Here is a 72,089-nt window from a genome sequence, read left to right as displayed (position 1 = left end):
AGCCTGCTACTTATGAACCTTGTGGTGCTTACTAGTCATTTCTATGGTAGGTATTGGACAGAGAACTCCGTTCAGTGGAAAGCACTGCGGAAAAACGTCTGCGCAATTCAAATGCATCACAATAATAAAATGAAATTATCAAGCGAAAAAATTCTGAGCACAAGTTGATGAATACATTCAGTAAGCTGGAGAGGGATTTGGAATAATGGTATGATATGTTACACAAATAACAGGCCACTGCCGGCTGGACTCCTGGCAGATAGAAGCCAGGACATTTGCCATCAGCTTATGAACATGGTGTTTGTATTCAGCGCCTGTGATCAGGCTGCCTACATATCAGAGATATAAGCCTAAGTGACAGAATGCTGCATAATGGGAGCAGACCTCTGGAAACTGCATTATGACATTCCTACTTATTGCTAAAGCATTTTTACAATGTTCTTAGTTTTCTCTATCCCACAACAGTATTTCTGTTGGCTAACACAGCGAGGCATCTCCTCTCTGCTGCGGACAGTAGGGCAATTACAGATGTATCAGTGGTGCAACACCAAAGCTCCAGATGAACAGTATTTGGTTGGCAGCAGTGATGGAACCATTCTCCAAAGCAGTGCCCAATAATTGATTCTCCTCTGCAAATACCATTCCTCTTCATTTTCCAAGTGACATCATTGCTGGGAGCTTAGATAAACAGAGGGAGGAGGTCACCCCCTGCTGGAGACTAGAGGGATAACTCAAAACACCATCTCTGGGAAAAGGGAGAAAGAAAGTAGGAGGTCGCCACCTGGTGGAGACTAGAGGGATAATGCATAATATCATCCCTGGGAGAAGGGATAAAGAGAGGAGGAGGTCGCCTCCTGCTGGGGACTAGAGGGATAACATACATCTTTGGGAAAAAGGATAAAGAGGAGGTCGACCCCTGCTGGAGACTAGAGGGATAGTGCATATCATCCTCTGTAAGAGCTAGGCTAAAGAGGAGGAGGTCGCCTCCTGCTGGGGACTAGAGGGAAAACATACATCTCTGGGAAAAAGGAAAGAGGAGGTCGCCCCCTGCTGGAGACTAGAGGGATAGTGCATATCATCCTCTGTAAGAGCAAGGCTAAAAAGAGGAGGAGGTCGCCTCCTGCTGGGGACTAGAGGGATAACATACATCTTTGGGAAAAAGGATAAAGAGGAGGTCGCCCCCTGCTGGAGACTAGAGGGATAATGCATATCATCATCTCTGGGAGCAGCAATACAGAGAGGAGGAGGTCGCTTCTTGCTGGAGGCTATAGGGATAGCGCATATCGTCATCTCTAAGAGCTAGGCTAAAAAGAGGAGGAGGTCGCCCCCTGCTGGAGACTAGAGGAATATCACATAACATCATCCCTTGGAGAAGGGATACAGAAAGGAGGAGGTTGCCCCCTTCTAGAGACTAGAGGGATAATACATATCATCCTCTCTGGGAGCAGGGATAAAGAGGAAGGGCTCGCCTGCTGCTGGTGATTAGAGGGATAATACATAACATCATTTATGGGAGCAGGGATACGGAAAGGAGGAGGTTGCCCCCTGCTGGAGACAAGAGGTATAACGCATATTATCATCTCTGGAAGCAGGAATAAAGGGAGAAGGAGGTCGCCTGATGCTGGAGACTAGAAGGATAATGCATAATATTCATCTCTGGAAGCAGAGCTCAAGAGGAAGAGGTCGCCCCCTGCTGGAAACTAGAGTGATAACACATCATCTATGGGATCAGGGATACAGAGAGAAGGTCACCCCTGCTGGAGACTAGAGGAATAACGCATAACCTCATCCCTGGGAGAAGGGATACTGAGAGGAGGATGAGGTTGCCCCCTGCTGGAGACTAGAGAAATAACGCATATCATCATATCTGGAGCAGGGGTAAAGAGGAGGAGGAGGTCGACCCCTACTGGAAACTAGAGGGATAACACATCATCATCTCTGGAATAAGGGATAAAGAGAGGTGACAGTCACCCCCTGCTGGGGTCTAGTGGGATAACGCATAACATACATCTCGGAGATCAGGAATACAGAGAGGAGGAGGAGGTCACCCCTGCTGGAGACTACAGGAACAATGCATAACATCTCTGGGAGCAGTAAAAAAAAAAAAGAGGAGGAGGAGGTTGTCCCCTGCTGGAGACTAGAGGGATAACACAAAACATCATCTCTGGGAGAAGGGATACAGAGAGGAGAAGGAGGTCGTCCCCTGCGGGGGACTAGAGGGACAATGCACAACATTCATCTCTCAGAGCAGGGATAAAGAGAGGAGGATCGCCCCCTGCTGGAGACTAGAGGGATAATGCATATCATTTCTGGGAGAAGGGATAAAGAGAGGAGGCGGTCGCCCCCTGCTGGAGACTAGAGGAATAATGCATATCATTTCTGGGAGAAGGGATAAAGAGAGTAGGAGATCGCCCCCTGCTGAGACTAGAGGGATAACACAAAACCATCTCTGGGAGAAGGGATACAGAGGAGAAGGAGGTCGTCCCCTGCTGGGGACTAGAGGGACAATGCACAACATTTATCACTCAGAGCAGGGATAAAGAGAGGAGATCGCCCCCTGCTGGAGACTAGAGGGATAATGCATATCATTTCTGGGAGAAGGGATAAAGAGAGGAGGCGGTCGCCCCCTGCTGGAGACTAGAGGAATAATGCATATCATTTCTGGGAGAAGGGATAAAGAGAGTAGGAGATCGCCCCCTGCTGAGACTAGAGGGATAACACAAAACCATCTCTGGGAGAAGGGATACAGAGGAGAAGGAGGTCGTCCCCTGCTGGGGACTAGAGGGACAATGCACAACATTTATCACTCAGAGCAGGGATAAAGAGAGGAGATCGCCCCCTGCTGGAGACTAGAGGGATAATGCATATCATTTCTGGGAGAAGGGATAAAGAGAGGAGGCGGTCGCCCCCTGCTGGAGACTAGAGGAATAATGCATAGCATCATCCCTGGGAGTAGGGATACAGAGAGGAGGTCACCCCCTGCTGGGGACTAGATGGATAATGCATATCATCATCCCTGGGAGAAGGGATACAGAGAGGAGGAGGTCGCCCCCTGCTGGGGACTAGAGGGATAGCGCATATCTAAGAGCTAGGCTAAAGAGAGGAGGAGGTTGCCTCCTGCTGGGGACTAGAGGGATAGCGCATATCATCCTCTTGAAGAGCTAGGCTAAAGAGAGGAGGAGGTTGCCCCCTACTGGAGACTAGAGGAATAACACATAGCGTCATCCCTGGGAGAAGGGATACAGAGAGGAGGAGGCCGCCCCCTGCTGGAGACTAGAGGGTCAATGCATGACATCATTTCTTGGAGCAGGGATAGAGGAAGGTCTCCCCCTGCTGGAGACTAGACGGATAATGCATATCCTCCTCTCTGGGAGCAGCGATACAGAGGAGGTCGTCGTCCCCTGCTGGAGATTAGAGGGATAATGCATATCCTTCTCTCTGGGAGCAGGGATACAGAGAGGAGGAGGTCTTCCGCTGGAGACTAGAGGTATAATTCATCATCTTTCAGAGCAGGGATAAAGAGAGGAGGAGGGAAAAAGAGGAGGTGGTTGCCCGCTCTTGGAGACTAGAGGAATAATGCATAGCATCACCTCTGGGAGAAGGGATAGAGAGGAGGAAATCACCCCTGCTGGAGACTAGAGGGATAATGCATATCATCTCTTGGAACAGGGCTAAAGAGAGCACCTGCTGGAGACTAAAGGGATACTGCATACCATCATCTCTGGGAGCAGGGATAAAGAGAGAAAGAGGTTGCACAACTCAAAACGCATTCCACAACTCAATAGCGTGTACTTCCTCCTTCCGGCCAAAGGAGGAAGTGCGTGGTATTGAGTTGTGGAACGCGTCCCATTGGACACATGCGAGCATGTGATACGCATAGAAGTGCCAGACATGCTGTCTGTTTTTTGCAGCTGAGCAGCAGTACTGCACTGCACTGCACAGCCTGCCTGACTGACAAGATTTGCTGCATGCTTGTTTCTGGTGTTACATTAAGACAATACTGCAGCCAATCTTGTCAAATCTCACAATGTCAGACACCTGATTTGCAACTGCTTGTTCAGGGTCAGAACCATATACAGATCAGGTGTCTGACTTTGCGAGATTTTACAAGATTTGCTGCATGCTTGTTCCTGGTGTTACATTCAGACAGTACTGCAGCCATATAGCTTACAATGCTGAGGGATGCATGTTAGGAAACTGGAATTGTTTTAAGGACAACTGAAGCCAGAGGGCTGTAGACTGTAGAGGCTGCCATATTTATTTCCTTTTAACCAATACCGGTTGTCTGGTTATCTTGCTGATCCTCTGCCTCTAATACTATTAGCCACAGCCCCTGAACAAGCGTGCAGCAGATCAGGTGTTTCTGACATTATTGTTAGATCTGACAAGAATAGCTTCATGCATGTTTCTGGTCTGATTCAGACACCACTGATGCCAAATAGAGCAGCAAGAATGCCAGGTAACTGGTATTGTTTAACCCTCCTGGCGGTCAATTAAAACCGCCAGGGGGCAGCGCAGCACTATTTTTTACATTTTTTTTCCAATCATGTAGCTAGCCTAGCGCTAGCTACATGACAGCCACTGAGCTGCGGCATCCCCCTACCCCCTCCGATCGCCTCCGGCGATCAGGCCCATCAGGAAATCCCGTTCTAAATGGGATTTCCATTAGGGCTTCCCCCGTCGCCATGGCGGGATGACGTCACCGACGTCGTGACATCAAAGGGAGTCAGGCCAGGCTGACTCCCAGGATTGGCCAGGCTGCGCATGGGGGGGGGGGGTATTGCACGGCGGGTAGCGGCGGCGATCGGGCACTGCACGCAGCTAGCAAAGTGCTAGCTGCATGTAATTTAAAAAAAAATTTGCAAATCGGCCCAGCATGGCCTGAAAAATCCTCCTGTGTGGCATAGCCCGAGCTAAGCTCGGGCTTACCGCCAGGAGGGTTAAAAGGAAATATGGCAGCAGTCTCCATAGTCTTCTCACTTCAGTTGTCTTTTAAGAGGAAATTAACATCCTCCATATTCTCCTCACTTCAGTTGGCCTTTTCAAGTTGTCTGAATGCTACTAACCCCTGTGTTGTAACATGTTCAAGTTATATATGCGATGACATGGACCACTCTAAAGCCTATTACACACTTTATATTATGATTGGCCAATCAATGACCAATCGTGTTATCCCCAAACATGACCAATTTTGCCATCTCATGTACTATGAAGGTTGACTACATAATCTGCACAATAGATTATTTGAGCCTCAAATTACATTAATTTGGTACAATTGGTCGTAGTACTGGTTGGCCAATCGTACATTACAGTGTGTACCAAACTTAACATTTGAGGAATGCAGTTGTCATGCTGAGCTATTGTGTGATGTAACTCTGATGTACCGTCAGTACAGTTTTGCATTGATGTGCACACTAGTCACTACAAAAAACATTCTCAATTTATTGGAAATAAAGCTGGTTATGTTTGAATTATCTGTGTATATTGACCCCTTCTTAAATTTCAGTTATATTGTGAGGTGCTTTTACAGTACTGTGATCACTTTATTTTTAGGGGGGGGGGGGGGGGTGAAGACTGTTTTTGTCACTGTGTCGTGTCCTCTGAGGAGCTCACATTCTAATCCTGTCAGTGTAAGGTCCATACTATATTTATATAGCAGTAACATCTTATCAAGCACTTTACAGAGTACATAGTCAGGTTCTCGGAAGAGCTCACAATCTAATCCGACCATACTCTTATATCCCACCATATCGTTATGTATTTATATAGCACTGGAATGTACTCCAGCACTTTACCACACCCCCTGTTTTCTGACCTCGCCCTCTTTTTGGCCACGCCCCTCTTTTTTGGTCACCCCCCCCCAAAAAAAAAATGTCATCTAGCTCCCCCTGTAAATTGGCCAGCACCTGCATAGCACCCCCCCAAAAAAAATTCCTGGAGCCACCACTGGTCACTAGGGAACATTGTATTCTGGGAGAAATGGACTTGTGAGCTTGTGTGTACACATGAATTTTAAGGCTCTATTTCCAATAGCGGCAAATAGATTTTGGTGCGGAATTGCAGCTTATTGAAATCAGTAGGCTTTATCCAAATACCAAAAATAAAATGATGCATGCTGCAGTTTTCTGCAGCATATAACCGAATCCTCATAGCCGTGCATGGCTATAGAGATACGGATGCAAATTTGTATGAGCACGGGTGCTGCACCCCAGTGGAAATGCAACCTACATGTTAACATTTTTGTTCATAGTGGTCTAACACACACTAATAGAAGCCACTACACGTTTTGTCTGAAAACAAACTATGTCTGGGAGCACATTTGGCGTGATTTTTCAGGCGCTTGTGGCGTTTACGATCCCATTTACTGCATGTGATTTGGCACAAATGTTGGCGATTTTTTGGATTGCGAGACAGTGGTGAACCACATTAAGTAATGCAGAAAACAGCTGATTTTAATAAACTGTCATTTTACAAACTGTGTAGTAAAGTTGTTACTGTGAGTGAGGTAAATTACCAACTTGTGTAGTAAATACCTCAATAAATGTAATTTCTTAAATTTAAATTTTGTTTTAAGACCAGTCTGGAGCTGTCGGTAACTAACAACCAGCATTCGGCAGATTGGACCCCATTTGGTCTCATGCACTGCTGGGTAGGACATTAGAAAGTAAAAAACAAAAAAACGATGTGCAAGTCCCGAGCTGGACATTGACATCAATGGCCAATACAGTCGTGCACTTTTTGCCATGTGCAGCAAAAAGTGCACATTTCAAACAAACGTGCTTCTAGGATACGCTTAGGGAACCATGGTAGCAAGTCATGTAATGTCTGTCTAATCATCTGTAATGTTCTATTAGCATATAGTGCTTAAAGAGACTCTGTAACATGAAAAACCTCCCCTGGGGGGTACTCACCTCGGGTGGGGGAAGCCTCCGGATCCTAATGAGGCTTCCCACGCCGTCCTCTGTCCCACGGGGGTCTCGCTGCAGCCCTCCGAACAGCCGGTGACAGACCCGACTGTAGCTTCAATATTTACCTTTGCAGGCTCCAGCGGGGGTGCTGTGGCTGCTCTCGGCTCCGAACTACACGGAAATACCCGATCTCCGTCGGGTCCGCTCTACTGCGCAGGCGCCGGAAACTTGCGTCTGCGCAGTAGAGCAGACCCAACGGCGATCGGGTATTTCCGTGTAGTTCGGAGCCGACAGCCGTCAGAGCGCCTGCGCAGGAGCCGGGAAGGTAAGTATTGACGTCATCTTTCACGGAGGGCTGCAGCGAAACCCCCGTGGGACGGAGGACGGCGTGGGAAGCCTCATTAGGATCCGGAGGCTTCCCCCACCCGAGGTGAGTACCCCCCAGGGGATCTTTTGATGTTACAGATCCTCTTTAATGAAAATTCAGGAGAAAGGATTCTCCTTTTTCTATTTAGAGCATCCAAAGATTCAGCTTTGGATCTGAAGTGTAATTTGAAGTGTCAGTAAACGTAATGTATAAAATGCAAAAATATTTACAGTTAATTAAATAAACTTACAAAGCAAACATAAGCAAGGGGTAAAAAATACTTACAGGTGTTCGCCTTGGTCTCGGAGCAGTTAAAGTCCCGGTTATGAGTTATGATGTCCAGTCTGTTGTCCAAAGTAATTGTGTCTCTCTGGAGTGACTCTCATTCATCTTGTTGCATGTAACGCTAGGTACACACCATACAATTTTGTGTTATGCTGGGCATACACGGCTCGATTTTGCCACTCGATTCTTCTGCTCGATCGATTCCCAGCTAGATTCTGCAGGCGATCCTCTTCCGCTCTTTTTTCTTACCTTTTTCCATTGTCCTCAATGCGGAATCCAGCGTGGAAACGTTCGGGCGGGAGATCGGACGTGTCGGAAATGATCTATCGACCCATCTAAATGACTCAGAATCGAGCCGTGTATTCCCAGCATTAGATAGATGGTTCGATAGATAATTTCCGACATGTCCAATCTTATTTTCAATAATTTTTCTGATCGATTTCTCATATAAGTGAATGGAAATAGATGAGAAAAGATAACAGGATCGAATCGGAAATCGATCGGAAAATCGAATCGGAAATAGATTGGACAGAAAATCGGCCGAAAAAAACGCATCATGTGTACCCAGCATAAGGCAGCATATCTGGAGAACAGTCTTCAGATGCCTGCAAGCATCTTCTCATATTCATTCAAAAGACAGTGGTGTCTAGATTTCCAACTCAAGTTGCAGAGAGGTGAAGCATGGGCTGCAGGAAAGGGAGCAATGGGAACATTAGGATGTTCAGAACCAAAGCCTCATTTTCTCTTACCTGTTCTGGTACAAATTACAATGGAACAAGATCTGGCATAGTGCTAAAAGCATATTATTATTAACTAGCAAGGTGTTATGAAGTCACAGAATTGTATCTGGTTTTCATTAGAAGCAACACATCCACAGGTAAACCTTCTGTAGATTTCAGAGCTTAGGCAAGGCCTGGAGAACTTCTATTTGAGAGGATCCTCAATCCTGGGCTTTGGACTAGAGCTTTTAACCCTTCTCCCAGAGATGATGATTATACTGCTACAAAGAAGAGGTGGTCATCCCACTGGTGAGATAACATAGTGGCATCCACTCATGGCAATGATTATACTGCTACAAAGAAGAGGTGGTCATCCCACTGGTGAGATAACATAGTGGCATCCACTCATGGACAGGGCTGGTTCAAGTAACAATTGGGCCCTACGGCAAAATTAGCCTGAGGTCCCCCCAACAGACACCCCCTGACCAAAAAGCATCATTAGAGGCTCTTTGTTGCAGCCAAATTTCCCTCCTGGGCCCGTGAGCTGGCTGCTGACCCTCCCCCAATCACCTTCCAACTTAACAGACTCTGCAGAGTCCCTGGGGAGCAACAGTTAAGATGGGGAGGGACACCTTGGGTGCCCCTACAGGTTCTGGGGCCCTGGGGCAATTGCCCATTTTTTCCTATGGTAACTCCAGCCCTGCTCATGGAGACTGGTGGGAGGACACCCAGTGACACACCTCTGGGATCTGTATTACAGAGAGCAGGAGTAGATTATTCCTAGCACTCAGTGATATCATCTCTAGGAGGTGGAATAGGAAGAAGTCACCACCTGCTGGAGGCTAGTTGGATAGAATATAGTTTTAGGTGCTTTTTCGAATTAATTTTTTTTCTTTTTTTTGCAGTGAGTTTCGAGTTTGGCCGGGCTGTCTGGCTGAGGTTCTACCCTTCTGCTTACCCTCCTTGTCCTCACCCAAGTTTTGTGGCTCACCTGGGTGGTGTAGTGGTGGGCATCACGTTGGGAGTGGTGGTTTTCCGGAACTTTGAGCAGAGGCTGCCAGGTCAGTGGCTGTGGTGGATCTTTCTCACAATCTACATCTTGTTTGTGGTGTTTGCCGTATTATGGAATATATTTGCCTTCTCCATACCTGGACTGAGGTTACCACCACTACCATAGAGAGGAGCAGCAGACACCAGCTACAGATCCTACCATCAGCCAGGACTATATGGACTTCTGTCTATGGGTGATTTCTCCAGCCCACAGCTGGTTTCATGTTCCTATACTGCCCACCATGGAAAAAAGGACTCACTCCATCATACATACTATCAGAAGGTGCTAAACATGAATGTTAAACACTGGATTATTTTTATATCACTTTTGGCGTCTGTAGAAGCTTATTTTTCTATGTGGCATTTAATTTATTAGCTGTGAGACATTGCGCAGACCTTCTCCTCCTGAGAATAATGGAGGAAGAGGGATGGATGATGATATGTATGGAATCATGGACCACTCCCATGACTGGGAAAGAACATTAGAGTGTTTGCCTTATTTGTGTTGTTTTTAAAGAACTTGCATGAAAGATAGACAAGTGAAGTATTTCCAAAAAGTCTTTTTTTATCAGTCCACCATCGGCGTACTATCTACTTGCCTTCAAAGGGGCAGAGGAAGGTTTGCATGCAACCAGTGGCGTACCTAGGGTATTTGGCACCCGGTGCTGGTTATCCACAGTCACCCCCCCCCCCCCCCCCCCCGGGCTGTGGAGTCGGTACAAAAATCTTCCGACTCCTCAGTTTATGAAACCACGACTCCAACTCCGACTCCGGGTACCCAAAATAGCTTCAACTCCGACTCCTTAGTCTTAATACTTAACAGGGCTGTGGATTTTGTACCAAAATCACCCGACTCCTCAGTTTATGAAATCAACGACTCCGACTCCAACTCCAACTCCAGGTGCCCAAACTCCGACTCTTCGACTCAGACTCCACAGCCCTGCCCCCCCCCGTAATTGGGGCTACGTTGCGCAAAAAATGTGTGTGGTCATAGACCAAAATGTGGGTGTGGTCACGGGTGGAGACTAGTTTACATGAACTTAGGAATGGTGGGACATTAGATTAGGACAGTGGTGGCGAAAAGTCACTTATCTATCGCAAAGTGCCAACAGCAATTTAAACTAAATACAAACATTTTAACTCATACATGAACATTATGGAAAATCCAAGTTGAAAATAAACTGTGAAGATAAACAATTTCATCCATCCTACTCCTGAAAAATGTATTTTTTTTTTTTTTTTTAAAACCCCCCCAGTTTTATTTTCTGTTTTAAAAAGCTAAAAAAAAAAAAAAAGTAGGTTTAAAGGAGTTATCCGGGCAGTTTTAATAAAATGAACGCCCCAAGCTCCCAGGACCTCCCTCGCCGCATCTCTGCTCTCAGCCGTTCGCCGGAGGCTAAGAACTACTACCACCTGCGCAGTCCGCTCCGGCCCACGTGGCGGTGATTGACAGCGCCGATCGCGCAGGCGCAGTACAGAGCAACCTCCAGGTCGCTCTGACATCATCGCCGGGGACCGGGTCGGAGCTCCGGCGAACGGCTGAGAGCAGAGATGCGGCGAGGGAGGTCCTGGGAGCTTGGGGCTGGAGGAAGCCCCCGGTTAATTTTATTAAAACTGCCCGGATAACTCCTTTAGGGCTGGAACCCACAGGAGCGCTTTTGGCAGCGTTTTGGCAGCACTGCGATACGCTAGCAGTTTGCCAAAACGCTGGGCTAATGTTAATGGATGGGGCAACTTCCACAGGAGCGTTTGCGTTTCTCAGAAACGCAAACGCAGGACATGCAGCATTTTGGGAGCGTTAGCGCTTCAATGTAAAGTATTGAACCGCTAGCGGAAACGCTCAGCAAAACCTAAACTGAACGGTTTTGCTAGCGTTTTGCGGTTCAGCACACTGTAACAAAATGAAAAATAATTCACAGGACCAATTAGGATAAAAACGCAAAACGCAAAACGCTAGGCACCCGCTGGGGAAAAAAATACAATGTTGCAAAACACGACCAAAAACGCGCATGAATCCGCTTGCAAACCGCTCAGACAAAACGCTAGCGGTTGCGTTTTGCGTTTGCGGTTTTCAGTGGGTTCCAGGCCTCAATGCTATTGTCTCATATGAGGTTGATTCCGCTTTTCCCATAGTCTCGCAGTTAGCAATCATGAGGCCCCCAACAAGACAAATTCAGCAATCTTGAGGCCCCCAACAAATCATGAGGCCCCCAACAAGACAAATTCAGCAATCATGAGTCCCCCAACAAGACAAATTCAGCAATCATGAGGCCCCCAGCAAGACAAATTCAGCAATCTTGAGGCCCACAACAAATCATGAGGCCCCCAAAAAGACAAATCCAGTAACCATGAGGCCACCAACAAGACAAATTCAGCAGTCATGAGGCACATAAATAGACAGCATTTCAAATAAATAGGCAAAATGCCCCATTAATATGGTAGACACCTCTCACCTGGCTTCTGAATTCTCCTCTACTGGCTGCTGTGCCTGGCTGGCAATACTATTTTTGTCTGGATTGGCGATGATGTGTGAGCTGAAAGGCCTGGCAGTGATGCTGTGGCCTGACTGGCGGTGATGCTGTGGCTGGGCTGGCTGGCGGTGATGCTGTGGCTGGACTGGCTGGTTGAAGTAAATGCTGGCCTGACTGGTGGTGATGCTGTGGCCTTTTTGCCAGTGATTCTGGGCTGGTTGGCTGGTGGTTATGTTGGGCTGGCTGGCCTAGATAGTTTAGGTAGTGAGAGGTGCCCCACAGTTTAGGTAGTGACAGGTACCCCCCAGTTTAGGTAGTGACAGGTGCCCCCCAGTTTAGGTAGTGACAGGTGCCCCCCAGTTCAGCTAGTGACAGGTGCCCCCCAGTTTAGCTAGTGACTGGTGCCCCCCAGTTCAGCTAGTGACTGGTGCCCCCCAGTTTGTGTAGTGACATGAACCCCCAGTTTAGATAGTGACAGGAACAGGAAAAGTTGTGACTGGGCACACCATCTTAGGTAGGGTGCTTGGTATTGTGGTATAGGCAAACCACCAAAGTATAAGTCCAGAATTCAAATATACCAGCACTCCAGCTTTCTCAAAGAATCACGCTCTTTTATTGAGCTAACATATCCACAGAAATGACCGACAATTGTTTCGGGGCCTCGCAGGGTCCCCCTTTCTCAAGGCGTGTGTGGTTACCAATATCAATAAAAGAGCGTGATTCTTTGAGAAAGCTGGAGTGCTGGTATATTTGAATTCTAGATAGTGACAGGGACCCCCAGTTTAGATAGCGACAGCGACCCCCCAGGTTAGACAGCGACCCCCCCCCAGGTTAGACAGCGACCCCCCCCCAGGTTAGACAGCGACCCCCCCAGGTTAAACAGCGACCCCCCCAGGTTAGACAGCGACCCCCCCAGGTTAGACAGCGACCCCCAGGTTAGATAGTGACAGTGACCCCCAGGTTAGATAGTGACAGTGACCCCCAGGTTAGATAGTGACAGCGACCCCCAGGTTAGATAGTGACAGGAAACCCCAGGTTAGGCAGCGACAGGGACCCCCCAGGTTAGGCAGTGACAGGGACCCCCCAGGTTAGGCAGTGACAGGGACCCCCCAGGTTAGTGACAGCGACCCCCAGGTTAGTGACAGCGACCCCCGTTTAGATAGTGACAGCGACCCCCCAGGTTAGATAGTGACAGCGACCCCCCAGGTTAGATAGTGACAGCGACCCCCCAGGTTAGATAGTGACAGCGACCCCCCAGGTTAGATAGTGACAGCGACCCCCCAGGTTAGATAGTGACAGCGACCCCCCAGGTTAGATAGTGACAGCGACCCCCAGGTTAGTTAGTGACAGCGACCCCCAGTTAGATAGTGACAGGGACCCCCCAGGTTAGATAGTGACAGCGACCCCCAGGTTAGTTAGTGACTGCGACCCCCGGTTAGATAGTGACAGGGACCCCCCCAGGTTAGATAGTGACAGCGACCCCCAGGTTAGATAGTGACAGCGACCCCCAGGTTAGATAGTGACAGCGACCCCCAGGTTAGTTAGTGACTGGGACCCCCCCAGGTTAGATAGTGACAGGGACCCCCCCAGGTTAGATAGTGACAGGGACCCCCCCAGGTTAGATAGTGACAGGGACCCCCCCAGGTTAGATAGTGACAGCGACCCCCAGGTTAGTGACAGGGACCCCCCAGGTTAGATAGTGACAGGGACCCCCCAGGTTAGATAGTGACAGGGACCCCCCAGGTTAGATAGTGACAGGGACACCCCAGGTTAGATAGTGACAGGGACCCCCCACTGCCCCAGGTAAGATAGTGACAGCGACCCCCAGTTAGTGACAGGGACCCCCTAGGTTAGATAGTAATAGGGATCCCCCCCAGGTTAGATAGTGACAGGTGCCCTTCACTCGTTGTGCAAATTTGGGATTTTACACCCCCCGTGGCCGTCCCCGCTGACAACCTACCCCCCCCCCCCCCTCCCCCTCACCTCACCTCACCTCACCTCACAGGCCTTCCCCGGTGACAGGCAGGAGCAGCCCAGCTTCAGACCTCAGTATCAGCCGGCGACCAGTATGCGGGCGCACCGAACTCAGTGAACACCAAGCTGTATATGCGGAAGTGATGTCACTTCCGCATATCAGTGCGGTGTCCGCTGGGTCCTAGCGCCCGCATACTGGTCGCCGGCTGGTCGGAGGTCTGAAGCTGGGCTGCTCCTGAGTCCTGCCTGTCACCGGGGAAGGCCCCGGGGGGGGGGGGGGGGGGGGACGACACACATAGGTTGTCAGCGGGGACGGCCACGGGGGGGGGGGGGTGTAAAATCCCAAATTTGCACAACATGTGCACTGACTGCAGCGGCAGGGGCGGCAACACAGGACTCCCGGTGTCACCCCCTAAGCATCAAGACACCCGGTGCGGGCCGCCCCTGCCGCTTGACGGTAGGAACGCCACTGTGCAACTCTACCATGCTACTTCTTGGGGAGGTCATAAGCTAATGGTCCCCATTTTACAGAATACTGAAACACATATCCTCACAAGTAAGGATGAGTGGGTGGAATCAAAATCAGTTTCACCTAAGGGTTAGTTGATGCAGGCCACGGCAGTAGGTGTTAACTTTCCTTGGCTGCTGCTTCGGGCACCAGTGCTCCGTGCGATTCCAGATCCCGATACTTCCTCCTTTGCAACCAAAAGAAGGAAGTATCAGGAGCGGAAGGAGTATTGATAGGATGTAGAAGGGCATGTAGTGCTGGGGTCAGAGGCAGCGGCCAAGGTGAGCCAACATCCATTGCCATGGCCCCCATCACACACTCAGTTTTAACGCAGGAGAAAATGAATTTTGCTCTCACCCACTCATCCTTAGTCACAATTAACCCTTCATACTAATGAGATGTGTTACAACAAAGAATGGGTTGAAATGTGAGCGTTCATAGTTTGTCCGCAGGGACATTATTTCTGCCAAAACACAGGTCATGGCCTGAGTGCTGATTTCTCCCCCCAAAAATTCAGAGCAGTTCTCTGGGTGTGGCCTGTGGATTTACAGCCCATGAGGTTGGAGGTAGTCATCTTGGAGTGTACAATTAGTGACCACCCTCAACTTCATGGGCTGCGCTTTTATTCAACCTAATGGGGTGATCCAGGAGTAGCGATCATGTCTAGGAGAACTCATGGATAAACATGTGATTTGTTTAATCCGCAAGGCTACGATTTGCTTTGATCAGATCCTGCTTTAGCATGACTGGTTAATCAGAAAAACTTACATATGTATCACTTGACCAAACTGATCACATGCTTCTCCATGAGTTCTTCTAGACAGGACCATCACTATCCAGGAGAGGAGAGGGACGGTAAAGCCAACTCCATACGCTCTAGAGATTAAAAAGGTGTGAGCACTGGGGGTACCTCAGTTGCTGTGCACTCTTCCACACCTTGATCACCAGTCTCACTGCAGAGCATTTCTCAACTGACCTGCCTCCACTGCTGCGTACTCCTCCCCACCTTGACCACTTGTCCTACTGGCATCACTGCATGCTCCACCCTCTCCCATTATCCATCCTACCTCTACAACTGTATGTTCATCCCCACTCAGATTGCTTGTCCTGCTTCCACTATCCCATTTTTACTAGTTTGCTTGTCCCCCACCGTGATCACTTATTCGACAACTCCTACCGTGTTTCCCCTAAGTAAGACATCCAGAGAATAAAACCTAGCAGGAATTTCAAAAATGCTTGAAATGTAAGACATCTTCCGAATGTAAGCCCTAGCAGCTGCCCACATGACACCAGCAAGTCACGCTCAATACAAAGCCTGGATACAGGAGAGCAGCAGTATAATGGGAGTTCTACACAGTCCTGTATATGTGTCAGGCAATTTGTGTTTTTGTTGGAGCCAGCCCTGTGATAAGCATCAGCAGCACTTCACCTCCTCCCAGGACACACACACAGCTTATCCTATTATAGCTCTGGGGAGCCTGACAGAGTTCTCTGCCTGCAAGAAATAGACTCTTAATTACTTGATCAGCAGAATCAATTTCTTGTAATTGAGAGCCTATCTGCAAACCACAAGCTCTGTGTATGTTGCACATGGCATACAGTATGTACATTTCGTATAGGAAAACTACCAGTGTTTGCCCAAAAAATAAGACACCATCTGAAAATAAGCCCTAGCACATCTTTTAGAGCAAAAATTAATATAAGACAGGGTCTTATTTTTGGGTAAACACGGTACTATGACCCTCTTCCAAGCCCAATCACCTGCCCCTCCTTTGTGTGCTCCTCCCCACCCACTTCCTCTGCAGTGTGCTCCTCCCCACCCAGCTCACCTGTCACACTTCCCCTGCAGTGTGCTCCTCCCCACCCAGCTCACCTGTTCCACTTCCCCTGCAGTGTGCTCCTCCCCACCCAGCTCACCTGTCCCACTTCCCCCGCAGTGTGCTCCTCCCCACCCAGCTCACCTGTCCCACTTCCCCCGCAGTGTGCTCCTCCCCACCCAGCTCACCTGTCCCACTTCCCCAGCAGTGTGCTCCTCCCCACCCAGCTCACCTGTCCCACTTCCCCCGCAGTGTGCTCCTCCCCACCCAGCTCACCTGTCCCACTTCCCCCGCAGTGTGCTCCTCCCCACCCAGCTCACCTGTCCCACTTCCCCAGCAGTGTGCTCCTCCCCACCCAGCTCACCTGTCCCACTTCCCCCGCAGTGTGCTCCTCCCCACCCAGCTCACCTGTCCCACTTCCCCCGCAGTGTGCTCCTCCCCACCCAGCTCACCTGTCCCACTTCCCCCGCAGTGTGCTCTCCCCACTCAGCTCACCTGTCCCACTTCCCCCGCAGTGTGCTCCTCCCCACCCAGCTCACCTGTCCCACTTCCCCTGCAGTGTGCTCCTCCCCACCCAGCTCACCTGTCCCACTTCCCCTGCAGTGTGCTCCTCCCCACTCAGCTCACCTGTCCCACTTCCCCTGCATCTTATTCACTTCCACGCCCTCTGCATGAACTCCTAGCTGCCCACACTCCCTGATCTATGCTACCCCCAGCAGTGATCAGTCACCTTGTGCCCACTCTCTACCCACCTGGCAGTGACAAATCAGAAACACAGAATTTCTGGTCCACAGTCAGAGCTTTATTATAATACACATTTCATGACAGCAGATACAAACTGATTAGCATCACATACTGTACAGACACTGCAAAGAGAGCTAGTAATAAATTATGTGAAATTACACAGAACCTGAAATGTGACTACAGCAGCACCCCTATTACACCACCAACATGAAACACATCTGCTGTCCTCAGATAAATCTGTCAGGGTGCCATTAGATCAGGGTACACACAGCAGGGGATGTCACTATGAGTCAGTGGAGAGGAAATCTGTACTACAGTCATTCGCAGAGCAGGATTATCCACCAGGAAACCTAGGCAGGTGCTTGGGGCCTAGTGGGTGTCAAGAGGCCCATCTGTCACCTTATTTGACCGCTCTCCACTTAAGCTTACCAAAAAGGACCACAAGAGGGCACCAAATATTCTACCTTGCCTAGAACCAGATTACCTCTTAAAGGATACCCGAAGTGACATGAGGAGATAGACATGTGATAAGAAATTCCCCTTTTTATCTCTTTCCCGCTCTCAGAAGCCATTTTCTGCTAGGAAAGTGTTTTATAGTTGGAATTCCTTATCAGTGAGGGTCACGCTGTCTGAGTCAGGGTTGAGTCCGCCACTTACATACCTGATATTTAACCCTTTCAGGCAGAGAAAGAAAAAAAAGGAACACAGCAGTTATCTTTGTGCTAGGCACTGTACATACACATGTCTATCTCATGTCACTTCAGGTATGCTTTAATCCATCTCTGATCATTCGGCACGATGAGCAGAGTGTGTGTATATTGGGGCTCCTCCCCTCTGCATTTAGCTGGTTATTTTCATACAGAAGGAACAGTTTTCATATTTTAACCATGTAAAGTAATAAAGCAGAAGACTAATATCCACCATAGCTTCATAGAGCTCCTCCTGTAGTGCTGAAGTGATCTGTGTGCAGAGGAGCACTGCTGTGACCAGGCATTGTATGAAATGTATGGTATATTCCTTCATTTCCACCGGGTAGAGTGTTGTAGATAGTGTGTAATGCATTGTGCGTCTGTACTGGCAGATTAGGGTAACATCAGAGAGAGGGTCACAGGGATCACATGACCTGACACACATACAATCAATAGAAGTGTCTGAAAGAACCGGCTTGTGTTACCTGCCCATTAAATATTAAAACATCTGCCAATTTCAGACTGTGGAGGGTGTGTGGGGGAGATATCACTCCACTATGGTTATAAATGAAGTGAGAAATGGAGCTCACACTAAAGGACAACTGACGTGAGAGTGATATGAAGGCTGCCATATTTATTTCCTTTTAAAGTTAACCTAAATAGTTTCACTTACCTGGAGCTTCTACTGCCACTGCCAAGTTTCAGTTTACACCGACTGGCCAGTCGATTGATACTGCGTGGCCATGGCCCCTTGTGTCCTTGCACCGCCTGGAACGTCCTGCGCAGGTGCAGTACGAGTCTTGTGAGGCGCAGTATCCATCGATTGGACAGTCGATGTAAACCGAAACCTAGCAGCGGTGGGGGACCTGGAGTATCGTTTCAGGATGGCGCATGCACAGGATGTCTGCAAGGGGGATGGTAGAAGCCCCAGGTAAGTGAAACTTTTTTTTTTTTTTGTTCACTTTAAAGGGGAACTGAAGAGAGAGGTATATGGAGGCTGTCCTGTTTATTTCCTTTTAATCAATACCAGTTGCCTGGCAGCCCTGCTGGTCTATTTCTCTGCAGTAGTATCTGATTAAAACCAGAAACAAGCATGCAGCTAGTCTTGTCAGATCAGACTTATAAGTCTGAACCACTGAAACACTTGATCTGCTGCATGCTTGTTCAGGGGCTATGGCTAATAGTATTAGAGGCAGAGGATCAGCAGGGCTGCCAGGCAACTGGTATTGTCTAAAAGGAAATAAACATGACAACCTCCATATACCTCTCTCTTCAGTTTCCCTTTAAAAGGAAATAAATATGGCAGCCTCCATATCCCTCTCTCTACAGTTGTCCTTTAAGGCAACATTTTAAGGTGAACATAAATAAGTGAAGTCGATCGAACATCCAATACGATAATTATTAATCGAAGCGGATGCAAACCAGTGCCACCACAAGCATGCACTATAGACAATGAACCAGTTTTAACCCGAAATTGGTGGAATGTACAGATCGGACGGTCTGCAAGATGTCGGGCCGATGTGGTTGATTGGGTACGCGGAGGTAATCGCGTGTCGGGACTAGAGAACACGATGGAAGCCTCAGCACTGTTTCCACAAAGGTGAACGTGCCACTGCATTTAATACTGTACCTGTCCACTGTCTCCTGCTGCTGTCCCCATGAATCGTCTGCATTGGCTGGGAAATCGGTCTGCTGGTGTATGGGCAGGCAACAGATCTCTCTCCGATCAGATTCACTTTGAGAGAAATTGTCTGTTGTATGGGCACCTTACTGTTACTGATGGGATTGGAACTCGCTTCCCATTATCTCAGGCATAGTACCTTTATGCCCATAAATACATTTATGGGCAGTAAAAATGCACTCCATCCAAAACCAGAGGTTCTGGCTGTAGTTACACCAATTCAAACAAACCAGAGGGAATCTCATAAGGAGTAACTAAAAACAACCTTTTCACAATAGATATACGTTAAAATACTTAAAACAAGTTGTATTGCACTGACATACCAGTCAGTCTGCTAATCTCCTTCATCCCCTCTCTGAAATTCTCACTTCAGACTTGCTTTAAAGAGGAACTGCAGTGAAAATAACATAATTAGTTTATTTTTTACAATATTCATTTAGGCCGGTTGCACATCTAATATTTGCGTTGCGGTCTGGATGCGCATGCCACCGCAACGCAAAAAAAGACTAACAAGTGACCCTAAGCAGAGTGCGCCAACACGGTCTTATGCATAGCGCCCTCCCCCCGCACGCCCCTCGCCCAGTCACTTACCCACTGCTGGACAGGAAGTACATCACTGGGATTCCCAGGGACCCCCGGCGTATTCCCACTGTTATGCGCCACCAACAACCTTTTTCAAAAGTATGTGTTGCCAATCGACTTATATTACTTCCGCTGCGGAGGTCCAGCAGTAATGCACCGTCCCCCCTGCGATCGGGCACTTCCAGCGCGACACGCTTAGTGTGCTAGGGCCCATTGCCTTACGTTGCGTAATCCTGCGGTAAAGTATTAACGCAACGCAATGCAAGTGTAAAAAGTGGCCTCAGAGCAAAGATATTACAATGGGCAAACGCTGACTAAATAGTCTATCCGATTTACATTCTGAAATGTATCACTGACGGGGACATTTTTTAGTCCTGCCAGGTGATCTGCGTGGAATGTTCGTTATTGAGAGTTCTATGCACTGAGCGTTGCTTGCTCGGGAGTTGGAAAAAGACGTTATTTCCCACAATGCAACGAGGTTCATGACATCATACACTATGGGACCATGATTGCTTTAAAAATTTGCCTTACTCAGTTTTACATTTAATGGCATACAGTTACAAGATTAGTGGGGTTCGCATGCACATCCCCGCCTTAGTTACGGAGCTCCGCTGCGTAAATAAGCGGCTAGCCAGTTAAAAAAAATAAAATAATAAAAAATAGAAGGTTGCAGCAGTAATCAGATGCCACCACCAGAAAGCTCTGTTGGTGGCAAGAACAAGGGGGAGGGGGTGGTTTCATTTGTGTGCTCAGTTGTATGGCTAGCAGTTAAAGCTGCAGAACCCTGAATTGTAGAAAATAGTCTGGTTACTAGGAGGGTGTAAGCCTGTGGTCAGATACTTCCCTATAGGAGGGAAGGCTCTGGATCTCATAGAGCCTTCCTGGCCCTCTGTCATGGCTTCTTTCTAGCACTGTCAGCCTTGTTTCTGGTATTTGACCTAGCAGTGGAATACGCCTTCGGGGATCTTCGAGCGGCTTTGTACTGCGCATGCACAAGCACCCACCCACACAGAGTACAGAGCCAGCCGTCTTCAGAAGTACCCGGGGACACAAGTGCTTCCAAAGCCTTTCAAGGGCTCTCGGATGCGGCAAGTCTGAATGGGTGACAGCGCTGAAACAAAGCCACTAACATAGGACCGGGAAGGGTCTATGAGATCCATTTCCTCCTATAGACGAGTATCGGCCTTTAATAAAGAAGTTGCTTCAGTATTGCTTTATAGTAGTTATGACCCATGTTACTCTTTATAAGTCCTAGTTCACATGCAGCTTTTATAAATACATTTCATAAAGGCTTCTATCTACCCTGTATTTATGTGGACTTTGCAGAGATAAATCCAGTTCTAACAAACTCCTGGGGCTTTAATCGTAAAGTGTACCAAACACGACGAATATTAAAGATTATTTACTAACCCAGGGCTTCCTCCAGCCCCATAAGCATGGCTACATCCCCACCGCTCCGGTATTTAGTGGCGGCAGCAGGGGGGCTTCTGCTCAAGCACAGAAGACCCCGGGTGAGGTCACTGAGTCAGAATGAGTCCAAATGAGCAGAATACCAGAGCTGACTGCAGGAGGACGGCGAGAGACGCATCCGTGCTTATGGGGCTGAAGGAAACTCCAGGTAAGTAAACATCCTTAATATACATAGTCTCTGGGTCACTTTAAGTTATGCTTTTTTTTGACGATGGAAATAAAACTCACAGACTTACAGTAGGAGGGCTTCTGTCTCTTTTATCCCCCTATACATTCCTAGTGGTTTGGGTCACCCCGGGCTGCCTGGTTACTCTGTTGTACAGAAGAAAAGCACACGCTACATGTAAAGAAGTGAAATATATATGTGTGTAAAAAATATGTGTTTTGATTTGTCAGGGAGCCTAATCACTTGTGTATAGAAGTGAGAGTTCCACCGCACCTTATTTGTTGTCTTCTTAAATATACAATTGAAATACATAAATCTGTACAGAGCAGTGTGTCTGCAGATAACATCTGCTTCCCTCATGTTTAACCACTTGCCGACCAGGGGATTTTTCACTGATCGGTGCTGCGTGGGCTCTACAGCCCGCAGCACCGATCAGGAGTGCAGCAGGGCGATCAGACTACCCCCCTTTTTTCCCCACTAGGGGGATGTCCTGCTGGGGGGGTCCGATCGCCGCCGGCTGCATTTGCTTAGCGGGGGGGGGCTCTTCAAAGCCCATCTCCGCAGCGTTCTCCGCCATCTCGCCGCTCCCTCCCTCTCCCTCCCCCTGTGAGCTGCGGAGGACGGATTTCCGTCCTGCGCATTGAAGGATAGGCTTCAGCCTATCATATGCCGGCGATCCCCGGCCAATCAGAGGCCGGGGATCGCCGATCTGCCTTACGGCGCTGCTGCGCAGCAGCGCCGTATGATGTAAACAGTGGGGATTTCTTCCCCGCCTGTTTACATTTTGCCGGCGAGCCGCGATCGGCGGCTCTCCGGCTGTTCACGGAGACACCCTCCGTGAACTGACATGGAAAGTCCATGGTAACCCGCAGACGACCAGTTTACGCCAATCGGCGTCAGCTGGTCGTCAAGAGGTTAAAGTGTAACCGAGGTTACGTGAGGAGATAAACGTGTATAAGTACAGTACAAAACATTACAGCCTCTTGTACACTACATGCGATTCCGATTATTTTATACGATCTGATTTTTTATTCTGGTTAAAAAAAAAAAAACACGTAGCAGCATGCAGTACTTTTTTTTTTTTTTTTAAATCGGAAGCAAAAATCGGATAGTAAAAAAGAAAAACAAAATCGGAATCGCATGTAGTGTGCAAGAGGCCTGGCTGTGTTCCTTGTTGGCATGGAAGTGATAGCTTTTGTCTTGTTGGTAGCTGATCACTGATAAGCAGACTGCAGCCATAAAGGTTTTCCTGGCAGAATACAACTTCTGACAGCTGTGGGAAATAGAAAAAGGTGAATCGTTCATGTATGTTATCTCTGGGACACCTAATAGACTGCTAATGAGCAGAGGTAACAAAAAACATTCAATCTACTTTGTAAATTTTTAAGTATAAAATAAAACCATGAGAGATCTAAAAATAAGTAATTTTAGGAGGTGGAGGATAAATACTATTGTTATCTCATCAGTTTATTTCCACCTCGGGTTCATTTTAAAGTTAGTACTTAAAGAGAACCCGAGGTGTGTTTAAAGAATGTTATCTGCATACAGAGGCTGGATCTGCCTGTACAGCCCAGCCTGTTGCTATCCCAAACCCAACTAAGGTCCCCCTGCACTCTGCAATCCCTCATAAATCACAGCCGTGCTGTGAGGCTGTGTTTACATCTGTAATGTCAGTCTCAGCTGCTTCCTGCTCCTGCATAGCTCCGGTCCCTGCCCCCGTCCCTTCCCTCCAATCAGCAGGGAGGGAAGGGATGCAGGCGGGGACTGGAGTTCTGCAGGAGGCGGGGAGAGCAGCAGACTGACACTATAGAGATAAACACAGCCAGCTCTGACAAGCTGTTTGTCAGCAGCGTGGCTGTGATTTATGAGGGATTGCAGAGTGCAGGGGGACCTTAGGGGGGTTTGGGATAGCAACAGAGGCTGGGCTGTATAGGCAGATCCAGCCTCTGTATGCAGATAATATTCTTCAAACCCACCTCGGGTTCTCTTTAAGTCTCATTTAGGAAGCCATGCAGCAACAGAAACCCTGTTCTGAATCGGTCTCTAATCCCATGAAAGTACATTTTCAAAGATTTAAAAATGCATGATAGTTAATGTTAATGAATCCGGACATTGTGTGCAATTAAAAGTTTGGGTTAAAAAAAAAAAATGGTGATGCTTTAAGAGCATCAATATCATTAATATTCCTTCATTCATTATACCAGTAGTATTGGGAAAAGCTCAAGAGCCACAAGGCGAGCACTGAATACAGACAAACCAATCATGCTACCAAAATGATCATTTCACAAACAAACCAATCATACTACAATAACAAGCTACCAAAATGATCATTTCACAGCAAATAAAAAACTTGGGAAGAGTCTGGATGCCACTGGTAATCTCTAACCAATTCCAGTGGGGAACATTGTAGTCTAGTGTCAAACATGGCTCAAATCACACAGCTGTGATACACACAGACACACACTGCGAGAGTGACACTCCACACTGCCTACAGGTGTGACAAACAAGGTAAGGGTAGTGTAAAGTGACACACCATGTATAAGTGGTGAACACGCAAGAGTGACACTACTGCAGGTAATGAACACTCACTCAGGTGTGGCACACAAGGTCAGGGTAGTGTAGATCCAGAAGTGACACACCATGTAAAGGCAGTGAATACAAAAGTCAAAACACCATATAAGGGCAGATAAGACACAGGAGTGACACACCGTAAAAGGGCAGTGAACACACAGGAGTAACATTGCTCAGTCAAGTGTGGCACACAAAGTCAAGAGTAGTGTAGATACAGAAGTGACACACCATACAAGGGCAGAGAACACACAGGAGTGGCACACCATGTAAGGACAGAGAACATACAGGAGTGACACACCATGTAAGGGCAGAGAACGCACAGGAGTGACACACCATGTAAGGGCAGAGAACACACAGGAGTGACACACCATGTAAGGGCAGAGAACGCACAGGAGTGACACACCATGTAAGGGCAGAGAACACACAGAAGTGACACACCATACAAGGGCAGAGAACATACAAGAGTGACACACCATGTAAGGGCAGAGAACGCACAGGAGTGACACACCATGTAAGGGCAGAGAACACACAGGAGTGACACACCATGTAAGGGCAGAGAACACACAGGAGTGACACACCATGTAAAGGCAGAGAACACACAGGAGTGACACACCATGTAAGGGCAGAGAACACACAGGAGTGACACACCATGTAAGGGCAGAGAACACACAGGAGTGACACACCATGTAAGGGCAGAGAACATACAGGAGTGACACACCATGTAAGGGCAGAGAACACACAGGAGTGACACACCATGTAAGGGCAGAGAACGCACAGGAGTGACACACCATGTAAGGGCAGAGAACGCACAGGAGTGACACACCATGTAAGGGCAGAGAACGCACAGGAGTGACACACCATGTAAGGGCAGAGAACGCACAGGAGTGACACACCATGTAAGGGCAGAGAACGCACAGGAGTGACACACCATGTAAGGGCAGAGAACGCACAGGAGTGACACACCATGTAAGGGCAGAGAACGCACAGGAGTGACACACCATGTAAGGGCAGAGAACGCACAGGAGTGACACACCATGTAAGGGCAGAGAACGCACAGGAGTGACACACCATGTAAGGGCAGAGAACGCACAGGAGTGACACACCATGTAAGGGCAGAGAACGCACAGGAGTGACACACCATGTAAGGGCAGAGAACGCACAGGAGTGACACACCATGTAAGGGCAGAGAACGCACAGGAGTGACACACCATGTAAGGGCAGAGAACGCACAGGAGTGACACACCATGTAAGGGCAGAGAACGCACAGGAGTGACACACCATGTAAGGGCAGAGAACGCACAGGAGTGACACACCATGTAAGGGCAGAGAACGCACAGGAGTGACACACCATGTAAGGGCAGAGAACGCACAGGAGTGACACACCATGTAAGGGCAGAGAACGCACAGGAGTGACACACCATGTAAGGGCAGAGAACGCACAGGAGTGACACACCATGTAAGGGCAGAGAACGCACAGGAGTGACACACCATGTAAGGGCAGAGAACGCACAGGAGTGACACACCATGTAAGGGCAGAGAACGCACAGGAGTGACACACCATGTAAGGGCAGAGAACGCACAGGAGTGACACACCATGTAAGGGCAGATAACATACAGGAGTGACACACCATGTAAGGGCAGAGAACACACAGGAGTGACACACCATGTAAGGGCAGAGAACACACAGGAGTGACACACCATGTAAGGGCAGAGAACACACAGGAGTGACACACCATGTAAGGGCAGAGAACGCACAGGAGTGACACACCATGTAAGGGCAGAGAACGCACAGGAGTGACACACCATGTAAGGGCAGATAACATACAGGAGTGACACACCATGTAAGGGCAGAGAACATACAGGAGTGACACACCATGTAAGGGCAGAGAACATACAGGAGTGACACCCCTTGCAGGTAATCCGGTGTGGCACACAAGGTCAGAGTAGTGAACACACAGCAGTGACAAGCCATGTATGAGCGGTAAACACACAGATCAGACGCTCTCCTCCTGTATAAACTCCTCTAAGACTGTCACCACACTGTTGGCTTCTGGCATCTCGGCGTGCTCCACCTTCACCATGCGCAAGAGGATGTCACCATTGCCACAGTTCTTAAGGAAGTTGTAGCAGCGGAACAGGGCGTAATGGCTGCTTTCTGCCTGCCGGATCAGCCGCTTCAAGCTGTTCATGTCTTGGATGGCCTGTTGTGAAGAGAGAGAGGATTAAACTAAACATCAGCAGTCAAAACTTTTCCATCATTCTCAGTAACAGGAGATGAGCAATAATGCAAGCCTCATGCCCGGCACACTCACACAGATTGTACATGTAGCTTTTCCTTCCGCTACACAAAGCTGGTAGAGAAAAAAAAAACAACAAAAAAAACCCTTATACAGAAATAGGAGGCATAATGGGTCGCAGAAGAGCTTCATCACCACTGCTCCATAGCTGCCCTCTAAGGCAGTAAAGAAAAGGTCATAGGTTGGAACATTAATGACTATTCCTGCACACAAACCTGGCAGTGACGCTGTACACAGATGAGAAGGATAGGCCAAAGGCAAGAGGTACAATGACTATTCCTGCACATACACCTGGCAGTGACGCTGTACACAGATGAGAAGGACAGGCCACAGGCCAAAGGTACAATGACTATTCCTGCACGTACACCTGGCAGAGACGCTGTACACAGATGAGAAGGACAGGCCACAGGCCAAAGGTACAATGACTATTCCTGCACGTACACCTGGCAGAGACGCTGTACACAGATGAGGATAGGCCACAGACCAGAGGCACAATGACTATTTCTGCACACACACCTGGCAGTGACGCTGTACACGGACGAGAAGGATACTGCACAGGCCACAGGCACAATGACTATTCCTGCACATACACCTGGCAGTGATGCTGTACACAGATGAGGATAGGCCACAGGCCAGAGGCACAATGACTATTCCTGCACATACACCTGGCAGTGACGCTGTACACAGATGAGACGCATACGCCACAGGCCAGAGGTACAATGACTATTCCTGCACATACACCTGGCAGTGATGCTGTACACAGATGAGGATAGGCCACAGGCCACAGGCACAATGACTATTCCTGCACGTACACCTGGCAGTGACGCTGTACACAGATGAGACGCATACGCCACAGGCCAGAGGTACAATGACTATTCCTGCACATACACCTGGCAGTGATGCTGTACACAGATGAGGATAGGCCAGAGGTACAATACTATTCCTGCACATACACCTGGCAGTGACGCTGTACACAGATGAGGATAGGCCATAGGCCAGAGGTACAATGACTATTTCTGCACATACACCTGGCAGTGACGCTGTACACAGATGAGACGCATACGCCATAGGCCAGAGGTACAATGACTATTTCTGCACATACACCTGGCAGTGATGCTGTACACAGATGAGGATAGGCCACAGGCCAGAGGCACAATGACTATTCCTGCACATACACCTGGCAGTGACGCTGTACACAGATGAGACGCATACGCCACAGGCCAGAGGTACAATGACTATTCCTGCACATACACCTGGCAGTGATGCTGTACACAGATGAGGATAGGCCAGAGGTACAATACTATTCCTGCACATACACCTGGCAGTGACGCTGTACACAGATGAGAAGGATAGGCCAGAGGTACAATGACTATTCCTGCACATATCTGTGTACAGCTTCACTGCCAGGTGTATGTGCAGGAATAGTCATTGTACCTCTGGCCTGTGGCCTATCCTTCTCATCTGTGTACAGCGTCACTGCCAGGTGTATGTGCAGGAATAGTATTGTACCTCTGGCCTATCCTCATCTGTGTACAGCATCACTGCCAGGTGTGTGTGCAGAAATAGTCATTGTGCCTCTGGTCTGTGGCCTAGCCTCATCTGTGTACAGCTTCACTGCCTGGTGTGTGTGCAGAAATAGTCATTGTGCCTCTGGTCTGTGGCCTAGCCTCATCTGTGTACAGCTTCACTGCCTGGTGTGTGTGCAGAAATAGTCATTGTACCTCTGGCCTATGGCGTATGCGTCTCATCTGTGTACAGCGTCACTGCCAGGTGTATGTGCAGAAATAGTCATTGTACCTCTGGCCTATGGCCTATCCTCATCTGTGTACAGCTACACTGCCAGGTGTGAGGATAGGCCATAGGCCAGAGGTACAATGACTATTTCTGCACATACACCTGGCAGTGACGCTGTACACAGATGAGACGCATACGCCATAGGCCAGAGGTACAATGACTATTTCTGCACACACACCAGGCAGTGAAGCTGTACACAGATGAGGCTAGGCCACAGACCAGAGGCACAATGACTATTTCTGCACACACACCAGGCAGTGAAGCTGTACACAGATGAGGCTAGGCCACAGACCAGAGGCACAATGACTATTTCTGCACACACACCAGGCAGTGAAGCTGTACACAGATGAGGCTAGGCCACAGACCAGAGGCACAATGACTATTTCTGCACACACACACCTGGCAGTGACGCTGCACACAGATGAGAAGCATACGCCACAGGCCAAAGGTACAATGACTATTCCTGCACGTACACCTGGCAGAGACGCTGTACAGATGAGGATAGGCCACAGGTACAATGACTATTCCTGCACATACACCTGGCAGTGAAGCTGTACACAGATGAGAAGGATAGGCCAGAGGTACAATGACTATTCCTGCACGTACACCTGGCAGAGACGCTGTACACAGATGAGAAGGATAGGCCATAGGCCAGAGGTACAATGACTATTTCTGCACATACACCTGGCAGTGACGCTGTACACAGATGAGGATAGGCCACAGGCCAGAGGTACAATGACTATTCCTGCACATACACCTGGCAGTGACGCTGTACACAGATGAGAAGGACAGGCCACAGGCACAATGACTATTCCTGCACGTACACCTGGCAGTGACGCTGTACACAGATGAGAAGCATACGCCACAGGCCAGAGGTACAATGACTATTCCTGCACGTACACCTGGCAGTGACGCTGTACACAGATGAGAAGCATACGCCACAGGCCAGAGGTACAATGACTATTCCTGCACGTACACCTGGCAGTGACGCTGTACACAGATGAGAAGCATACGCCACAGGCCAGAGGTACAATGACTATTCCTGCACGTACACCTGGCAGTGACGCTGTACACAGATGAGGATAGGCCACAGGCCAGAGGTACAATGACTATTCCTGCACATACACCTGGCAGTGATGCTGTACACAGATGAGACGCATACGCCACAGGCCAGAGGTACAATGACTATTCCTGCACATACACCTGGCAGTGAAGCTGTACACAGATGAGAAGGATAGGCCACAGGCCAGAGGTACAATGATTATTCCTGCACATACACCTGGCATTGAAGCTGTACACAGATGAGAAGGATAGGCCACAGGCCAGAGGTACAATGACTATTCCTGCACATACACCTGGCAGTGATGCTGTACACAGATGAGGATAGGCCAGAGGTACAATACTATTCCTGCACATACACCTGGCAGTGACGCTGTACACAGATGAGAAGGATAGGCCAGAGGTACAATGACTATTCCTGCACATACACCTGGCAGTGAAGCTGTACACAGATGAGAAGGATAGGCCACAGGCCAGAGGTACAATGACTATTCCTGCACATACACCTGGCAGTGACGCTGTACACAGATGAGACGCATACGCCACAGGCCAGAGGTACAATGACTATTCCTGCACATACACCTGGCAGTGATGCTGTACACAGATGAGACGCATACGCCACAGGCCAGAGGTACAATGACTATTCCTGCACATACACCTGGCAGTGAAGCTGTACACAGATGAGAAGGATAGGCCACAGGCCAGAGGCACAATGACTATTCCTGCACATACACCTGGCAGTGACGCTGTACACAGATGAGACGCATACGCCACAGGCCAGAGGTACAATGACTATTCCTGCACATACACCTGGCAGTGACGCTGTACACAGATGAGACGCATACGCCACAGGCCAGAGGTACAATGACTATTCCTGCACATACACCTGGCAGTGATGCTGTACACAGATTAGGATAGGCCACAGGCCAGAGGTACAATGACTATTCCTGCACATACACCTGGCAGTGATGCTGTACACAGATGAGACGCATACGCCACAGGCCAGAGGTACAATGACTATTCCTGCACATACACCTGGCAGTGAAGCTGTACTGAGAAGAAGATGATGTCACAAGCTAGAGGCATAGTGACAGTTAATTCCCATAGCCCTGGCAGTGATGTGGAAGATGGATACAAACCCAGCAAGTAGTTTGTTTGCCAATAATTGTCAGTCCTGCAGGATATCAGCTCAGATCCTTCAGCAATAAGAGATTAGCATTGGTATCATAAAAGGTGATACTATTACCTAGCACTATATTAGAGCACAGGGAAATTAAAACATAACTTTGAGTATTACTGATAAAATTCTGCTAAAGAAGATTTGGCAAAAAAAAAAAAAAAAAAAAAAATCAAACAAAAAAATTATAAAAGCACACAAACAGTAAGGCTTGTTCACACTACAAGAGTTTTTTTAAGCGCTAGTGATTTTGAAAAGCTCTTGTATGCAATGCTATGGGTGATTCTTACAAAATGACATTGCTTCAGTGAGAACACACACATAGGACAACATTAGCAGGAGCTTTTAAAACATTACAAAGTGCTTAGAAAAGCTCTTCTAGTGTGAAATTTCACTTGAAATTAAACGCAATTGTGCCTGATGGCTACAGCATACATGGCACAAAATGAGAAGGGGGGGGGGGGGGTCCCCTGAGATAATTATCCAGTGGGCCTTTTCCTGGAGTGTGACCCAACCTATCCTGAGGAGGATACCCAATCTGAAGACCGAATTCTTCACCTGTGTGATACTGTGGATGCCTGATAGCAACCCAGGCTTGTAAGAAGTATTTGTTTCGCAAATTATTTACTTACCTGGAAACACTAAACTATCTGGCGCTCCTGGTGTTTTCGGTTTCCCTTTTCCTCTCCCAGTTCCGGAGGTTCATCACCCGAATTTTATCAACTGGACACCCCTCATAGCATACAGGAGCAAAAAAATCCACCTTGGACACACCTATATCTGCACTAGTATGTTGAACCGAAAAACAACTTGCAAAAAAATCCCTACATGTGTCACCCCAAAATGGGGCTTCATCAGGAAATACCCAGTGAAAGTATCAAGGTGCTTGAAGTTAAAAGATAAAGTCTACGTACAAATATTGCAGGTTAAGTGTGCACAGAAAATGGCAAGCTCATGATAAAGCTTCAGTTATTACCCGGCACTGGCAGCCTCCCCATCACTTGGGAACCATATGGTGATATGACTGACTGAGCCTGGAATCTAAAGCCCTTTGTTGGCATTGTATAGAGTGAAGAAAGGCTTAAACATCTTCCAGGCTGTTCCTGTACTCTGTGACCCCACTGGGAATATCGTCCCTCACTTCTCAACAGCCTCCTCTTCCTCATTCTACAGAAACAATTCTCCATCGCCATCTCTGGCACTGTTAGCAAGATTTATGACACTTCCTCACAGATGACACTAGCTTCTCCAGAAGAAAAAAACTAGCTGGTGATGTGTTATGTTTGCAGGAGGAGAAATGATATGTGTTCATCACAAGTTTCTGAACACTCCCAGTCACAGAACCTCAGCAACCTATCAGAACTCTCTTATATATCCTATTCCAATAAACTGGACTCTGACTGTCCACATTCTCACCTAACATTACTGCTCCAAGAAGTGTCTAAGGCAGGCATGGGCAAACTTGGCCCTCCAGCTGTTGAGGAACTACAAGTCCCACAATTCATTGCAGGAGTCTGACAGCCACAGTCATGACTAAAAGGCATTTGGGATTTGTAGTTCCTTAACAGATGGAGGGCCAAGTTTGCCCATGCCTAGTCTAAGGCATTATATCCTGGTAGACCTCTTACCCCTCTTACTTGTCCTCTTAGAGCAGGGGTCTCAAACTCAATTTACCTGGGGGCCGCAGGAGGCAAAGTCAGGATGAGGCTGGGCCGCATAAGGAATTTCACAATAGTGGCGCATCGCCGCCTCTGCCCGCCCCTCTCACTCTCCCTTCGCAGAGAGGGGCGGGGAGAGGCGGCGATCCGTGCAGCGATTGACGTCAGAAGGGGCAGAGCTGAAGCTGAAAGCTCTGCCCCTTCCAGGAAATGCCGGCAGATTGTCCCCGGGCGATTTGGGGGCTCTGCAGCCCTCGTTTAGCGGTGGGGATGCGGCGGATTACTTGGGAGCACTGAAGCGAACTATAAGGAAGCTTTTGCCGGCGAGGGCCACAAAATATTGTATCGAGGGCCGCAAATGGCCCGCGAGCTTGAGACCCCTGTCTTAGAGTCTAAGTAACAAAACAAGTTCACACACAAAGAAAAAAAAGGAACACATGGACACACACTGGATTATAAGGAATATATATCTGTCCAGCAGACAGAATGTGCTTCAGGGCATGGTGCAGGACCGGTTCACTGATAAATTCCATCATTCTCTTCACTCACCTTCAGCTTGAAGTTCTCCAGCTTCTGGCGGAACAAAAATGGGCTTCCCCCTTCACAGCTACTGAAGAATTGCATCCATTCCTCACAGAAGCGATTGCTGACTGCGGATACAGAAATAAGAGATGTGAGATGTGATCCTAGAAAAAAAAACTGAGCTGGAACTAAAGATAGTTGAGGAGATTCTTATCAGTTTTGACTTGAAGTAAACTAGGCTGAGTTAACGCAAATGTATGCAGTTTATGACTGGATCACAATAAACTAGCTACTGCATATCATTGGTTCAATTTGAAGCTACATAAAGTTAATGTTTGCATCAACTCCATTATTTGCATTTCAGTGACCATCTCTGGATGTGACATAAATATGGCAGCTCTCCTTAATTCACCACCAGATTGGTTTTGACCAAGTGAAGGTACCCTTACCAGGAATTCGACTTGGCATCTGCTTAACAGACACAATGTACAGGGAGTGCAGAATTATTAGGCAAATGAGTATTTTGACCACATCATCCTCTTTATGCATGTTGTCTTACTCCAAGCTGTATAGGCTCGACAGCCTTCTACCAATTAAGCATATTAGGTGATGTGCATCTCTGTAATGAGAAGGGGTGTGGTCTAATGACATCAACACCCTATATCAGGTGTGCATAATTATTAGGCAACTTCCTTTCCTTTGGCAAAATGGGTCAAAAGAAGGACTTGACAGGCTCAGAAAAGTCAAAAAGAGTGAGATATCTTGCAGAGGGATGCAGCACTCTTAAAATTGCAAAGCTTCTGAAGCGTGATCATCGAACAATCAAGCGTTTTATTCAAAATAGTCAACAGGGTTGCAAGAAGCGTGTGGAAAAACCAAGGCGCATAATAACTGCCCATGAACTGAGAAAAGTCTAGCGTGCAGCTGCCAAGATGCCACTTGCCACCAGTTTGGCCATATTTCAGAGCTGCAACATCACTGGAGTGCCCAAAAGCACAAGGTGTGCAATACTCAGAGACATGGCCAAGGTAAAAAAAGGCTGAAAGACGACCACCACTGAACATGACACACAAGCTGAAACGTCAAGACTGGGCCAAGAAATATCTCGAGACTGATTTTTCTAAGGTTTTATGGACTGATGAATTGAGAGTGAGTCTTGATGGGCCAGATGGATGGGCCCGTGGCTGGATTGGTAAAGGGCAGAGAGCTCCAGTCCGACTCAGACACCAGCAAGGTGGAGGTGGAGTACTGGTTTGGGCTGGTATCATCAAAGATGAGCTTGTGGGGCCTTTTCGGGTTGAGGATGGAGTCAAGCTCAACTCCCAGTCCTACTGCCAGTTTCTGGAAGACACCTTCTTTAAGCAGTGGTACAGGAAGAAGTCTGCATCCTTCAAGAAAAACATGATTTTCATGCAGGACAATGCTCCATCACACGCGTCCAAGTACTTCACAGCGTGGCTGGCAAGAAAGGGTATAAAAGAAGAAAAACTAATGACATGGCCTCCTTGTTCACCTGATCTGAACCCCATTGAGAACCTGTGGTCCATCATAAAATGTGAGATTTACAAGGAGGGAAAACAGTACACCTCTCTGAACAGTGTCTGGGAGGCTGTGGTTGCTGCTGCACGCAATGTTGATGGTGAACAGATCAAAACACTGGCAGAATCCATGGATGGCAGGCTTTTGAGTGTCCTTGCAAAGAAAGGTGGCTATATTGGTCACTGATTTGTTTTTGGTTTGTTTTTGAATGTCAGAAATGCAGTGTTCTCCCCAGGCTCTTTTAGCCGGGCGCTCCACCCAGCTAGTTTTGGTCAGCACCCGGCTATCATCGGCTCACCTCCTCCTAGGCTATATAGCAGAGTTGCGCACAGAAGCACCAGCCCTGCATTCTCTCATCACGCCCCACCCGGCTACTATTACATGGCACCCGGCTGGAAAACATTTCTGGGGAGAACACTGGAAATGTATATTTGTGAATGTTGAGATGTTATATTGGTTTCACTGGTAAAAATAACACATACTTAAGGAGCACTGGCCCTTTAGTAGTCAGTGCCAAACAGTTGCATGCTGGGGGTTCTTTTTATATATAATACATTCCTCCTCTTCCATTTCCCTGCCTAGCTGCTTATCTGAAAAAACGATCCTCTGCTCACTTGTGTTTACAAGCAAGGCTGAGGTGACTCAGCGTTTGGAGAAAAAAAAAAAGTAAAGGGCAGAAATGACATCAGGGATTTAACTTAACTGTGGGCAAAAGACATGGCCCCCACCAGGAACAGAATTCTCTTCATTTACTATATAACATTCACTGAAATCAAAATGTGGACAGTACAATACATGTGTTATGTAAGTAGATCAAGTATACACACACACACACACACACACACACACACACACACACACACACACACACACACACACACACACACACACACACACACACACACACACACACACACACACACACACACCTTCCAGGACCTGAAGCAGCAAAACAACCCCAGACCATCACACTACCACCACCATATTTTACTGTTGGTATGATGTTCTTCTGCTGAAATGCTGTGTTACTTCTACGCCAGATGTAACGGGACACGCACCTTCCAAAAAGTTCAACTTTTGTCTCGTCGGTCCACAAGGTATTTTCCCAAAAGTCTTGGCAATCATTGAGATGTTTTTTTAGCAAAATTGAGACGAGCCTTACTGTTCTCTTTGCTTAAAAGTGGTTTGCGCCTTGGATATCTTCCATGCAGGCCGTTTTTGCCCAGTCTCTTTCTTATGGTGGAGTCGTGAACACTGACCTTAATTGAGGCAAGTGAGGCCTGCAGTTTTTTAGATGTTGTCCTGGGGTCTTTTGTGGCCTCTCGGATGAGTTTTCTCTGCGCTCTTGGGGTAATTTTGGTCGGCTGGCCACTCCTGGGAAGGTTCATCACTGTTCCATGTTTTTGCCATTTGTGGATAATGGCTCTCACTGTGGTTCGCTGGAGTCCCAAAGCTTTAGAAATGTCTTTATAACCGTTACCAGACTGATAGATTTCAATTACAGTACTTTTGTTCTCATTTGTTCCTGAATTTCTTTGGATCTTGCCATGATGTCTAGCTTTTGAGGTGCTTTTGGTCTACTTCTCTGTGTCAGATAGCTCCTATTTAAGTGATTTCTTGATTGAAACAGGTGTGGCAGTAATCAGGCCTGGGGGTGACTACAGAAATTGAACTCCGGTGTAATATACCACCTTTAAGTTATTTTTTTAACAAGGGGGGCAATCACTTTTTCACACAGGGCCATGTAGATTTGGAGTTTTTTTTTTCTCACTAAATAATAAAAACCATCATTTAAAACTGCATTTTGTGTTCAATTATGTTATCTTTGACTAATAGTTAACGGTTTTTGATGAGCAGAAACATTTAAGTGTGACAAACATGCAAAAGAATAAGAAAACAGGAAGGGGGCAAATAGTTTTTCACACCACTGTAATTATATATATTTTTTTTCCCTGGCATAGTATGGCTAATCTTACTGCTTTAAGGAGGTTAGTGGAAAGTAGAAAATTTAATGTAAATTATATGAAGGTTTAAATTGGGCTAGTAAAATGCAGTTGCAGCTGATTGTTATTGGCATCTCATGGACCATGTCTAGTTACAAGTAAAGAGGTGCAGTACAGTTTCTTGGAAATAGGAGCCATTCAGTATTTGGTATATATATTTTGGTGTATACAGTATTGAATATCTGCACTTAGTACTCCCCGTCTGTAGCTTCCTGTGCGGAACTCACCTGCATTCACCAGCTCAGGCTCGCCAAGTTGGAAGTCCACCGTTACGGTATGATGCTGCCTTTCTGTCATGGCGATACATAGTGATGTCATTGTGCCCTCCTGAACCAAACCCTGCAGACTGGCTGAGCTGAGGAACCTGCAAGAGACAAAACGTTGTCACCTAAAGGTGCGTACCCACCTCGGATTTGCACAATCGACCCGTCGTTTGGACGTCCAAACAACCGGTCGTTCAGACGTCAAATGGGGCGTGTGTACAGTCTGTTGTTCAGCTGATAAGAGCAGACTTGAGCAATTCACTTGGCGGGCATATGTACAGTCTGTCGTTCAGCTGATAAGAGCTGACTTGAGCGATCTGCTTGGCGGATCGCTCAAGTCCGCTCGTCAGCTGAATGACAGACTGTACACACGCCCGATTTGACGTCCGAACGACCGGTCGTTTGGACGTCCAAACCACGGGTCGTTTGCGCAAATCCGGCGTGTGTACGTACCTATAGACTTCTACAGCCAGAGATACGTGTGTCAGCCGAGGACACAGACAAGTGTCGTGTCACAAACGTACCTGGCGATGTCATTCCTTGTCCTGTCGTCAGAATTAGTCACCTCCACTGTACTGTAGCTCAGTGCCTGAAAAAGGGTACAGAGCAGTGGCTCAGCTCAGAGTATAATTTAAGCACCAGTACTCAATAATTAAATAGCAGAGCACAAGCTGTCAGGTAAAGTGCATATAGTGAACACCAGCGTTTAACTACTATAGACCCGAGAACTCCAATACACAGCTGCATGCAGGGCTGTAGAGTCGATACAAAAATGATACGACTAACTCAGTTTATGCTACCACTGACTCAGACTCTACTTTTTTGAAAATAGTATTTTTTTTTTTTTTTTTTTTTTTTACGATGAATGTAACATAAAAGCATTCATCAATGCAAAAGCTTAGCAAATGTAAAGCTTTATTAAAGTGGATCTGAGATAAACTTTTACTCTTTGCATAATTGTGTTCCTTTCATATAGTTTATAGGGCATTCCTCAAGCCACATACTTAGTTTGTGATGTTTTAATACTCTAATTCCAGGGCCGGATTATGGACCAGGCAACCGAAGCAGTCGCTTGGGGCCTCATTCAGACTCAAAGGGGCCCCATCAGCACATAATCCAGCCCTCGCCATCCTGTCAAAGGACGCCGCCCGCTGCTGACTGTCTTCAGAGCCGGGCTCTCCTCCTGCATCCCTTTCCTGCTACTGTGCGCTCTGTTGCTGCCCGCTCCTCCCTCCCTTCCCACAGAAAACCACAGCTTCAGCGGGCAGGAATAATAGCAGCAGATGACAAACGCCCACTCACCTATCCATGATCCAAGCGATAGAGGTCCCATCATCCGAAACCCATCTGTCTACTCTACGGTGCCGCCGCTTGCTCTGAACTTCCCAATTCTCAGATCAGACAGGAAGTAGTATTAGTAGTAGTAACAGAGCGGCAGCACTATTGGAGACAGATGGGCTCCGGATGACGGGACCTCTATTGCTTGGATCGCAATAGGTGAATGTGAGTCATCTGGTGCTTTCATTTTCCCCCACTGCGGCTGCCCTTCTCTGCAGGACTATCGTATCACTGGGATGGAGGCTGCATGGCGGATGTGGCTGTCTAGTTTGGGAGGAAATTTGGTTGTTAGGTGGTGATGGTGGGGTTATGTAATTCTTTCTGGGGGGCGGCTTCCGGGTTGGCGGTGTCCAGAGCTTTTTGTTATTGCCAGGCTGGAGATGCAGGAGGAAAGTGCTAAGGCTGTGATACCTGGCACCCTCTTTACAGGCGTGCCCCGAGTGACAACGTCCCGGCCATTCATCTCTCCCTCTGCGTGTTAGCGCTGCTATTCCCTGCATTGTGCACCCGCAGAGGAAAGCGGGCTGTTGCCCATAGCAACCAGTAGAGCGGCTGCCCCGGTGTGTCTGGCATGTTACTGTGCACACAGCAGCTGCATCTTCCCATTCTAATATGGGGGGAGGGGGCCCAAATCAGTAACTTTCCTTAGGGCCCCATTTAGCCTTAATCCGGCTCTGTCTAATTCCCTATAAACTAAACAAGCCTTGCCCACAGCTCCTTTTGTGCCTTGGCACTGTGACAAACCAGCAGTGTGACAAACAGTAGGAAATACTGTAAATATAACTCCTCTCTGATTCAGAGTTTGTCACATGGATACTGGATTGTACTTTCAATAAAGGTCATGGCAGAGCAGTGCTGTGTGTGGCTCACCGCATGTAAGAGATAGGCCAGCTTGTCCTGGAAGATGTTCACCACCCTCTGGATTGGCATTACACACACTTCATACCAGCTGCTGAGCAGAGGCCGGATGAGAGAGTCCAGGTTCTCCAGCTAGAAGGAAAGTAGGAAACATGAAGCTAGAGAGCAGCGATTACAGAAAGTGCTGCATAGCCCCACCCATCCAGAGAGTGCAGCAGAAGCTCCGCCCCATGAGGAGGACACTCATACCTGAGGACTTAGCATGGTCTTCAGCTCCTCTGTGTACTTGTCAAGTTCCAGTCTGAAGGTATTATCTTAAGGAATAATATAGAGCAGAGTCCCTTATTCGCCAGTGTCTCTCTCTGCAGACCACTTGTGTCCACACAGCCCTTCATTCTTAAGGCTCATACACACATCAGACCATAGTCTTTGGAAAAGGCAAGATCACAGACCAATTTTACCCCCTTCCATGTAGTATGAGAGCCACACCTACACAGTCTATTCTATGGAGCTGAACTCCCCATCAGACAGAAATCTTTGCAATATGCTGCACACATGCAACAGATCAGTATCTGCAAAAGATCCGTTCCTGCAAAAGTTCCATTCCTGCAAAATGCATTCATAGTCTATGATATCTGCAGATCATCATACACACCTTGTTTAACAGACATTCATCTGCAGATCAGATCCACCAGGATGGATTTTCAGATCTGCAGATGATTGTCTGATCTGCAGATGAATGTCAGTTAGGCCTAGTGCACTCAGAGCGGTTTTTGGAGCGATCCGCCGGCCGCATCCGCCTGGAAAAACGCTTGGCTAATGTATTGCAATGGGATGGTGCACACCAGCGGTTTGAGGTTTTTGCCAAGCCGCAAACGCGCCTCCTGCTGCGCGTTTGCGGATTTCGGAAGCGTTTCGTCCTCAATGTAAAGTATAGGAAAAACGCAAACCGCTCTGAAAAACGCTACTTCAGAGCGGTTTGCCAGGCATTTTTGTTACAGAAGCTGTTCAGTAACAGCTTTTACTGTAACAATATGTGTAATCTGCTACACAAATACGCACCCAAATCCGCTATGTTTAGAAATCTTCTCTAAACATACCTAGAATCGCTCTGATATCAGCTCCCAAAACCGCTAGCGTATTGCGGATCTGCTAGCGGTTTTGGTGTGCACTGGGCCTTAAACAAGGTGTGTGTGAGGATCTGAAGATCTCATAGACTTTGAATGCATTTTGCAGGAACGGATTTTTGGCAGGAACAGATCTTTTGCAGATACTGATCTTTTGTGTCTGTACAGCATCTGTGTGTGCAGCATCTTGCAAAGATCTTTTTCTGATGGGGAGTTCAGCTCCATAGAATAGACTGTGTAGAGTATAGGCCCATACACACGTCGGATTTTTCTGAACGACCCGTCGTTTGAACGTTCCGTCGTTCAGTCATTCGCACGTCAAATCCGACATGTGTACAGACTATCGTTCGGGTGATAAGACTGGTTACCAACGATCCGCCGGGCGGATCGCTGGTAACCAGTCTTATCACCCGAACGATAGTCTGTACACACGTCGGATTTGACGCGGAAACGTCCGAACGACGGAACGTTCAAACGACGGGTCGTTCGTTAAAATCCGACGTGTGTATGGGCCTTAAGGCTCTCATACTACATGAAGGGTGGTAAGATTGGTCTGTGATCTTTCATTTTCCAAAGACTATAGTCTGATGTGTGTATGAGGCCTTAGAATGAGATGTTACATTGTCTCAAGAACAGATGTCTTAAAGTAAACTGATCACCTCTAAAAAAAAAAAAAAAAAAAAAAAAAAAAAAAAAATAGATCAAATGTCAGTAAATGGTAGCGGTGGGGTGATGATCGAATCTGCTGAGTAAATAGAGTAAGAGTATGAGTACCTTAATGTATGTACAAGGCTTACATGTGCTCTGTGTATTTATGGAGGTTTTGTGTCTATTTGCATCTGGTTATTAACTTAGGGCAGCACAGTGGCGTCGTGGTTAGCGCTCTCACCTTGCAGCACTGGGTCCCCGGCTCGAATCCCCATCAGGTCAACATCTGTAAGGAGTTTGTATGTTCTCCCCGTGTCTGCGTGGGTTTCATCCGTGCACTCCGGTTTCCTCCCACATCCCAAAAACATACAGCTAAGTTAATTGGCTTCCCCTTAAAATTGGCCCTAGACTAGACTACAATATCTACACTACACGATACATACATAGACATAGGACTATGGTAGGGACTAGATTGTGAGCCCTTCTGAGGGACAGTTAGTGACAAGACAATAGACAATATACTCTGTACAGTGCTGCGTAAGATGTCGGCGCTATATAAATACTTAAATAAATTAAATACAATTAACTTAAAATATACATGAGGCAAATAAAATTATAGATTCACTTACCTGGGGCTTCCTCCAGCCCCCTAAAGCCTCTGTGACCCTTGCCGCAGTTCCTCCTTCAGAGACTCTTATGGGTTTCTCTCTGTAGCGACCGCTTCCCATGCAGGTCCGGCAGCTTCTGCGCAGGCGCACAACTCGTTCTCGGGCTGGGATCGTGCTACACCTGTGTAGAATGCTCCCAGCCACAGGGGTGCGACCGCTAGTGCTGCTCCTGCGCAGAAGCCGGCTGCTATGGAGGGGACCCCTGAACAGTGGCTGACGTAGGAACTGCGGCCCGGGACACAGAGGCTTCTAGGGGCTGGAGGAAGTCTCAGGCGGAGCAGTGCTTTTCAGCGCTGCTAGATTTGGGCGCAGCCAGCGCCGCCATAGACTGTAATGGGAATCAGTCTATAGCGGCGCTCAGTAACGTCGGCTCCGTCAGAAGACGGAGCCGAGGTTGCTTAAAAAACACAACAATTTGTCCTCCAGCAATCACTGGAAGCCGAATTATTTCCTTCCCCCGCTATCCATGGCGGCCTGGAGGGGGAATAGTAATTAAAACGGCCGGGGCTTGTGCAGAAGCAGGATCAGCCATATAACAGCTGTATCCTGTGCCTAAGTCTATTTCAAATGTACTCGTCTCCGGTAAGTAAATCGGCTGTCATTTTATTTGACTCATGTTTCCTTTAAAGTACACCTGGACTGAGAGGGATATGGAGGCAGACATATTTATTTCCTTTTAAACAATACCAGTTACCTGGCAGTCCTGCTGATGTCTCTGACTGTAGTAGCAGCTGGATCACACCCCTGAAACAAACATGCAGCTAATCCAGTCAGAGCACCTGATCTGCATGCTTTATCAGGGTCTAGGGATAGGTATTGGAGGATCAGCAGGATAGCCAGGCAATTAGCATGGTTTAAAAAGAAATAAATATAGCAGCCTCCATCTCCCTCTCAGTTCAGGTGTACTTTAAAAGTCCAGCAATAAAGAGCAGTTTATGTCTATCACACAAGAGAGGTTACTGCTTCATAATATCTCCAAAAGAAATATGGAAACCTTTCTAATACAAGACAGCAGAGCTGCCCCGGAGCACAAATCTGGCATCACAAAAGGATATAGATCCAGGCCTTTCTCTGAGCCACCCAAGAAGCAGACGACATACTCTGAGGATTGGGATTCTGACTCAGGATCAGCCATCTGCTGGATGAGACAGAAGTAACAGCCCAAGGAGGATTCTGGGAATCTGCAAATAAAACATGGAAGCGGTTATATGTACAGGATATTTTTTTTTCCACTATTAAAGTATTTTTTTTTTTTACACAATAAAAAGTATAAATGCAAACATACAAAAGCCCATGCAAGGACTTAAAGGGAACCTAAACAGAGGGTTAGGGATGTTTCCTTTTAAACAATACCAGTTGCTGGTCAGTCCTGCTGATCTCATTGGCTGCAGTAGTGGCTGAATTAGACACCTGAAACAAGCATGCAGCTAATCCAGTCTGACTTCAGTCAGAGCACCTGATCTGCATGTTTGTTGAGGGGCTGTGGCTAAACGTATTATGCTGCAAATACACGGGCCAATCTGGCAGCCGATTAGGGGGAGGGGGGGGGGAGGGGGTCAAGCAGCGTGATCGGACCAGCTGAATATCATCAACTGGCCGGATCAGCTGGTCGATACACGGTACAGAAACGTACCTTGTATCCCCAGCATTAGAGACACAGGATCAGCAGGAGAGTCAGGCAACCGGTATTATTTTAAAAAGGAAAAATCCAAGCAATTATATTTCTCCATATATTCAATGCTCATGCAGCAAAACAATAAACCTGCCGGATACTGCTTGCCAGTATGTATGCATATTCTGGTCAGTGAAATGTTTTATCATAAAACAGAAAATAAACAGAGAACAGTATAATATTATATCTCAAATGCAGACGAAAATAAAAACATCAGAGCTAAATCTGGCCTGGACAACCCCTCCCTGTGCCAGAGAGGGAACGGGTAGAAAATATGAGAAAGAAGAGAGGGGAATAAGTAAAAAAAAATAAAATCAGAAAATAGTGAGATAGAAGATAAAAGTGGGTATGACCCGGCTGAGCACAAATCACAGATAATTGATTACTATATCAAAAAATCCTTTATTAACCCAAATGTATATAACTAAAAATCATCACTTGTTCATAATATTTTTAGATTCATAAGGATACTGGAATTCCACTCACACTGACCAAGTTAGAATATCATCTCCTCCCTATCAGCTGTGGACTCTACCTTTCTGAGGCAAACTTTGATGGGGGGGGGGGGGGGGGTACTGTGGACTTCCAATGCATGGGTATTAAGGCCTTATAGATTAAGTTGTGTTATGTTTATTTAGTCTAGAGAAAAGACGCCTTAGAGGGGATCTAATTAACATGTATAAATACATCAGAGGGCAATATAATAGCTTGGCAGATGAGCTTTTTGTCCCTAGGCCTTCTCAAAGGACTAGAGGACATGATCTGCGCATGGAGGAAAAACGTTTTAGCCATTTATTTAGGAAAGGGTTCTTTACAGTTAGTGATTAAGATGTGGAATGCATTGCCACAGGAAGTCGTTATGGCAAACTCTATACCTGCATTTAAAGGGGGCTTAGATGCTTTCCTTGCGTTGAAAGACATCCATGGCTACAATTACTAGGTAATGCCTAATGATGTTGATTCAGGGATTTTATCTGATTGCCATCTGGAGTTGGGAAGGAATTTTTCCCTTTTGGGGCTAATTGGACCATGCCTCATGATAAGGGTTTTTTCGCCTTCCTCTGGATCAACAGGGATATGTGAGGGAGCAGGCTGGTGTTGTACTTTGTACTGGTTGAACTCGATGGACGTATGTCTTTTTTCAACCAAAATAACTATGTAACTATGTAGTAAAAGTACTAGGGGAAAATTGCATAAAGATCTGCGACGCAGTACCGTCCCTGTGCGCCTCATTGATTGCCAAAACCAGAAGCATTCTGCGCTTGCGTGCTTGTCGAAAGAATTATACCGCGCATCCGCAGAATGCTCCAGGCGGCGGGAGAGTGATCGATGAGACGCATAGAGGGTACTGCGCATGTGCAGTAGCAGCGACTAGAAGTCCAGTCACAGATATTACTGAAAGGGCAGTAGGAGAACACCTGGAAGACACAGAGCGATCTGACAAACGGGACGGGGGTTGGTGAGTATGAATCCACTTTTTGTCCCATTTTTGGTGTGCATTAAGGAGATTCCAAGGCATTTTATAAGTACAGATAAAATACCTAGGAAGCTCCTTCCATGATCCGAATTGAGGAAGTCGCTCAGTAAGAGACATGCCATCTTCTAAAGAAAAAAAAAAAAAATGTCCAGATGAGGCTTCTATGTTTTCCCTCAGATATAGCATGGCCTGGATAGATGAGATTACTGACAGGAACACTGAACATAGAAGAGACAGGTTTAAAGTGGACCCAAACCAAACATTTTTTTTAATTAAAAATATTTAGTTGCACCACTCTGACACATACAAAGTTAAATAAACACTCCTTCAAACCTATGAGCATTTCAGTGCATGCTTTTCACCCTTCTCTTTTCATAACTAGGGTTATACAGGTGGCAGCCATTAGCAATTCCTCCATTGCTGGACACCATCTACTCCACCAGTCTGCCAGATTCTGTCCAGGCAATATGAACGGAAAGGAGAGGTTCCTCCAATAAATGTAAAATATTTTATATTTGTCATCATGCAGCTGAAAAAAGGCTGCTATTTATTATTATAATTTAGAAAATAGATTTTATTTCTGAAATCTTGTATTTTTAATTTGGGTCCACTTTAATCTCCTTTTTCTGCATTCTAAACTTCAGAGCTTTCCTCCCTCTCAGCTCTCCTGGAACATTTAACTTGCCCATTAACCACTTTGTCCACTACTACAGTATATCTACGTCATCTGTGGCACCCTCCATGCCAACATGACGTAGATATACTGACTTGCTTGCAGCCCTGCCGTGTACGATCGGGTGCTCTTCAGAGCGCACCCCCCGGCACGGTCAGCTGCCTTACTAATTGGTGAAAGGGAACATGTTTCCTTGTATCCAATTAGTGACACCCTCCCCTCCCGCGTGGATGAACAATCACCGCTGTAGTAAACAGCAGTGATCCTTCATCTCTCCCCCTCCGTGCCAGATCAATTAAAAAAAATGCCCCTGCAAGGATAATGTCTCACCTTACCTGGTTCTTGTGATCATCCTGCAGCCCCAGCTTCCATTCACCGCGGTGCACACAGTCCTGTGATGCTGAACATCCAGGTCCCGGAGTGATGACGTCATCAAGCCGGGACACGGTGTTCGGTATCACAGGGCTGAGTGCAGCGCGGTGAATGAAAGCTGGGGCTGAAGGATGATCGCAGGAACCAGGTAAGGTGAGATATGCAGGGGCATTTTTTTATCGATCTGGCCACGGAGGGGGCAGAGTAGTAAGGGGGGGCACATCTGGCTACCCATAACGGAGGGTGGGGGGTAGTGTTCCGAAAAGGGGAAAGGGGTTGAAATGCATTTTGGGGCCCATCAGGGTAACAGGGGGTGGGGAATTAATAATGGGGGGCACATCTGATGGTCCTGGGGGCCATAACCTAACACTGGGGGCACATATGGCTATAATGGGGAGGGGGTGCTAATCCTGGGGGCACATCTGGCTACAATGGGGAACATTGATCCCAGGGACACATCTATCTATCCTTGGGGGACGTAATACTGGTGGCATGTTTGTTATCTACTGTAGCATTTTTTACTAGAACTGGAGAAACCTGAGGATTAATGCAATTTTTCATTTCCCCCCCTCTTTTTCCCATTAAAATGCATAGAATTTTTTTTTCTTGTGTCAAAATACCCCCCCTATGAAAGTCCAGTATGTCCTGAAAAAAACGATACCTAGATCATTTAGGTGTCTTGAGTAGGGATAAAGTTATGGCTGTTTAAATAGGGACACAGCTAAAGCGTCAAAACTGCTCTGGTCCATAAGGGGAAAAGTAGGTCTGGATGCGAAGTGGTTAATGGTACAATTTTTCCATCAGATGCGATCTTCCAATGCAATTTTTATGATCGAAAGTAATCGGAAGGCAATAATTGATTGTTCCCATAAACAGGTCGATTAGGGCACTTTCTATCAATTTGATCGTAAAATCCAACTTTCGGATTGATTATATTCTTCTGATCCAATCGACCATACAATACCACCATACAACAGTTTTAATTTGATTTTTGCCACACACACACTGCGCAGTTCTCTGTACAATTCGATTGTAACAATTGCATGGAAAGATCTGATAATGGGCACCTTAATACTGGGAATACACGGGTAGATATAGTGTGTTATCAATCGAGCCGCTGATGGCTCGATTGATAATTTCCGACATGTCCGATCACCGCGCGGATCAATTCCTCGCTCGATACCCGCAGGCGGACAATAGAGCGGAAGGTAAGGAAGCGCCTGCGGGGACGAGTGGGAATCGATCAGGACGGCCGCGGGGACGAACGGGGACGCGGCAGGAGTCGATCCGGCGGCTAATCGAGCCGCCGGATCTTACCGTGTATTCCCAGCATAAAGCTACTGTCACACTAAAGTACATTGCGTTATAATACAATCACAACAGTGATGAAAAGTTACATTGCGCATTAGGATGCGATGCAGACAGTGATGCATACAGTGTATTAATGTATGCTTCATGACCTGAGCCCACTAGCACAGTTTGTGTCTGCTCTTCAGTTACACATCAACGTTAGGCCTGGTGCACACCAGAGGAGTTTTTCTGAGCGTTTTGAGTTTTTAAATCTGCTGCTAATGATATCCTATGTGTCTGTGCACACTGGAGGCTGCTAATGTTATCCTATGTGTCTGTGCACACTGGAGGCTGCTAATGATATCCTATGTGTCTGTGCACACTGGAGGCTGCTAATGATATCCTATGTGTCTGTGCACACTGGAGGCCGCTAATGATATCCTATGTGTCTGTGCACACTGGAGGCTGCTAATGTTATCCTATGTGTCTGTGCACACTGGAGCAATGAGGTTTTCTAAAAAAAAACCATAGCATTACATTGGGAAGAGCTTTTGAAACCTCTAAAAGCTCTTCCCAATGTAATGCTATGGGGTTTTTTTTTTACAAAACCTCATTGCTCCAGTGTGCACAGACACATAGGATAACATTAGCAGCAGATTTAAAAACTCAAAACGCTCAGAAAAACTCCTCTGGTGTGTTTCAGGCCTCACAGATGCTTAAAGAGACACTAAGGGAAAAAATAAATAAATAAAAGTCTCTAGGGGTGTACTAACTTTGGGAGGGGGAAACCTCTAATCCTAATCCTCTGTCCCTCCGGTCCCAGCCCTGTCGGCCGCCGAGAATCCTGCAAGGTTCCAGGATTAGAACAATCCTGTGTGAGCCTTGCGCAGGCGCAGTATCGGCTTGCGTTCGAGCACGGGCGGAAATAGCCAAGCCCGATCGGATCTGCTCTATGGCTCAGGCGGGTGGTGTCTGCGCCTGCGCAGTAGAGTGGATCCAATTGGGCTTGGCTATTTCTGCCTGAGCTCGAACGCAAGCCGCGGGGGAAGCCTTATTAGGATCCAGAGGCTTCTCCCTCCCAAGGTGAGTACCCCTCAGGGGGTCTATTATTTTTTTTCTTATAGATCCTCTTGTGGACACAACTGCATTAGTGGGCTCAGGCGCTTACTGTCAAGGCGTATGTTGTCCAGTAGACGCAAAGTATGCTGCGAGTTGGTCCAATGTAAACCACCGCTGCGCCGATACACCATTGGCTCACAGTGATTACTCAGAAAGGGCTGTCCTGCTGCTCTCACTGCTTAAAGCACACCTGTAGTGAGAGGGATATGGAGGCTGCAATATTTATTTCCTTTTTAAAGGGAACCAGAGATGAACGTTTCACACAAAATAAACATATCAGTTGATAGCTTGTAAAGAATAAATGCTCTACCTGATAATTTTGCCGCTCTGGTGTGCCTTTTTTAGTGTTTTTTATCAATTATTGCTCCAGGAAAAATCAAATATGGCCGCCAGCTCATATCCCTTCTCCTTCCGGGTTATATGAGTTGTTCTGGATGTGCTGTCTAGGATATATGAGACTATGCTGCTATCTAGGCTATATGAGAAAGGCTGCTGTGTGCTTTCATTTTGGTATGATATCTGCCTGTAGGAAGTGTCTCTCATAGGAATGAAACTGCCGTTATTATCAGTATCTAGTGCACACAGGGATCATATTGCAGCCACAGAGCTTCTCTCTCAGGAGCAGCAGCCATTCCCAGTCATCACAGCTCTCAGTATGCAAAGCAGGAAATCTAAGCCAGGAGGGGGAAGGCTTGGGCTTGAAAGGACTCCACAGAAGAGTGACTCAGCTATAATGATTCCAGGTCAAACCTCGACTGAATAGTCGGTGGATTCTTATCACAGCTGCTAATAGACTAATTAAGCAGATAACAATGAAACTAAAAGCAGGGTAGGTGTTTACTGTCATGTTCCTACTGATAAATGTAATAAAATACATGAGGGTGCTTCATCTCTGGTTCTCTTTAAACAATACCAGTTGCCAGGCAGCCCAGCTCATCCATTTGGCTGCAGTAGTGTCTGAATAACACCATAAACAAGCATGCAGCTAAGCTTGTCAGATATGACAATGTCAGAAACACCTGATCTACTGCATGCTTGTTCAGGGTCTATGGCTAAAATGTATTAGAGGCAGAGGATCAGCAGGACAGCCAGGCAACTGGTATTGCTTAAAAGGAAACACATGGCATATACTTCTTGCTACAGTTGTCCTTTAATTTATTCACCAGGGAGACAACCATTCCACACCTGGATCCACCAAAGGTGCAAAATCATACAGTCCTAGACAAGAAATGACTGGGTATCTACCAGGTTAACAATAATACCAGATTTTATTCATATACCATAGCATAACATTTCACAACGTTTCGGACAATGGGTCTTTTCACCTGAAAAAGGCACTTTGGCCGAAACGTTGTGCAATTTTATGCTATGGTACGTGGATAAAACCTCAGTGGTTACAGGGTCAGAAGCGAATATAAAACAAATGTAGCAGCGGCAGAAGCACGATTGCCGTGCACAGAGCTGGATATTGAGATCTCTGCTCTGGCAGAGAAAAGAGGCTGCAAACAATGCATAGATTTCAAAAGCTTACATCTGCAAGTGTTTAAACAAACTCAACAGGTCTTGGATCTATTATAAAACATTAAAGTCTTAATAAAGAAGCTGCTTGCAACTGCAATCACACATGCATCTAGAATCATGGAGAAGCATGTAATCAGTTTGGTCAGGTGATAGATATATAATTCTCTGATTGGCTAGTCATGATCACATGCTAAAGCAGGATGTGATCACAGCAAATCAGAGCTTTGCAAATCTATCAGGTGATCAAACAAATCACATGCTTCTACCATCACTAAACAGCCACACCTCTAAGCACCCTTCAATATGGTCAGATATTGCCCAGGTTGCCCTTTAGCTGCCAGAGGAAGGGTCAGGTGACCAGTCACAGTGTGTCTTTGCTCAATAAACGCAAGTTTGATGCCAGGGGAGTGCCTTTTTCTACTCATCGAATGCCCTCAAGCTGCAGCTGCTACAACTGCATGCACACAACTCTCACAGTAACCCCAACTATGATTTATATAGCTCAGCGGAGGCAAGCAAATCATAACCACTTATTGGCAGACAACTGTTAGTCCTGTTCAGGATTGCTGGATCACAGAATGATATTGCCACTGGAAAGGTTTGGCCACGGTCACCTTGATCACCACCAATGCCTAATTTGCACCATGTGCGACAACCCTGTGATGTCACCTAAACACCAAAAGCATTAACAGGCTCACCCAAGATCCATGGACGACACATTTCCCATCCCATCAAACATGGCTCCCCGGGACAGACGCTTTGCAACAAAACTCCGAAGCTCAGGCTCTGCTTCAGCCTGCAGGTTGGTATCTCCCAGGGAAAGGCTGTGGAAAAAAAAAAAGTACACAGATTTATACTATAATCATCATCTATACAGATTATGAGGCCACAACCTCCACTATTCCTAAACACAAGAAGCACATGCCATAGCTACACAAATGAGAAGCATATACCATCCAAAGCACACACCAGCCACACATCTCTGCACATATAAAAAGCACATACCACTGCTCGTCCCTACAGAGATAAGGAAGTCCCACCATTTCAAAATCCCCAATCCTGTTTTGATTGGCCAATTTAACCACCTCCATGTAGTACAAGAGCTTACCTACACAATTTGTTCATAGACTTAAAAGTCTGTTGGTCCTCATGCTACATGGAGGTAGAAAAATTCATCAACTCCCATAATCAAGAAGGTGGGGAGAGCGCAGCATCTCCCGTACCTGCACAGGTGGGGAGAGCGCACCATCTCCCGCACAGGTGGGGAGAGCGCACCATCTCCCGCACAGGTGGGGAGAGCGCACCATCTCCCGTACCCGCACAGGTGGGGAGAGCGCACCATCTCCCGTACAGCTGGGGAGAGCGCACCATCTCCCGTACCCGCACAGGTGGGGAGAGCATGCCATCTCCTGTACCTACACATAGAGGGAGAGCGCACCATCCCCTGTACCCGCACAGATGGGGAGAGCGCACCATCTCCCATACCCGTACAGATGGGGAGAGCATGCCATCTCCTGTACCTACACATAGAGGGAGAGCGCACCATCCCCTGTACCCGCACAGATGGGGAGAGCGCACCATCTCCCGTACCCGCACAGCTGGGGAGAGCATGCCATCTCCTGTACCTACACATAGAGGGAGAGCACACCACCTCCCATACCTAAACAGACGGGAGAGCGCGCAACTTCACATACCTATACAGATGGTATGAACCATCTCTCATGCCTACACAGATAGAGAAAGCTCATCATCTTCCGTACCTACACAGATGAGGAAAGTGCACCTTCTTCCCAATCCTAAACAGTTAAGGACGGTGCACAATCCCCCATCACTACACAGATGGGGAGGACACAACATGCCTCATGCTTATACAGATGAGCAGGACAGATATGATCTCACCTGAAGTCTTCCCCATAAGCAGTGTCACCACTGTTCTCCCGAGAAGCCTCATCTGAATCCATTGTCAGCTGAGTACCGCTGCATGGCAAAAGTAACACAAGAGTTAATGAATAACATTGCATCAGGGAAAGGCAGCATGAGCAGCATTGGGTACATAAAGAGTTGCATGGGGTGATAATCTTCCAGGCAGGTAAAAGTAATACTACAGTTGTATAGAGAGGGGAGGGTAGAGTGTAGGCCTGAAAGATAAATCGAATTTAAATCGAAATCGCGATCACCAAGATCACAATTTCAGAATCGTCAAAGCGTCAAATATCGCGATCACGTCATTTCCACATGGGGAAGTTTGAAGAAGCGGCTTTGAACTTTCCCAAAGTCCCAGTGCCCGCAGCGTTGGACATACCTTCCATCCTCTATCGCCCTCTGCCGCCTCTTGTGCTTGGCAAAACTTTGGGTTCCTGTATGTCACATGATATACAGGAAGTATGCCGTGCATTAGAGCCTGCAGGAGGCGAAGTGGACAGACGGGCATCGCTGGACTCGTGCTTGAAGCTTTGTCCAGAACTGATGCAACTTGGGGGACAGAGGAGGCACAGAGAGAGACAGCGTGGGCACAGAGCGAGACACAGGAGACACAGAGGGGGCACAAAGAGAGACACAGAGGGGGCACAGAGACACAAAGGAGGCAAGCGAGAGACCCAGAGGAGGCATGAAGAGGCAAAGGGGGCACAAGGAGGGACAGGGGGACAGAGGGGGAACAAAAAGGCATAAAGGGGGGGAACAAAGCTTGATTTGAAGGAAATCGTGAATCGAATCGAAATCTTAATTTTGGACAGAAATCGCTCAATTCAATTTTTTCCTAAAATCATTCAGGCCTAGTAGAGTGCTCACATGCCAGGCTGGTACAGTAATAGTAATGCTGGGTATAGAGAAAGGGGTGTATAAGATGATCACCCTCGAGGCTGCAACAGGTCCAGGCATAGTAGTATGGGGTCTACAGAGGGGTAAATTGGGTGCTCAACCTCCAGGCTTGCAGAGGTACAGGCAGTAATAGTAGTTTGGCATACACAGAGCAATGTATGGAATGATCACCCTTGATGGAACTGGTACAGGCCGTAATATTAGTATGCAGTCTACAGAGAGTTATATGGGGTGCTCACCCTCCAAGCTAGCACAGGTAAACGCAGAAGTAGTAGCATGGGATATGAAGAGAGGTGTAAGGAATGATCACCCTTGTAGCTGAACAGGTACAGGCAGTAATAGCAGCATGCAGTCTACAGAAGGGTGTATATGGTGCTCGCCCTCCAGGCTAGTTCAGGTATAAGCAGTAGAAGTATGGGGTCTCTAAAGGGGTGAGCGATAGGTAGTCTACTTTAGAGGACCAAGCAGAAAACCTCATAGGGAACAGTTCTCCAATCACAGCACCCTCTACAGCACAAAGCATTGTAATTGGTCAAATAGTTTAGGTGTAGTTTACTACAACCTATCTGAAACCTAGCAGTTTAAAAGGGTGCTGTCCAGCCAATCACGTTAGCGGAATTTACCTATGAGGTTTCCCGCTGGGTCCCCTAAAGCAGGGCTTCCCAATCCTGTCCTAAAGTACCACCAACAGTACTTGTTTTGCAGAAAAATCTAAACTTTCACAGGTGGGGTAATTAGTGTCTTAGCAGAGCTGAGTAACTACCCCGTGGATTTCCACAAAATATTCACTATTGGTGGTACTCAAGGACTGATTGGGAAGCCTTGCTCTAAAGCAGACTAGTGCCAAGGGGTGTATTGGGTGATCACCCTTCAGTTTAGTACATGTACAGACAGAAGTGTGGAGTATATAGAGGGATGTATGGAATCCTCACCCTGCAGGCTGGTAAAGGTACAGACAGGCTGTGCAGATGGGTGTATGAGGTGATCACCATGCAGGCTGGTAATAGTATAGGGATATGAAGCGATTAAATCCAGGGACGGTTCTACACTTTTTGCTGCCTGAGGCAAACTTGTGAGGATGTGCCCCCCACCCCAATTTGGAATGATTGCACAGGACTCAACAATTTACTCAGCTTCATTCAGGGGCGTTGCTAGCCCCAAAGATCAGTGGCACGAGCCCCGGATCTATTCTGGGGTGCCCCAGATGTCCCCCAGGCAGAGTCAGCTGTGGTGCCTCAATGGTGAGCATGCTGGGAGCTGGGGTGCATCAGTTGGGGGTATTCTGGGTTCTATGGTGCCTCTATGTGGGCATACTGGGTGCTGTGGTGACATGCTGGGCACTGTGATGCCTTTATGGGGGCATGCAGTAAGCTGTGGTAGTTCTATGGGGGCATTTTGCTGGGCAGGCCTACTTAGACTGCTGTAAAGTTCATGTAAATGTAAAGTAAAATTTCTGTATACATTTTTGTCCAAATTTATTCTGCTACATGTCTTTGATTAAAAAAAAAAAAAAACATTCAGTGTATATTTATTGGATTGGGTAAAAGTTATAGCGTTTACAAACTATGGTGCAAAAAGTGAATTTTCCCATTTTGAAGCATCTCTGACTTTTCTGCACCCCTGTCAGGTTTCATGAGGGGCTAAAATTCCAGGATAGTATAAATACCCCCCAAATGACCCCATTTTGGAAAGAAGACATCCCAAAGTATTCAGTGAGAGGCATGGTGAGTTCATAGAAGATTTTATTTTTTGTCACAAGTTAGCGGAAAATGACACTTTGAGACAAAAAAAACAAAAAAAAAGTTTCCATTTCTGCTAACTTGTGACAAAAAAAAAAAAAAAAAAAAATGAAATCTGCCACGGACTCACCATGCCCCTCTCTGAATACCTTGAAGTGTCTACTTTCCAAAATGGGGTCATTTATGGGGTGTGTTTACTGTCCTGGCATTTTGGGGGGTGCTAAATTGTAAGCACCCCTGTAAAGCCTAAAGGTGCTCATTGGACTTTGGGCCCCTTAGCGCAGTTAGGCTGCAAAAAAGTGCCACACATGTGGTATTGCCGTACTCAGGAGACGTAGTATAATGTGTTTTGGGGTGTATTTTTACACATACCCATGCTGGGTTGGAGAAATATCTCTGTAAATGACAATGTTTTTTTTTTTTGTTGTTGTTTTTTTTTTTTTTTTTTACACACAATTGTTCACTTACAGAGAGATTTCTCCCACCCAGCATGGGTATGTGTAAAAATACACCCCAAAACACATTATACTACTTCTCCTGAGTACAGCGATACCACATGTGTGGCACTTTTTTGCACCCTAACTGTGCTAAGGGACCCAAAGTCCAATGAGTACCTTTAGGATTTCACAGGTCGTTTTGAGACATTTGGTTTCAAGACTACGCCTCACGGTTTAGGGCCCCTAAAATGCCAGGGCAGTTTAGGAACCCTACAAGTGGCCCCATTTTAGAAAGACAACACCACAAGGTATTCTGTTAGGAGTATGGTGAGTTTATAGAAGATTTTTTTTTTTTGTCACAAGTTAGCGGAAATTGACACTTTGTGAAAAAAAAAAACAATAAAAATAAATTTCCGCTAACTTGTGACAAAAAATAAAATCTTCTATGAACTCACCATACCCCTAATAACGGAATACCTTGGGGTGTCTTCTTTCTAAAATGGGTTCACTTGTGGGGTTGCTATACTGCCCTGGCATTTTAGGGGCCCTGAACCGTGAGGAGTAGTCTTGAAACCAAATTTCTCAAAATGACCTGTGAAATCCTACTCATTGGACTTTGGGCCCCTTAGTGCAGTTAGGGTGCAAAAAAGTGCCACACATGTGGTACCGCCGTACTCAGGAGAAGTAGTATAATGTGTTTTTTTACACATACCCATGCTGGGTGGGAGAAATATCTCTGTAAATGACAATTTTTTGATTTGTTTACACACAATTGTCTATTTACAGAGATATTTCTCCCACCCAGCATGGGTATATGTAAAAATACACCACAAAACACATTATACTACTTCTCCTGAGTACGGCGATACCACGTGTGACACTTTTTTTTGCAGCCTAGATGCGCTAAGGGGCCCAACGTCCTATTCACAGGTCATTTTGAGGCATTTGGTTTCTAGACTATTCACGGTTTAGGGCCCCTAAAATGCCAGGGCAGTATAGGAACCCCACAAGTGACCCTATTTTAGAAAGAAGACACCCCAAAGTATTACGTCAGGAGTATGGTGAGTTCATAGAAGATCTTATTTTTTGTCACAAGTTAGTGGAAAATGACACTTTGTGAAAAAAAACAATAAAAATCAATTTCCGCTAACTTTTGACAAAAAATAAAATCTTCTATGAACCCGATCATGAGCCCACACGGGGCAAATTAGGGCCTGATCTGATGAGTAGGTGTGCTAGGGGGTGACAGGTGGTGATTGATGGGTGTCTCAAGGTGTGATTAGAGGGGGGAATAGATGCAAGCAATGCATGGTGATCAGGGCTGGGGTCTGAGGGCGTTCTGAGGGTGTGGGCGGGTGATTGGTGCCCTAGGGGCAGATAGGGGTCTGATCTGATGGGTAGCAGTGACAGTTGGTGACAGGGGGTGATTGATGGGTAATTAGTGGGTGTTTAGAGGAAAGAACAGATGTAAACAATGCACTTGGGAGGTGATCTGACGGCGGGTTTGCGGGCAATCTGATGGTGTGGGTGGGTGATCAGATTGCCCGCAAGAGGAAGGTTAGGGGCTGATTGATGGGTGGCGGTGACAGGGGGTGATTGATGGGTGATTGACAGGTGATCAGTGGGTTATTACAGGGAAGAACAGATGTAAATAATGCACTGGCGAATTGATAAGGGGGGGGGGGTCTGAGGGCAATCTGAGCGTGTGGGCAGTTAATTGGGTGCCCGCAAGGGGCAGATTAGGGTCTAATCTGATGGGTAACAGTGACAGGTGGTGATAGGGGGTGATTGATGGGTAATTAGTGGGTGTTTAGAGGAGAGAACAGATGTAAGCAATGCACTTGGGAGGTGATCTGACGGCAGGTTTGCGGGCGATCTGATGGTGTGGGTGGGTGATCAGATTGCCCGCAAGGGGCAGGTTAGGGGCTGATTGATGGGTGGCAGTGACAGGGGGTGATTGATGGGTGATTGACAGGTGATCAGTGGGTTATTACAGGGGGGATAGATGCATACAGTACACAGGGCGGGTCTGGGGAGAATCTGAGGGGTGGGGGGTGATCAGGAGCCCCCAGGGGGCAGTTAGGACCTAAAATAAAAAAATAGCGTTGACAGATAGTGACAGGGAGTGATTGATTGGTGATTAGGGGAGTGATTGGGTGCAAACAGTGGTCTGGGGGGTGGGCAGGGGGGGTCTGAGGGGTGCTGTAGGCGATCAGAGGGAAGAGGGGCAGGATCAGTGTGTTTGGTGCAAACTAGGGTGGCTGAAACGTGCCCTGGTGGTCCCTCGGACACTGGGACCACCAGGGCAGGAGGCAGCCTGTATAATACACTTAGTATACATTACAAAGCGTATTATACACTTTGTAGAAGCGATCGTGGGGTTAACAACCCGCCGGCGCTTCCGAAAGGCCGGCGGGTTGTCGTCGCGGGTAGGCGGAGCCAGTTGCCGGGGGAAGCGCGCGTCACCAGTGACGCGATCGCTCCCCCGGCATGCCAAAAGGACGCAACGCCCACGGGTGTATTGCGATCCTTTCAGCGTCCACTTTGCCGCCGCCCATCAGCTGTGGGCGGTCGGCAAGTGGTTAATGTTCTCACATGACATGCTGCAGCTCAACACAATAGCACACTGGCTGGCTGTGAGTCTGTGCCGGACTGCTAACCCTCAGCCACTCCATTCCTCCTAAGGAAGATACACACAGTAAAAAAATGCTGCCTTTGAAATCTCTGCGCCTGATGCAAATGTTTCACCTTGTTTCATGAGAGAACCGGCCCTGATTACAACACAGACACATGCATGTTCCAGCAGTAAAATAAGTATGTGGCACGTGTAAGGGAATATGGGGTGATTACCCTACAGGCTGGTTCAAGCAAAGAAAGAAGTATGTCAGGCTTACCTAACAGGGTAGAATTGTATGGGCTATATAGGCTGTTTACCCTTCAGACTGGAACAGGTACAGACAGTGTTGGTATAAGTTGTATAGAGGGACAAATGGAGTGATGACCCTCCAGGCTGGTTCAGGCACTATGGTTACATGGAGGGGTACATGGGGTGACATGCCAGGCAGGTGCAGGTAAACTTGGCAGTAGTAGGCAGTAGAATATGGCACATAGAAGAGGGTATGGGATGCTCACCCTCCAGGCTGGTACATGTACAGGTAGTAGTAGGCGTATGGGGTATATAGAAGTAGGTATGAGGTTGCTAACCCCCCTGTATGGTGCAGAGAGTAGCAACATGGGTAATGCTGAGGGATGTAAGGGATGCTCACCCTCCAGGCTGGTACATGTACAGGCAGTAGTAGTTGGCAGTCGGTTTCTCTGTCCTCCTGTCATCTCCATCCTCACTCCTCGGCTCATCCCCATCTACAGATTCAGCCAGAGAAGTCTGAGCTGACAGCATTTTTACACTGTGTACTGATGACGTCACCGGTCCGCGCGCCTGTTACTTCCCCTGGAAACTGTTGATAGCGAGAGGGTCCTAAAGCAGCAGAAAGGTTCCTAGTGCCACACAGAATCCTTCCTACCGGACATATCCAGCGATGATATTAGATAAACTGTACACGCTTCTGCTGCCTGATTTAGTGTCTCTATCACTGCCCCCTGGTGGATTATTATTGTCTGCATTGTACTCCATATCCCATATATCTGTGGAATCACAGTGCAACTAATTCATAGCTCCCAACTGTCCCTTTTTCGGAGGGACAGTCCCTTTTTGGGAGCCCTGTCCCTCTGCCCCCCTCATTTGTCCCTCTTTCAGGACGTTGCCCCTCTTTCTATGTATAGTAAATATATATATTTCTATACTAAAAATGTAGTTGATTGACTCTAAACTTTATTCCCAACCTTTAAATTGATATATTACTAATTTTAAAATGTTACTATGAAGGAAAATGCACTAGGATAGAAAGGACCAGTGTTGTTTGAATTATAAAACAACATGTTTCTTATGAAATCTTTATGGCATGGGTGACTAGAGGCGTGGTGAGGGCGTGGCCAGGGGTGTGGCAGGGGGCATAGCTTAAGTGTCCCTTTTTCTCATCTCAAAAAGTTGGGAGATATGACTTTCCCTGTTCTATCCGGGTACTCTGTACTTGAGTCAGGTAACTTTGGTGCCGCAAAGCGCCTGGTCATTTGGGCACCGCCATAGACAGTGACACCTCAGTGTTGGAGCTTTGGGCTCGAAACACAGGTTACAAGGTTAGTGCTGCTGGTGGCTATGATCAGGTTAGTTTATGGGCTGCATGGTTTTTCACATGCTCAGTAGCATTTGTATGCTATTTCGATGGGTATGCTGAAATAGCGCCTGGTCATTTGGGCACCGCCATAGTCAGTGACACCTCAGTGTTGGGCTTTGGGCTCGAAACACAGGTTACAAGGTTAGTGCTGCTGGTGGCTATGATGAGGTTAGTTTATGGACTGCATGGTTTTTCACATGCTCAGTAGCATTTGTATGCTATTTCGATGGGTATGCTGAAATGTTGAAACACCGCCCAAAGCCCAAATTTAGGTAAAGCAGAGAAGGGAAATGTTAGGTATAGGATTTACAGTAAGGGGGCTATATTAAAGGATACCCGAAGTGCCATGTGACATGATGAGATAGACATGGGTATGCACAGTGCCAAGCACACTAATAACTATGCTGTGTTCCTTTTTTTTCCTTTCTCTGCCTGAAAGAGTTAAATATCAGGTATGTAAGTGGCTGACTCAGACAGGAAGTGGCTACAGTGTGACCCTCACTGATAAATTCCAACTATAAAACTCTTTCCTAGCAGAAAATAGCTCGAGAGCAGGAAAGAGATAAAAAGGGTCAATAGTTCATAGATTTTTAGATCTGGCATACTTCAATGAATTTTATTGAACAAAAACAATAAAACGACTTAAAAAGTAGATTTAAACATAAAATAAAACTGTGGAATATCTTAAAAAGTCATATTTAGGAGAAGGAAGATAGATACAATCTTTATTTCATTAGTTTATTTTCGCTTCGGGTGTCCTTTAACCTCTTCTAGTCCTGTGTTAGGCAATTGCCAGACATAGGCCAACGCAGGAAACCATGGCCGACCACTAGCAGAGCGGTTGTCTGATCTAGTCAGGCCCGGTGTCAGTCCTTTCAGTTCAAATAGTCAGACAAAGTCACTTTGACCGGCACTGCACCATCTAATTTAAATATTATGTAGGCGCTTTTGGGCTCTCTGCCAACAAGTGCTGTTAAAACAACGCAGGAGATTTGGGCACGGCCGGTGCAACCATAGGCCATAATAGGAATTACTCAGCGAGTAGTTTGGGCACCATCAAAAGATGGAGCTGAATTTACTTTTAAAACACTGTATTTCGGCCGCCAGCAAAAGCTGGAAGCCGAATTACCAGGGGCGTAGCAATAGGGGTTGCAGAGGTAGCGACCGCATCGGGGCCCTTGGGTCAGAGGGGCCCCGAGGGGCCCTCCCTCAAGCACAATATTAGCTCTCTATTGGCCCTGTGCTGGTAATAATCACTCGTACAGATGCTTTGTATAGTAGTAATCATTAACAAACTGTTTTCCATCCCCTTCTTGCACCTCTGACACCGTGAAAATCCTTGGCAGGTTTTGGTGCGCCGTATCAATTGTTATGTATAGAGTGCTTGGGGGGTAGTGATGGGTCGTTAGCGAACGAGCCGGCTCTTTGCTGTGAACGACAAGAGCCGGCTCTCAGTTTTGAAAGAGCCGATGCCTCAGCCGCCCCACACAGCTCTGATTTGCTATGTAATAAAGGGCGCTGAGGCATGCTGGGAGATGTAGTCCTCCTCGTGCAGCTTGTAGGAGTGTAGGGGCGGAACAGAGCAGTAGCAGGAGGGATTGCCCGAGCAAAAGAAGCAGTCTGGAGTTGTCATGGAGATGGGGGCGGGGCTTTTACTCCAATTCTGAGTGGTGTCTAGTAATATTTAATGAAGAGCCGATTGAGAGCCGTAAGAGCCGGCTCTTTAATGGGAGCCGATTCAGAAGAGCCGATTCTCCAAGAAGAGCCGGAATTCCCATTACTATTGGGGGGGGCCGATGTAAATCTTGCACCGGGGCCCATAGCTTCTTAGCTATGCTACTGCGAATTACATAATTGCCTAACATCCACAGCAACGTGGAGGGAGAATAGTAGTTAGCCGGGACTTGTGCAGGAGCAGGGCAAGCTGTATAATGGCTATTTTGTAGAGGGAGTGGTTTCAAAAGTGGGCAGTGTTATAGGTGTTTTTATAGTAATAGCTCCCCCTCCTTTTGTTATAGCGTACTGTGATCTAGCAGATCTTTGGGGTCTAACCGTCCCCACCCCTTCATATGTTTTCCCTTTAACCTCTTGCCGACCGCGTCACGCCAGTGGGCGTGGCCGCGGCGGCAGCCCCAGGACCGCCTAACGCCAATTGGCGTAAAGTCCTGGGGCTCTGTTTTGCAGGAGATCGCGCGCAGGCTGCGCGCGCATCTCCTGCTTGGGGGGCGGAGCTCCGCCCCGCCTTCAGTCTCCGAGCGGCTATTGCCGCTCGGGAGACTGTTAGACGGCGTGATCGCCGTCTATTTACTCTGTGCAGCGCTGCGATCAGCAGCAGCGCTGCACTGGGGACAGCCGTGTGACACGGCTGTCCCCCTGGGGGACAAGAGAGCGATCGGCTCTCATAGGGTAAAGCCTATGAGAGCTGATCGCCATGATTGGCTGGCTGGGGGGAGGAAGCGAGGGAGGGAGGGAAGGGGTTTAAAGGAACAGTTGTTTTTTTTAAAAAAACACAAACAAAAATATTTATTAAAAAAAAAACAAACATGGGGGGAGCGATCAGACCCCACCAACAGAGAGCTCTGTTGGTGGGGAGAAAAGGGGGGGGGAATCACTCGTGTGCTGTGTTGTGCGGCCCTGCAGCTTGGCCTTAAAGCTGCAGTGGCCTTTTAAACTAAAAATTGCCTGGTCACTAGGGGGGTTTAGCCCTGCAGTCCTCAAGAGGTTAAGCTATTACCTGATAGTCTAGTGGTGTCCACCTTCCAATAAACTCCTTTGTAGTCCAGAGATAACACCTCTTTTTCACAGCTCTCACTGTAGTCTAGTTCCCCCCTCCATCCTAATAGCTTTCCCTGATTTTAGTCTAGTACCCCCCCCCCCTCCCTTTTTTTCCATATTCCCTGGTAGTTTAGTGGTATCCTTTTTCCCTGCAAATTCCCTTAAAGTCTAGTGAAGGCGGAGATCACCCCCATCTCCCTGGTAGTTTAGCAATTACCACCCCCCTCCCTTCAGCAACTTTTTCCATTCATTAACCTACCTTCAAGTCCCCATAATCGCCAGCATCAAGGAAATGCCTGTGTCACTTCTTAACCACTTGCCGACCGCCCACTGTAGCTTGGCGGCAAAGTGGCAGCCCCAGGACCACGTAACGCACAATGGTGTTGGGTCCTGGGACTCTTCCAGGCCGAGTATCGCGCGCATCCGCCAGCATTAGGCTCTGCCCACCTGCAACGACATTCCGCCGGCCATACGGAAGCGCCGGCGGGATGTTAACCCCCGATCTGCCGCATACAAAGCGTATTATACAGGCTGCCTCCTTCCCTGGTGGTCCCAGTGTCCGAGGGACCACCAGGGCAGGCTGCAGCCACCCTAGTCTGCACCCAAACACACTGATCTGCCCCCTGATCGCCCACAGCACCCCTCAACCTCCCCCCCTTGCCCACCCCTAGACCACTGTTTGCACCCAATCACCCCCTAATCACCCATCAATCACTCCCTGTCAATGCTATTTTATTTTTTAGTCCCCAAACTGCCCCCTGGGGACTCCTGATCACCCCCACCCCTCAGATTCTCCCCAGACCCCCCCCCCTGTGTACTGTATGCATCTATCCCCCCTGTTCACCTGTCAATCACCCCCTGTCACTGCCACCCATCAATCAGCCCCTAACCTGCCCCTTGCGGGCAATCTGATCACCCACCCACACCATTAGATCGCCTGCAGACCCGACGTCAGATCACCTCCCAAGTGCACTGTTTACATCTGTTCTCTCCTCTAAACACCCACTAATTACCCATCAATCACCCCCCATCACCACCTGTCACTGCCACCCATCAATCAGCCCCTAACCTGCCCCTTGCGGGCAATCTGATCACCCACCCACACCATCAGATCGCCTGCAGACCCCGTCAGATAACCTCCCAAGTGCATTGTTTACATCTGTTCTCTCCTCTAAACACCCACTAATTACCCATCAATCACCCCCTGTCACTGCTACCCATCAGATTAGACCCCTATCTGCCCCTAGGGCACCCAATCACCCGCCCACACCCTCAGAACACCCTCATCCTCGCCAGTGCATTGCTTGCATCTATTCCCCCCACTAATCACACTTTGAGACACCCATCAATCACCTCCTGTCACCCCCTAGCACACCTACCCATCAAATCAGGCCCTAATTTGCCCCGTGTGGGCTCCTGATCACTCGGCCAAACCCTCAGATCCCCCTCAGACCCCCTTCCGATCACCGCCCCAGTGCATTGATTGCATCTATTTTCCCCTCTAACCGCCCCCTGAGACACCCATCAATCACCTCCTGTCACCCCCCTAGCACTCCTATCCATCAGATCAGGCCCAATACAACCTGTCATCTAAAAGGCCACCCTGCTTATGACCGGTTCCACAAAATTCGCCCCCTCATAGACCACCTGCCATCAAAATTTGCAGATGCTTATCAGAATCAGAATCGCTTTTATTTCGCCAAGCACGACTGGGTCGTGCCCGGAATTGGGCTTGGCACAACAGATGCAGGGCGTATACATAGAGCATAAGAGACATCAGGACATAGAACATAGTAGACAACATTCCATTTCACAAACATAACCATAAACCACATAACATAACCATAAACCACAAGCTTCCCTCACTTCATCACCTAAAACATAACCTATACCCCTGAACAGTCATTTTGAGACATTTGGTTTCCAGACTACTCACGGTTTTGGGCCCGTAAAATGCCAGGGCAGTATAGGAACTCCACAAGTAACCCCTTTTTAGAAAAAAAGACACCCCAAGATATTCTGTTAGGTCAGGGGTCTCAAACTCAATTTACCTGGGGGGCCGCAGAAGGCAAAGTCAGGATGAGGCTGGGCCGCATAAGGAATTTCACAATCGCAGCGCATCGCCGCCTCTGCCCGCCCCTCTCACTCTTCCTTCACAGAGAGGGGCGGGGAGAGGCGGCGATTGACGTCAGGAGGGGCAGAGCTGAAGCTGAAAGCTCTGCCCCTTCCAGGAAATGCCGGCGGATTGCCCCCCGGGTGATTTAGGGGCTCTGCCGCCCTCGTTTAGCGGCGGGGATGCGGCGGATTAATTGGGAGCACTGAAGCGAACTATAAGGAAGCTTTTGCCGGCGAGGGCCACAAAATATTGTATCGAGGGCCGCAAATGGCCCGCGGGCCGCAAGTTTGAGACCCCTGTGTTAGGTGTATGAAGCGTTCATAGAAGATATTATTTTTTGTCAAAAGTTAGCGGAAATTGATTTTTATTGTTTTTTTTCACAAAGTTTCATTTTTCACTAACTTGTGACAAAAATAAGATCTTCTATGAACTCACCATACCCCTAACGGAATACCTTGGGGTGTCTTCTTTCTAAAATGGGGTCACTTGTGGCATTCCTATACTGCCCTGGCATTTTAGGGGCCCTAAACCGTGAGGAGTACTCTAGAAAACAAATGCCTCAAAATGACCTGTGAATAGGACGTTGGGCCCCTTAGCGCACCTAGGCTGCAAAAAAGTGTCACACGTGGTATCGCCGTACTCAGAAGAAGTAGTATAATGTGTTTTGGGGTGTATAAAAAATCAAAAAATTGTCATTTACAGAGATATTTCTCCCACCCAGCATGGGTATGTGTAAAAATACACCCCAAAACACATTATACTACTACTTCTGAGTACGGCGATACCACGTGTGACACTTTTTTGCAGCCTAGGTGCGCTAAGGGGCCCAACGTCCTATTCACAGGTCATTTTGAGGCATTTGTTTTCTAGACTACTCCTCACGGTTTAGGGCCCCTAAAATGCCAGGGCACAGTATAGGAACGCCAAAAGTGACCCCATTTTAGAAAGAAGACATCTCTGTAAATGACAATTTTTTGATTTTTTTCACACACAATTGTCCATTTACAGAGAGATTTCTCCCACCCAGCATGGGTATGTGTAAAAATACACCTCAAAACACATTGTACTACTTCTCCTGAGTACAGCGCTACCACATGTGTGGCACTTTTTTGCACCATAACTGCCAGTTTGACAGTTTGTGAAAAAAAAACAATTAAAATCAATTTCCGCTAACTTGTGACAAAAATAAAATCTTCTATGAACTCACCATACTCCTAACGGAATACCTTGGGGTGTCTTCCTTCTAAAATGGGGTCATTTGTGGGGTTCTTATACTGCCCTGGCATTTTAGGGGCCCTAAACCGTGAGGAGTAGTCTTGAAACCAAATGTCGCAAAATGACCTGTGAAATCCTAAAGGTACTCATTGGACTTTGGGCCCCTTAGCGCAGTTAGGGTACAAAAAAGTGCCACTCATGTGGTATCGCCGTACTCAGGAGAAGTAGTATGTGTTTTGGGGTGTATTTTTACACATACCCATGCTGAGTGGGAGAAATATCTCTGTAAATGGACAATTGTGTGTAAAAAAAAATAAATCAAAAAATTGTCATTTACAGAGATATTTCTCCCACCCAGCATGGGTATGTGTAAAAATACACCCCAAAACACATTATACTACTTCTCCTGAGTACGGCAATACCACATGCGTGGCACTTTTTTGCAGCCTAACTGCGCTAAGGGGCCCTAAGTCCAATGAGCACCTTTAGGCTTTACAGGGGTGCTTACAATTTAGCACCCCCCAAAATGCCAGGACAGTAAACACACCCCACAAATGACCCCATTTTGGAAAGTAGACACTTCAAGGTATTCAGAGAGGAGCATAGTGAGTCCGTGGCAGATTTCATTTTTTTTTTGTCGCAAGTTAGAAGAAATGAAAACTTTTTTCTTTTTTTTTGTCACTTTTTGTCACAAAGTGTCATTTTCCGCTAACTTGTGACAAAAAATAAAATCTTCTATGAACTCACCATGCATCTCAGTGAATACTTTGGGATGTTTCTTTCCAAAATGGAGTCATTTGGGGGGTATTTATAACATCCTGGAATTTTAGCACCTCATGAAACATGACCGGTGGTCAGAAAAGTCAGAGATGCTTCAAAATGGTAAAATTCACTTTTAGCACCAGTTTGTAAACGCTATAACTTTCACCCAAACCAATAAATATAGGCTGAATGGGTTTTTTTTTTAAATCAAAAACATGTTTGTCCACATTTTTCGCGCTGCATGCATACAGAAATTTTACTTTATTTGAAAAATATCAGCACAGAAAGTAAAAAAATAATTTTTTTGACAAAATTCATGTCTTTTTTGATAATTATAATAAAAAGTAAAAATCGCAGCAACAATCAAATAGCACCAAAAGAAAGCTTTATTAGTGACAAGAAAAGGAGCCAAAATTCATTTAGGTGGTAGGTTGTATGACCGAGCAATAAACCGTGAAAGCTGCAGTGGTCTGAATGGAGAAAAAGGCTCTGGTCCTTAACCTGCTGGGCGGTCTGGACGAGCTCAGCTCGTCCAGTACCGCCGGAGCCTGCCGCTCAGGCCCTGCTGGGCCGATTTGGCTGAAATAAAAAGCAGCACACGCAGCCGGCACTTTGCCAGCCGCGTGTGCTGCCTGATCGCCGCCGCTCTGCGGCGATCCGCCGCGAGCAGCGGCGAAAGAGGGTCCCCCCAGCCGCCTGAGCCCAGCGTAGCCGGAACAAAAAGTTCCGGCCAGCGCTAAGGGCTGGATCGGAGGCGGCTGACGTCAGGACGTCGGCTGACGTCGATGACGTCACTCCGCTCGTCGCTATGGCGACGATGTAAGCAAAACAAGGAAGGCCGCTCATTGCGGCCTTCCTTGTTTATTCTGGGCGCCGGAGGCGATCGGAAGAACGCCTCCGGAGCGCCCTCTAGTGGGCTTTCATGCAGCCAACTTTCAGTTGGCTGCATGAAATAGTTTTTTTTTTATTAAAAAAAAACCCTCCCGCAGCCTGCCTGGCGATCTTAATAGAACGCCAGGCAGGTTAAAGAGAATCTGTATTGTTAAAATCGCACAAAAGTAAACATACCAGTGCGTTAGGGGACATCTCCTATTACCCTCTGTCACAATTTCGCTGCTCCCCGCCGCATTAAAAGTAGTTAAAACCAGTTTTAAAAAGTTTGTTTATAAACAAACAAAATGGCCACCAAGACAGGAAGTAGGTTGATGTACAGTATGTCCACATATAGAAAATACATCCATACACAAGCAGGCTGTATACACCCTTCCTTTTGAATCTCAAGAGATCATTTGTGTGTTTCTTTCCCCCTGCAGAATCTCATGCACTGAAGTTTCAGGCTGCTCTTTTCTTCCTGCAAACAGCTTTGCCCTTGTCTATAATTCCTCAGTATGTGAAAGCCCAGCCAGCTCAGAGGACAATTTATCCAGCTTGTAAAAGATAAGCGAGAAGAGAGAAGCTGCCCTAATCTAAATAACACACAGGCAGTGTGCATAGAGTGGCCTGGAAGGGGGAGTTCAGATCAGAACCACAACACTGAAGAACTTGGCAGCCTTCCAGACACAGGCCGACAAGTCTGACAGGGGAAAGATACATTGATTTATTACAGAGACTGTCATAGTAGAAAGTGCTGCAGTTAGCCAGAACACAGAATAGCTTTTGGAACTTGTAGGATGATAAAAAACAGGATGCAATTTTTGTTACGGAGTCTCTTTAAGGGGGGTAAAGCCAACAGTCCTCAAGTGGTTAAGTAATGCATTACTTCCCATTTGCATACTTATAGTATGTATAGTAATGCATACAGTAATAAAAAATGCTCAAGGACATCATGTGGTCAAATAGTAAAATTACACCTACATATATTAGGGAGTGATTTTTTTTTCTTCAATATTTATGTCTAAAGAGTTTATTACTGTTAAAACATGGGCTTTAAATAGTGATGGATGTAAAACTGAAAAAATGTACCTTTATTTCCAAATAAAATTTTGTCTCCAGACATTGCACAACCAGGGCAAATAAAATGTGTGTCTTATCCACAATAGGTTTTATTTTAAAACTATAAAGGCCAAAAAATGAGAAATGATTTTTTTCTCATTAAAATGCATTAAGAATAATTCTTAGCATAATGTACCACCCAAAGAAAGCCTAATTGGTGAAAAAAACAAGGTATAGATTATTTTGTTGTGATAAATAATGATGAAGTCATTGGGGAACGAATGGGAGAAGCACTGAAATGTGAAAATTCCCGCCTCCATAAGGTTAAAATAACTCGTGGGCTGAAGTGGTTAAAAAGAAACTGAAGATAAGAAAATGTTCACTTAGCGGAGGCTTCTGCCATCCCCCTGCAGTCACACCGGTCCTCAACGATCCTCCAGTTCCCCCGCCACTGTGCTTGTCCTCGCTCCCAGCACTGGGAGTGTCCTACACCGGCACCGTACAAGGGATAAACTCCACAGCACCTGCACAGAACACTGCCAGCGTGAGTGAGGATGAACAGCTAGGGCCGCAATTCAACAAAGCAAAAAAACTGAGCCACGACGGGGGACCGGTGCATCGTGGAGGACAAGCGCAGGCACAGGACGACTCCAAGGGACTTGTAAGGAAACTTTTTTTCTTTTTCTATCTTTAGGTTCCCTTTAATTTTATTTCCTTTTAAACCATACCAGTTGCCTGGCTATCCTGCTGATCTAGTCAGTAGTCTAAAGGTGCATACACGCACTACTGTAACAAACAATGGGTCCGACAGACGCTCCCGCTGTGCAGGCGTTCTGCCGACAGTAGCACGTGTGTACACGCTGTCGGCGGACTGATAAGGCTGTTTCTGACTGATTCGCTCAGTCTTAGTCTGCCGACAGCGTGTACACACGTGCTACTGTCAGCAGAACGCCCGCCCAGCGGAAGGGTCTGAGGGACCCATCTGTTACAGTAATGCGTGTGTACGCACCTTAATTCACACACCGACAAGCATGCAGCTACCGTAATCGTCAGATTTGTTATAGACATTTGATCTGCATGCTTGTTGGTCTAATATTATGCTGGGCATACACTGACAGTTTTTCCTTATCTATCAAGCCGCTGATGTCTCGATTGATAATTTCCGACAGGTCCAATGACCCCGCTCTATCCCCGCGGGCGGACAATGGACATAATCGAGCGGAAGATATGGAAGCGCCCGCAGGGACGGAATTGCATCCGTGTATGCCCAGCATTAGAGGTAGAGGCTCAACAGGACAGCGAGGCAATGTACATTATTTAGAAGGAAATAGTTTCCATGTCCCTCTCACCTCCGGTTCCATTTAAATGCTAACATAGAATTTGCCATGACTAATTCTTGTAGTAATATTCCACATTTTAACCACCCTAACTTTGGAAAGCCCTTATCTAAATAGGTGGCAGTATTTCTTTTTCTCCATGCACACTTGATGTCCTCTTGTACTTTGTACATACCTAGGGATAAAAAGCTAATTGGCAAGCTCTTAAGCAGCCCATACACTCAGCCGATTTTCTGGCCGACCGATCGACCCCGATCGATCGATCGATCGCAAATCGGTTGGCCAATCGACCGATCGACGGCCGATTTCGATGGATTTCCATCGAACTTGCAGGGTGGAAAATTTAGGTCGATCTGATGAGATTGCTTATCAGTTTGCATTGGCCTTAATGGAAATCTGATGGCAAAAAAATGCCATCAGATCGAATTTCAATAGATTTCAAACTGAAATCTATTGGAATTCTATCCTGGTAAAAAATGTTCTAAAAACGCATCAGATAGATCATCAGATGCATTTCTTATCTATCTGTTGCCAATCTGGCGAGTGTATGGGCACCTTTAGGGCTCTTTCACACTAGATGTGTTTTTGGCCTTTATTAACCTTCCTGGCGGTAGCCGCGCAGGTTTTCTCAGGCCCTGCTGGGCCAATTTGCTTGATTTTTCTTTTTTGCTGAACGCAGCTAGCACTTTGCTAGCTGCGTCAGCAAACCGATCGCCACTATCCGCTTCGCCCCAGACCCCGTGCGCTGCCTGGCCAATCAGTGCCAGGCAGCGCTGAGGGGGTGGATCGTGACTCCCAAAGACGTCACGACGGCGCTTACGTCATCCTGCCCTGTCGCCATGGCGACGGGGGAAGCCCTCCAGGAAATCCCGTTCTTTGAACGGGATTTCCTGATTGGAGATCGCGAAGGCGATCGAAGCGGGCGGGGGGATGCCGCCTTCGGCTCGCTACATGATTTAAAAAAAAACAAACAAAAAAAAAAAACTGCTGCGCTGCCTCCTGGCGGAAAACAGACCGCCAGGAGGGTTAAAGCGCTGGCAATTTTTACAATTGCCCCCAAACCGCTTGTGCAATGACTATGAGAAGGTTCATATCAGCGCGGTTCGTGGGCTTGGCGCTCAGCAAAGCGGTGCCTGGACTATTTTTGAGGCGATTTTGCTATAATGGAAAGTATAGGAAGAGCACTAAACACTGAAACGCTTTGTGGGACGATTGTGCTTGCGTTTTAAAGAATAAATACATTGTATTTATTATTTTCCTGGTCAAATAATTCACTTTCTGACTAGCGTCAGGGAGTGAATTTAAAAACGCTCAGGAAAAGTGCTTTTCACAAAAACAGAATGCCCATTCAAGCGGCAGGATTTAAAAAAAAAACAAAAAAAACCCACAACCAACACGAAAGCAGAATCGAATGTGAACGAGCCCTTACACTGCTTTCGATTGCATTAAATCATGTTAATATGGCTACTTTTAAGTAATTTCTATTTCAAGCTTAAAGAGACACTGAAGCGAGACTAAATCTCGCTTCAGGTCTTATATATAGCAGGGGCACGTGTGCCCCTGCTAAAACGCCGCTATCCCGCGGCTAAACGGGGGTCCCTTCACCCCCAACCCACCCCCCGCAAAAGATGGTCGGCAAGTTGGTCGTGGGGATTGTCTTCCTGGAGGCAGGGCTAACGGCTGTAGCCCTGCCTCCAGTCGCGTCTATCAGACGCGCATCGCCGCCTCTCCCCCGCCCCTCTCAGTGAAGGAAGACTGAGAGGGGCGGGGGAGAGGCGGAGATACGCGTCTGACAGACGCGCATGGGGCAGGGCTGCGGCGGTTAGCCCTGCCCCAACCAGGAAGCGCTCCCCCGCTGCACGGAGGGGGTTTGGGGGGACAGGGACCTCCGTTAAGCCGCGCTATAGCGGCGTTTTAGCAGGGGCACGCATGCCCCTGCTAGCTATGAGGTCTGAAGCGAGATCTATTCTCGCTTCAGACTCTCTTTAATAAGCAGTTTGTCTAACCTTTCTTGGTAGGAGAGACCTTCCATTCCCTTAAAGGACAACTGAAGCGAGAGGTATACGGAGGCTGCCATATTTTCCTTGCTGATCCCTCTGCCTCTAATACTAAGCCATAATCCCTGAACAAGCATGCAGCAGATAAAGTGTGACATTGTCAGATCTAACAAGATTATGCTTGTTTCAGGTGTTATTCAGACACTACTGCAGCCAAACAGATCAGCAGGGCCATCAGGAAACTGGTATTGTTTAAAAGGATATAAATATGGCAGCCTCTATATTCTTTTCACTTCAGTTGCCATTTAACCTCCTTGCAGGTTATCCTGAGCTCAGCTGAATGACGACTGAATGACGGGACGTTCAAACGACCCGTCCTTCGGAAAAATCCGACGTGTGTATGGGCTTTTACTCTAGAGGTGGCCTCACACACACACGATTTATTCAAAGGGAGTAGAATACTATATTAGCATGCAGTACACACATCCATAAATTATCAGGTAGAGTAGTAAATAGTTACCTGCTGTAGACTTTCAGAGGACCCCAGCCCACCTTCAGTAATAGTGGACTTATCTAACACCTCAGGGTCAATTTAAAGCTATTGGTCAGCTTTGAAGAAATACCAAGCAGGATACAGTACAAGTAGCATAGAGGAAACCATTCTCTCTCCCTATCATCAAAACAACCTCCACCCCTCCTAATTCAACCAGGAAAGCTACAAGTAATAACAGAGACAAGTTCAGGAACAATCTTTATTAAACACATTTGGCATGGGTAGTAATTGAAGACAACTGCCAGATATCAACATGCAATAAAGATTCCCACATGCAGAGATTTACTGGTGATGCCGGCACCCCTCTGTTCTTATAGGAAACCATCCAATCCTTCAGGTAGCCATCAGCTATCCTCACGTTCCATTCTTGATTAAGGGGCATTTTGATTGCTGCAGATTAAACATTTCTCAAACCTCAGCTAGGGTACTTTTGTATAGTACACCCTTGTGTAGTGCTATTAAACTGAATTGAGGGCTGCAGCTGTACATATTCATTCCTGGAGATGGCACAAGTGAAACATCTGTTTAAATGAAAATACCTGCTAATTATAGCCTTGTAAGTTTACACATTATCTGCAGCAAACCTGAGTGGCACAGATCACTGACATCACCATGAAGGTGGCCACTAGGGATGATCAATGAGATGCAAATTGTTATGCAAATACAGTATATGCAGTCTGAAAATGGACCAATTTAAATCCAGGTTTACATTGGTCCATTTGTAAGCTCCATATATTTGCATAAAAATGTGCATAAATTTACACCAGCACGGAAGTATTTGCATATCATTCATAGATCAATCCCTAGTGGCCACACAACACATTTTAAATTTTTATTTAAATCAAGATTAATTGTAACATTTGAAAAATCTCAGTGTTCTCCCCAGGCTCTTTTAGCCGGGTGCTCCACCCAGCTAGATTTGGTGACCACCCGGCTGTCATCGGCTCACTTCCTCCTATGCTCTAAGCAGAGTTGCCCTGCATTTTCATCTCACCCCACCCGGCTACTTTTTCATGCCACCCGGCTACTATTTCATGCCACCCGGCTGGAAAAAAATTCTGGGGAGAACACTGAATCTGTCCAATATATTACGTGTG

General features: G+C 47.1%; 2 protein-coding genes across 5 annotated transcripts in view; one reads left to right on the top strand and one right to left on the bottom strand.

Annotated features, from left to right (window-relative positions):
- The window catches only part of RHBDL3 (rhomboid like 3), a 98,700-nt gene extending 88,739 nt beyond the window's left edge, over positions 1 to 9,961 (top strand). For 2 of the 3 annotated variants that reach the window (XM_068264072.1, XM_068264071.1), the window contains one exon: positions 9,185 to 9,960. In XM_068264072.1, coding sequence (XP_068120173.1) covers positions 9,185 to 9,456 — 272 coding nt within the window. In that variant the 3' untranslated portion in view covers positions 9,457 to 9,960. Of the gene's footprint in view, positions 1 to 9,184 lie in introns of all 3 variants that reach the window. The other variant, XM_068264073.1, reaches the window with a different exon arrangement.
- Positions 9,962 to 25,607: 15,646 nt separating this feature from the next.
- Positions 25,608 to 57,508, bottom strand: C12H17orf75 (chromosome 12 C17orf75 homolog). 2 transcript variants are annotated; one of them, XM_068261949.1, is made up of 10 exons: positions 57,340 to 57,508; positions 50,977 to 51,054; positions 49,776 to 49,901; positions 42,009 to 42,134; positions 38,760 to 38,817; positions 38,523 to 38,642; positions 36,839 to 36,903; positions 36,279 to 36,415; positions 32,537 to 32,637; positions 25,608 to 26,203 (listed from the first exon to the last, which is right to left on the bottom strand). In XM_068261949.1, the coding sequence occupies exons 1-10, from the start codon at positions 57,468 to 57,470 to the stop codon at positions 25,997 to 25,999; spliced, it is 1,149 nt and encodes a 382-aa protein (XP_068118050.1). In that variant the 5' UTR covers positions 57,471 to 57,508; the 3' UTR covers positions 25,608 to 25,996. The 2 variants fall into 2 exon arrangements, with proteins under 2 accessions (XP_068118050.1, XP_068118051.1); XM_068261950.1 differs by lacking the exon at positions 57,340 to 57,508 and adding an exon at positions 57,206 to 57,233.
- Positions 57,509 to 72,089: the final 14,581 nt, after the last annotated feature.

Source organism: Hyperolius riggenbachi, chromosome 12 (assembly GCF_040937935.1).
Source record: "Hyperolius riggenbachi isolate aHypRig1 chromosome 12, aHypRig1.pri, whole genome shotgun sequence".
Taxonomy (NCBI): Eukaryota; Metazoa; Chordata; class Amphibia; order Anura; family Hyperoliidae; genus Hyperolius; species Hyperolius riggenbachi.
This window is presented reverse-complemented; position numbering and strand designations above follow the sequence as displayed.

Coding starts and splice junctions, on each gene's coding strand:
- C12H17orf75 (XM_068261949.1), bottom strand. CDS start 57,470: ATGCTGTCAGCTCAGACTTCTCTGGCTGAATCTGTAGATGGGGATGAG. Junction 38,818..42,008: donor TCAGAGAAAGGCCTGGATCT/ATATCCTTTTGT, acceptor TTAAGATAATAC/CTTCAGACTGGAACTTGACA. Junction 36,416..36,838: donor ACAAGGAATGACATCGCCAG/GTACGTTTGTGA, acceptor TGTCTCTTGCAG/GTTCCTCAGCTCAGCCAGTC.